The sequence below is a fragment of the Zingiber officinale genome, chromosome 2B (genome assembly GCF_018446385.1).
Source record: "Zingiber officinale cultivar Zhangliang chromosome 2B, Zo_v1.1, whole genome shotgun sequence".
NCBI classification, from domain to species: domain Eukaryota; kingdom Viridiplantae; phylum Streptophyta; class Magnoliopsida; order Zingiberales; family Zingiberaceae; genus Zingiber; species Zingiber officinale.
The window spans coordinates 18,159,681-18,231,769 of NC_055989.1; the positions used below are offsets into that span (position 1 = coordinate 18,159,681).

At 38.8% G+C, this 72,089-nt stretch overlaps 1 protein-coding gene across 1 annotated transcript; it reads left to right on the forward strand.

The window, feature by feature from the left end:
• The first annotated feature begins 25,316 nt into the window (after positions 1-25,316).
• On the forward strand, positions 25,317-44,984 carry LOC122045434. The gene is made up of 7 exons (XM_042605660.1): positions 25,317-25,658; positions 35,601-35,681; positions 40,132-40,169; positions 41,060-41,139; positions 42,980-43,063; positions 44,431-44,539; positions 44,651-44,984. The coding sequence occupies exons 1-7, from the start codon at positions 25,371-25,373 to the stop codon at positions 44,787-44,789; spliced, it is 819 nt and encodes a 272-aa protein (XP_042461594.1). The 5' UTR covers positions 25,317-25,370; the 3' UTR covers positions 44,790-44,984.
• The last annotated feature ends 27,105 nt before the right edge of the window (positions 44,985-72,089 follow it).

Consider the following 72,089-nt stretch of genomic DNA (forward strand, 5'->3'; position numbering starts at 1 on the left):
CATTCGGTGGAAAGGACGACAACTCCTCTAGAGTTAATACATAGTGATCTATGTGACTTGAAATTTGTGCAAACTAGAGGAGGTAAAAAATATTTTATTACTTTTATCGATGACTGCACAAAGTTCTGTTATGTCTTTCTTTTAAGAAGTAAAGACGAAGCCCTAGAGGCGTTTAGAACCTATAAAACAGAAGTTGAAAACCAACTTGACAAACGAATTAAAATAATTCGAAGCGATAGAGGTGGAGAATATGGTACACCGTTTGATGAATTTTGTACAGAATCTGTCATTATCCATCAAACAACGGCACCTTACTCACCTCAATCAAACGGTGTTGCCGAACGTAAAAATCAGACACTAAAAGAAATGATGAATGTCTTGTTGATAAATTCAGGCTTACCTCAAAACTTGTGGGGGGAAGCAATATTATCGGCAAATCACATTCTCAACAGAATCCCTCATAAGAAAAATGATAAAACTCCATATGAACTATGGAAAGGCCGCGAGCCATCGTACAAATACCTGAAAGTGTGGGGGTGCTTGGCAAAGGTCGAAGTACCTAAACCAAAGCAAGTAAAGATCGGACCTAAAACGTTCGATGCGATATTTGTCGGATATGCCCATAATAGTAGTGCATATCGTTTCCTAGTTCACAAATCAGATATTCCTGATATACATGTGGGAACAACCATAGAATCTCGAAATGCGATATTCTTTGAAAACGTATTCCCAAATAAAAAGGGAAACGTTGAAAGTGATAACAACGGAAGTTCAAACAAAAATGACGTTACCGAACTTAGCTGTTATAAAAGGACTATTGACGATCAAAGTGAAGAGCCACGTCGTAGTAAACGAGCTAGAGTTGAGAAATCGTTCGGGCCAGATTTCATGACTTTCATGTCAGAAATGGAACCAAGAACATTAAGTGAAGCTCTCTCTAGACCCGATGCTCCAATGTGGAAAGAAGCTGTCAATAGTGAAATTGAGTCTATCATGAATAATCATACTTGGGAATTAGTAGACCTTCCTTCTGGTAATAAACCATTAGGTTGTAAGTGGATACTAAAACGTAAGTATAAAGCTGATGGATCAATTGACAAGTATAAGGCCAGACTTGTAGCCAAGGGGTACAAGCAAGAGGAAGGCCTTAATTACTTCGATACATACTCACCGGTGACAAGGATTACGTCCATACGAGTGCTAATAGCCATTGCAGCACTGTATGACCTTGAAATACATCAAATGGATGTTAAGACTGCATTCTTAAATGGTGAGTTGGAAGAAGAAATTTATATGGAGCAACCCGAAGGGTTCATGGCTCCTGGAATGAGAAAAAGGTGTGTCGACTTGTTAAGTCGTTGTACGGACTTAAGCAAGCGCCTAAACAATGACACGAAAAATTTGACAAAGTAATGCTGTCAAACGAATTCAGAATAAATGAATGTGACAAATGCATTTATGTCAAAAACACACCTGAAGGCTATGTAATTGTCTGTCTATACGTAGACGACATGCTAATAATGGGCAATAATCATGATGTAATCATGACTACAAAGAAAATGTTGACCAGAAATTTTGATATGAAAGATATGGGTCAAGCAGATGTTATATTGGAAATTAAAATTCTCAGGACATCAGAAGGGATAGTTTTAACACAATCCCATTATGTAGAATCTGTATTGAAAAAATTCAATGCGTACGATCTCTCTACAGTGAAAACACCTATGGATCTAAGTCAACACTTAGCAAAAAACCATGGTGAGACCATATCGCAGTTGGAATATTCTCGGATAATAGGCGGTTTGATATATCTTAGAAAATACACAGAATTTTTCGGAGCTCGTACGGATAAGTTCAACGGGGATAAAATTTGGGTTCCGGAAAAGCCTGTTTGGGCTTCCCTATTTAAATGAGGAAATGCATGATTTTCTTTTAAATATTATTTTCTTTTTAGCTATTCCTTTTTTTTCTCCGTTTCTTTCCCGTGCACCCGACGCCGAAACCACCGCGCGCCCGACTTCTTCCCTTGCCCTAACCGGCGCCGACGCCTCTCTTCTCCTATCCCTTCTTCTCTGCCGACGACGTCGCCGTGCCCTAGCACAAACCACCACCGTCCAGGCTGTGTACCTCATCCTCCCGAGACACTCCGGCCACAGGAGTAAGAGCCGGCCTCTCCACGCCGAGCTCTAAGTTTTTAGCGCCGACCACCGCCGGCTATCTTCTCACCTCTTCTCTGTCTCGGTGCCCTAGCCGCCGGCGACGCACCAAGCCACCCAATTATCTTCCCCTCTGCCCACTGACGCCGGCAGTTTGTCCTTAGCAAAACACCGCCGCACCTCTGCACAGTGCGACGCCACTGCTTAGTGATTTCTGCCGTAGCCGAATTGGGAAGGTAAGGGCCATACCTAGCTGTGGAATTAGGTTTGTGGCTAGATCTCAGTTCATGTTTTTCTTTGCTTCTAGTCTAGGTCACGGATTGGTGAGGTTTGGTGTATTGTGGGGTGTTTTTGATTTTTGGCAGCCTTCAAATCAGCATCATCAGTGGTTTTGGATCAAGAACAAAGGATTGGAGATTGAGGTATGTGTAGGGTAAATGATACCTGATGTGTAGTAAGTTTGATACCAATTGGTTAAGTTGAATTAGGCTTATGTGTAGGTATTTGATCTTGGTTGTGGATATAGTATCATTTTGAATTCATGATCATATGTAGAATTGAATTAGATAATTAATCCTTTATGTAGATCATGATTGGATTTGATTATTTTAGATGGATGATCATGTGCAGGTTTGATTGAAGGTTTAATTAGATAAATTGTATTGTGGTGATTAGGGTTTTGTCCTAATTCAGTTTTGGGAATTTTATTTAGCTATTTCGTTTGGATTTAGCTAAATAAATATATATACTGTTTTGACGCAGGACTCTGATTCGAGACGGGCGTCTCGACTTGGATTTGCTAGATTGGACCTTTCTATTTTCGGAGGCGGGTACTTTTGACTTATGTCATTTGATATGCTTAGTAATTAAATTAACATGTTGCATTAATTGTGTTTCTTATCTGTTTCGGTTAATCACTACCCAAATCTTACATGCTTGATTGATTGATTGGTTTTGCATCTCAGGTATATTTTACCTGTTTGTACATGCTTATAGGGGTAGTGATATGCCATGCTTGACCATGTTCAGGACCTAGGTTTTTATACCTTCTGTGTACCTTTGATTCGATATGATTCGTTGACCTAGGGTGCACTTTTCTATATATATGGATTAGGTCAGGATGTTTATATGGTTATTGCCATGCATCATTTGCATGATTGCATGCTGTGCGATAGTCCGCTCCATTATTGTTGAGCACATCGCCAGTTACATGGATCTGCACACACCACCACTCATGGGTTAGTGGTCGATTCAGGCTGAGTGTGTTGCAGCAGGGACGCTGTTAAGCACCGTTGGTCCGCTCATGGGTAGTGTGACAACGTGTTATCCGTCAGGATTCCTCCCATCTTTGAGTCTGGGAGTTGAGAGCATTCGCTCCCCATCTATGATTTGGGGTAGGAGGATAGGTGTACTCGACAAGATCCCGTCCACTCGGTCACTCATCGGGAGTAGTGACGACAGCACGGTTGTCACAACCCTACCCACTCGGCCTCACTATGTGTGTGAGATGATCGCTGGCGTCCAGGACGGATCATTGGCATCATATGCATGATGCATTTATTGCTTGTGTTTGTGTATCGCATATTATTTGGATACCTATGTTTGACATGCATCAGGATTTCCTTATCCCTCGGACTGTTTGACCTTATACTCGGGACTGGTTAGTACAATTCTCCTGTTTATTTCGGATGTATTCTTATCTTTCTTATCAGGACGCATGATTAGTGCTAGGTGTTGTTTCTTTACTTTGCATATCAATCGTACCTGAGTGTTGGACTCACCCCGCCTCCATTGTTGTTATTTTCGGGTTGATCTTTGGAGGGAGTTCCAGTCGCTAGTCCCCACTGCACGTAGTGCTACCTTCTTGGTTTTGAGTTGTTTCATTTTAGCTTTTCGCTATCGGACTTTATTTTAGTTTTGTTTTGGACTTACATATGGATATTGTATGAATCTTTCCGTTGGATGAACTTTTCGTATGATTTGGATTTACTCTACTACATGCTGGGCAGAAGAGGTAAGAAAAATCGGTTTGGGCTTTCTGAGTGTAGTTGAGTAGGGTTGATTTGAGTCAGTATTATTCTGCGTGGTTGTGTATGAATATATATATATAAACTGCGTGGTGATTGATTTTCATTATTGTTATTTTTCCGCCTATGGCTGAGTATTTAGTCTTGTAGAAAATTTTGATTGTCCGCCGTATCTGTAGAAATTCTTCAGATTGTCACTCTTACAGGGGCGTGACAATTTAGTGGTATCGAGCCAGTTTTACGATCTTTTGTTTCGTATTTTGGATTTTGAGTTTAGCGATACCAATTTATTATTTGGTATCGAGGCGGGTTATGATACCTTTTGGTGTTCGGAGATTTATCGGATACATTGTTGGTATTCAGGATATTTGGGTTAGCCAGTTTGCGACTGGGCATTATCGGATTTTCGATATGGTTATGTTTGGATTTCCGTTTCGGATTTATTCGGCGATTATATCGTTCGAAATTTTGAGGTCAAATCGGGGACTGGACCCAGACAACAAATAGGTATGTTGTTATTTTATGTTTGTTATATTGGTATTGATATCGTAATTTAATTTAACGAGATATGAGCGATCTACTCGTATTCTTTGCGAGGCGTGGTCTTTGGGCGACCGCGTGGGAGGACCACGGATCTCTGGATATGCGGAGATGCCCATTAGTGAGCTGTCGATCGGGGCAGACTCAGGATGCAGCGGGAGCATCGGGCTCTCAAATCCCGATAGCTCCTGTAGAGATACCTACTTTGGCCACACCGACGGTATCCACGCCTACCCTGTTTACCGTACCATCAGGAGTACCATTGGTGTACCCGACATCTGCTCCAGCGCAGCCTACGGTGTATTCAGGACCACCGCCACTTGGACCTACAGTGTACCCGACACCAGTGCCCCCAGTGCCTACAGTAGCAGCAGCTACACCATATCCGGTACCTTATTCTACCGTACCTCCAGTTGCCACCACTTTTGTTCCCCAGGCAGTACCACCGACGGCGTATGCTCCGGTATATACAGCAGCACCGGGAGTTCCTCCTCCGGTTTATTCCGCGGTACCACCTGTAGTATCAGTTCCAGTGTTTCCGCCAGTTCCTGCAGCCGTCCCGACACAGCTCACTGATATTGTCGCTGCACGAGCTAGGATTCCAGCACTGGCAGAGTCGATGAAGACTCGTTTCACTCTTTTCCGCGGAGATCTCGATCCGAGTATGGCTCTGTCATGGATAGAGACTATGGAGCAGACTTTCTTCTATATGGCTTGCTCCGAGTGGGAGAAAGCAGAGCTGCTTACCATTTACGGGATGAAGCTAATGCTTGGTGGGTTACTCGGCGTTCTATTATTGGTGGCCGTCACATGGACCGAGTTCGAGAGGCTTTTGAGCCGTTTCTTTCCTTGTCTATCGGATGTCTCAAGCGATTTTATGAGTCGAGGCAGAATAACCGCTCGATGACCGAGTATAATATAAATTCCTCCGGTTGGCTCAGTTTTGTCGAGTTAGTTGCGGAGGACAGAACTCGCATGATGCAGGTTTATACGAGGATTGGATGGTTATCTGCATGTACGACTTGCGGATTAGGGATTACATCTTACTCGATGCATTGAATCGAGCTTTGATGATAGAGTTAGCTCGTGACGGCATATCCGGAAAAAAAGCATCTGGTCGAGACATCGAGGCGTCCAGCGAGACTCGGCAGGGCGGCCTCGAGTAGTCGCGAGCAGTCAGGTCGAGTTCTTAGGGCGTCTCGTAGGCCTCAATCGAGGCGGTCTTCTTGGGGCGTTCCGGTTTTCTCGTGAGCCGTGAACCACCTTCGGTGATACTCATTGTTTGAGATGTGGATCGAGATCACCTCACCCCTTGCTCTGGGGACGATCGGTTGCTTTTATTGCAAGCTGGGGCACTGAGCCGAGATTGTCGATTGAAGGCTCGGCCTGCGGCTTGGAGGGTCAGTCGAGGGGCAGTCTAGTCGATCGAGGCGTATCGAGGAGGCGGCCCAATCTTCACGGCGTCGGCGAGGCGGCTCCCTCGGCGGCATTTGGCATGCTTGGGCGAGTACTCGGTGCTAGCACCCAGTTTTGTTCGAGGATCTTATTATCCGACTCGGGCGATGTCAGACTCGATCCGGCTAGGCGCAGATCACCATCCTCTCGGTCTTATCGCACATAGTCAGCGGCGCCTCGATGGCGATTACCACCTCCTCCTCCGCGGAGGCGGTCGTGTTCATGCTATTACCAGAGAGGATGCTCAGCGGGCATCCGTTTTCCGCGATACGATTTCCATTTATGCATTCTCCGCTGATATTTTGATTGATCTTGGTAGTTCGCACTCTTTTATATCCGTACATTTATGCGGGAGATTGGTAGATTACCTCTTGTTAGGTTGCGGCGATTGATTGTCTCCCTACCGTCGGTGATACTTTAGACGTCACCGGAGATCGAGGTTGCCCGTTAGACTTTGGCAACATGATACTTACGGTAGATCTTCTAGTATTGGAGATGGTCGAGTTTGATGTCATACTTGGCATGGATTGGTTGTCGGTTTATCATGCCACCGTTGATTGCCGACGAGGGTGGTCACCTTCAGCCTCGAACCAACCCTCGTGGAGTTTCAACGGCATCGAGACGACGGCATCTCGATTATTTCGGCGATTCGGTATGTCTCACGGTGTCATGGTTTCTGTTGTCGTTGATCGATCGAGGACGGTAGTAGTTCGACTCTCAAGCGTTCTGTTGTCGAGAATACTCGGATGTATTTCGGAGGAGGCGGTTTGCCTCTGAAGGCGGTGGAGTTCGCTATTGAGTGATTCGGGAACCGCGCCGACATCGAGCTCCGTATCGTATGGCACGAAAAGTTGAGCAGTGAAGGTTCAACTCCGGAGCTTTAGGCAGAGGATTTATTAGCCCTAGTGTTTCACCATGGGGTTCTCCATTCTGTTTGTCAAGAAAAGGATGGTACCATGAGGTTATGTATTGACTACGGACAGCTGAATTGACTGTTAGAAATAAATATCCATTACCACGGATTGAGGATTTGTTTGATCAGCTCAGAGGTACATCAATATATTCTAAGATTGATCTGCGATCCGGATATCATCGGTGAGAGTCGAGACACGATATTGAAGACTTTCCGTACGGATACGGTCATTATGAGTTTTGGTAATGCCATTTGGGCTTACCAATGCTCAGCAGTGTTTATGGACTTGATGAACCGCATCTTTACGAGTATCTGGATCGGTTTGTTATCGTTTTCATTGATGACATATTGGTCTACTCTCGTTCAGGAGGAGCATGCCTGACATCTTCGCACGATCTTAGAGATTCTTGACGACATCACCGACAAAGTTCGGCAAGTGTGCGTCTGGCTATCCTCGGTTGGTTTTCGGGACACGTGGTTTCTAGCGGAGTTCAGTTGATCCTCGGAAGATCGAGGTCACCGGTTGGGAGCAGTAAAGTCGATTCGAGAGATCCATGATTTTCAGGATTGGCGGATATTACCGACGCGTTTTGTCGAGGATTCTCGCGTATTGCTATGCCCTGACACGTCTTACCGGAAAGGCGTGAAGTTCATATGGTCCGAGGATTGCGAGAGCTGAAGCGGAGATTAGTGTCGGCTCCGGTTTTGGTTTACCTTACGGAGGATGGTTGTACTTTACACCGTGCGTCTCTGAGGGTTTGGTTACGATGCGACGGTAGTCTCTTATGCTTCTCGTCGGTGAAGGAGCATGAGAAGAACTACCGATTCATGACTGGAGTTAGGCGCCATCATCTTTGCTTTGAAGCTTTAGCGTCATCATTTTATATGACATCACATTTGAGATTCTCACGATCATAAGAGTCTCAAATACATTTTCACTCGAAGGAGCTTAATCTCCGACGGAGGAGATGGATGGAGTTCTGAAGGACTACGATTGTACCATTAGCTACCACGGGAAAGCTAATGTGGTTGCGAATCTTTCGGCGAGAAGTCGAGAGGACTTTGGCTTGTCTTGGACTTGATCACGGACTTGATTCGAGTTTCTCGGAGTTAGATCTCGAGGAGCAGGGACCGACGGGGTATTCTTGTTACCATGGTTGCTCGATCGTCGATCGGACGAGGATCAGAGGCCTGAGCCGATGATCGGCATTTGCGGTTTATTAGCGATCGAGATAGCCAAGGCGTGGGCCAGTTTACGAGATGAGGAGGTATTATATTCTTCGAGGCAGATTATCGTACCTCGGTCTCATCCGGTCTTACAGGCTACTTCGGGAGGCACACCGTTCTCGATTTGCGATCCATCCAGGGACCCGTATGTATCGAGACTTGAGGCGTTCCTATTGGTGGAGCGGTATGAAGAAAGACATCACGGATTTCGTAGCTAGATGTCTTGTTTGTCGAGCACAGAGACTTGCAGGATTACTTCAGCGGATTCCTATTCCTGAGTGGAAGTGGGATCACATTACCATGGACTTTGTGGTAGGGTTGCCGAGGACACGACGAGGCCATGACGCGATTTGGGTAATCGTTGATCGATTAACCAAATTAGCGCACTTCTTAGCGATTTGGAGGACTGATTCCCTGGATCGATTGGCGGATCTGTATTGAGTGATTATGAGACTACATGGTGTTCCATTGAGTATCATTTGAATAGAGATCCACGGTTCACGTCTCGTTTATGGCAGAGTCTGCAGCAGGCCTTGAGTTTAGTACAGCTTTCCATCCACAGACGGATGGGCGGTCGAGCGGACCATTCGGACTTTAGAGGACCTGTTGAGGTCATGTGTTATGGATTTGGAGGCGTTTGGGAGGACCATCTGCGTTGGTAGAGTTTGCCTACAACAACGACTTCCATTCGCTATCCGGATGGCACCGTTTGAGGCGTTGTATGGTAGACCTTATCGGACACGTCCTTTGGGATGAGGTTGGAGAGGCCCAGTTGTTGGGACCTCATGGAGTTCAGCGAGGATGCGAGTTGGTCCGTACTATCAGACGGAGGATGTCGAGCGCAGGATCGCCGAAGAGTTATCTTGATCGGAGACGCGACCATTAGAGTTCTCTGTTGGTGACCATGTATTTGCGAGTTTCACCCACGAAAGGGTGAAGAGATTTGGCCTCAGGTAAGCTAGCTCCATGATATATTGGTCCTTCGAGATCTTGGAGAGGATCGGAGCGATAGCTGACTGGCACTACCACCGTCCTGTCAGGCGTCACGATGTATTTCATGTATCTATCTTTGAGGAGATATGTACCGATCCGACGCATGTCTTGGCGAATATCGATTCGATTCGGCTGACATTACGTATGAGGAGGTTCCGGTACGGATTCTCGACCGGAAGGAGCGTCAGTTGCGGAACAAGACCATCCGGCTGGTTAAAGTCGGATGGCAGCATCATTCGGACGAGGAGGCTACTTGGGAGCTCGAGGATACGATCCGAGCTCGATATCCCCATCTTTTCACTTGAGGTATGTGATTTAGTTTACCGTTCAGCATTTATACTTTCTGTCTGTTGTTAGTACTTGCTGATGGTAGATAACGAAATTTGGGGACCAAATTTTTATTAGTGGGGGAGAATGTAAAATACCGGAAAATATGCGAATATTAATAAGGGAATTTTTCGGAATTTTTGGAAATTTTTCGGGAATTTTTCGGAGCTCGTACGGATAAGTTCAACGGGGATAAAATTTGGGTTCCGGAAAAGCCTGTTTGGGCTTCCCTATTTAAATGAGGAAATGCATGATTTTCTTTTAAATATTATTTTCTTTTTAGCTATTCCTTTTTTTTCTCCGTTTCTTTCCCGTGCACCCGACGCCGAAACCACCGCGCGCCCGACTTCTTCCCTTGCCCTAACCGGCGCCGACGCCTCTCTTCTCCTATCCCTTCTTCTCTGCCGACGACGTCGCCGTGCCCTAGCACAAACCACCACCGTCCGGGCTGTGTACCTCATCCTCCCGAGACACTCCGGCCACAGGAGTAAGAGTCGGCCTCTCCACGCCGAGCTCTAAGTTTTTAGCGCCGACCACCGCCGGCTATCTTCTCACCTCTTCTCTGTCTCGGTGCCCTAGCCGCCGGCGACGCACCAAGCCACCCGATTATCTTCCTCTCTGCCCACTGACGCCGGCAGTTTGTCCTCAGCAGAACACCGCCGCACCTCTGCACAGTGCGACGCCACTGCTTAGTGATTTCTGCCGTAGCCGAATTGGGAAGGTAAGGGCCATACCTAGCTGTGGAATTAGGTTTGTGGCTAGATCTCAGTTCATGTTTTTCTTTGCTTCTAGTCTAGGTCACGGATTGGTGAGGTTTGGTGTATTGTGGGGTGTTTTTTATTTTTGGCAGCCTTCAAATCAGCATCATCAGTGGTTTTGGATCAAGAACAAAGGATTGGAGATTGAGGTATGTGTAGGGTAAATGATACCTGATGTGTAGTAAGTTTGATACCAATTGGTTAAGTTGAATTAGGCTTATGTGTAGGTATTTGATCTTGGTTGTGGATATAGTATCATTTTGAATTCATGATCATATGTAGAATTGAATTAGATAATTAATCCTTTATGTAGATCATGATTGGATTTGATTATTTTAGATGGATGATCATGTGCAGGTTTGATTGAAGGTTTAATTAGATAAATTGTATTGTGGTGATTAGGGTTTTGTCCTAATTCAGTTTTGGGAATTTTATTTAGCTATTTCGTTTGGATTTAGCTAAATAAATATATATACTGTTTTGACGCAGGACTCTGATTCGAGACGGGCGTCTCGACTTGGATTTGCTAGATTGGACCTTTCTATTTTCGGAGGCGGGTACTTTTGACTTATGTCATTTGATATGCTTAGTAATTAAATTAACATGTTGCATTAATTGTGTTTCTTATCTGTTTCGGTTAATCACTACCCAAATCTTACATGCTTGATTGATTGATTGGTTTTGCATCTCAGGTATATTTTACCTGTTTGTACATGCTTATAGGGGTAGTGATATGCCATGCTTGACCATGTTCAGGACCTAGGTTTTATACCTTCTGTGTACCTTTGATTCGATATGATTCGTTGACCTAGGGTGCACTTTTCTATATATATGGATTAGGTCAGGATGTTTATATGGTTATTGCCATGCATCATTTGCATGATTGCATGCTGTGCGATAGTCCGCTCCATTATTGTTGAGCACATCGCGATTACATGGATCTGCACACACCACCACTCATGGGTTAGTGGTCGATTCGGGCAGTGTGTGTTGCAGCAGGGACTCTTTTGGCACCGTTGGTCCGCTCATGGGTAGTGTGACACAACGTGTTATCCTGCAGGATTCTTCCCGTCTTTGAGTACCGGGAGTTGAGAGCATTCGCTCCCCATCTATGATTTGGGGTAGGAGGATAGTGTACTGAGAGATCCCGTCCACTCGGTCACTCATCGGGAGTAGTGACGACAGAGTGCATTGTAACCCTACCCACTCGGCCTCACTATGTGTGTGAGATGATCGATTGGCGTTGGTGATCAGATGCATGATTGCATTATTGCTTGTGTTTGTGCTTTATATTTGCGTATTGTTTGGATACCTATGTTTGACATCATCAGGATTTCTATATCCCTCGGACTGTTGACCTTATACTCGGGACCTGGTTAGTATTCTCCTGTTTATTTCAGATGTATTCTTATCTTTCTTATCGAGCCGTATGCATGATTAGTGTTAGGTGTTGTTTCTTTACTTTGTGTACCTGTGAGTGTTGGACTCACCCGCCTCCATTGTTGTTATTTTCGGGTTGATCTGTCGGGAGGGAGTTCAATCGCTAGTCCCCTTGCGTAGTGCTACTCCATTCTTGGTTTTTGAGTTGTTTCATTTTAGCCTTTCGCTATCAGACTTTATTTTAGTTTTGTTTTGGACTTACATATGGATATTGTATGGAATCTTTCCGTTGGATGAACTTTTCGTATGATTTGGATTTACTCTACTACATGCCTGCCTGAACGGCAGAAGAGGTAAGAAAAAAATCGGATTTGGGCTTTACGAGTGTAGTTGAGTAGGGTTGATTTCGAGTCAGAGTATTATTACTGCGTGGTTGTGTCAGCCAGAGGCTGAATATATATATATAAACTGCGTGGTGATTGATTTTCATTACTGTTATTTTTTCCAGCCGCCTGTGGCTGAGTATTTAGTGCTTGTAGAAAATTTTGATTGTCCGCCGTACAGGGGAGATGCTGCCGAAATTTTCTCGGACAGGGACTCTTCTGGGGGCGTGACAAGTTTGATGTATCTCACAAACTGCACACGTCCGGATATTGCCTGTACGGTCAACAAACTGAGTCGTTTTACGAGTAATCCAAACGACACCCATTGGAAAGCATTGATGCGAGTTCTCAGATATTTGAAATATACTATGAACTATGGATTACATTATGGAAAATATCCCGCTGTATTGGAAGGATATTGTGATGCTAATTGGATATCAGATACAAAAGACTCCAAATCCACTAGTGGATATGTATTCATGATCGATGGGGGAGCAGTATCTTGGAAATCCACTAAGCAGACTTGCATTGCTCGGTCAACTATGGAATCCGAGTTTATAGCACTAGACAAAGCAGCTGAGGAAGCTGAATGGTTGCGGAATTTCTTGGAAGATATTCCGCGCTGGATGAAACCTGTGTCTGCCTTACTAATCCACTGTGATAGTCAATCGGCGATTGGAAGGGCACAGAGTAATATGTATAATGGGAAGTCACGACATATACGTCGTAGACATAATACCATTAGGCAGTTGATCTCGAATGTGATTGCAATCGACTATGTTAAGTCCAAAGATAATTTGGCAGATCCTCTAACGAAGGGGTTGAGTCGAGATCAAGTATACTGCTCATCAAGAGGAATGGGATTAAAAATCTACAACTAAAAGCAGTAAGCGGTAACTGACCTTGTTGGTGGAGATCCCAAGATCTTGGTTCAATGGGACAACGAAGTTACAGAAGTTGTGGTCCAGCACATTAGATAGTTTATCTCTATCCCAATCCTAGGATGAATTTGTGCTGTCCTACCTCATGTAGTGAGGTTAAGCTTATGCTTTTAGTGACTTCTATACCTGATAAGGTGGAGTATGGTAGGATACTCTTGATAGAAGTGTCACCTATGTGAGTGTGAAGACAGGCCGCTTCAATGAAACACTCATGAATCCAAGATGGTATCCATGGCCGAAACGGAACCAACCATGAGAACCTAAAGTAGGTGAGATAGATCTCTGTGTGGGTGTTATTGTCTAAGTATACACCAACAGCTGAGCAGTTCAAGACATCACGTTCACAGCCTAGTATACTCGATAGCATTTCACTACGGAAGGTTCAAAGCCACAAGTTACCTCTCCCGATGCAGTGACTTATCGATTGGACTCTTGTAAAATGTCAGCATGCATACACGCATTGCATTAATTTCCATTCATGTGGGGGATTGTTGGATATTGGGGCCTTAAATGGACCAAAATGATTTAGAGGAAGGAAGCCATCAATTGTTGAAAGTCGTAATTGACTTCAAAATTGAAATCTACGATTCGCGTAGATAGATTTAGACTATTAATTTGCTCAAAACCGATTAAGGGTGAATGAGAAATTAATGTTTAAAGTCAACCCAAAATAACATTTGTTATTCATTAATAAAGTGCATAGGAGAATAGTCCCACATCGGAAATTCTCGATGTGTATTCTCTACTTATTAATGAAGATGTGTTAATGGAGTTAACACAAAAAATAAAAAGACAGGTGACCCATTAGCCCAGGGCGAGCAGGTGCTCGCACCTGTGAGCCCGCCACCCGCCACGTGCGCACGTGCGCAATGGGCGCTTTGTAGGCGCACTTTGCCTATGCGACATCCTCGTGGGCAAAGGGAGATGACTGGACAGTTGACTTAGGGAATGGATGGCTACCGTTGATCAACGTTGATCAAATAGATATGATGGATCGCTTGTGATGCGATCTAGAGCGTTGGATCGCAAAGAGTAACGATCTGACGGCCTGGGATGAGACTTGATCTGAAGCATCGAATCAATGGATCCAGATCCGATGGCTGATGACAATAAGCGGGATCTGAGGGTCACAACTCCTCAGATCTGATGGATGAGATTGAAGTGGGCTTGGTGAAGGGTTACAACCCTTCAGAATAGATGATCTAGATCGATCCAGCCCAAGGAACACATCCACTCACCCAAAGGACACTCAACCTCTTCGTTCAGTATAAATAGAACCCTCCAGATGATGGAATACTAACTCAATCTTCTCTTCTCTTCCTCAAGCATTCATCTCATCTTGTGCATTCAAAAGTCCAAGAAGTCTACTAAAAGGTTCGCTGGTCTCGGAAGTCGGAGTGCTACGATTCCGAGACGTTCGTCGTCGTTGTATCTTGGGAACGAATTGCAACAATCCGTTAAGCACCGTAGCGGAGCAATATCGTTTACGGAGATAGTGTCGAACACTAGCCTCGACGATCAGTTTGCATACTCCAGAAGCTACCCGGAGACAACATTTCTTAACTTGTCTAAAGTGAGAAGTTAATATTTTTTGTTATTTATGTTAACTTAGAGTTCAGTTTCAATCAGTCAATCTACCATATCTACCCACATGAAAAAAAAAAATACCAATGGAAAAGAAAGAAATAAGAAGAAATTTTAATGTGAAGCAAAAAAGGACTGATTGGAAGGAATTCCACTCACATATGAGAGGAGTCAGCTCCAAAAAATAAAAGAAAACATGGTGTTTGGACATGAGTACTGAAAAAGGTAAGACATTGTCAAAGATTTTGGGAAAAATGAACACTTTGTTTCAGAATTTTCAGTTCAAATAAAGGATATAAAACTCGAACAAGCAAAGAGCAATTAATATGCAGGAATTGCAGCTCTACTAGAAGTAAAAGAGAAGGAATGGATCACCATGATCCTCGGATCCACTTCAGTCGGCCGTCTCTTCTCCGGTGAAGACGATTCCAGGCCAAGAAACAAACCGTAAATGCCAGTGCTACAAGCCCGGCCTCTCTATTCAAAACCCCCTTTTTGCTGAACCCCAGAAGCAGCATTCTTGCCGTCAATTTCTTCTCCGGAACCCTCCCTATCATTGCTGCTAACGTCGCGATCAGGATCAGCTCCATCACCCCATTTCCACTCCGCCGCCGCCTCCCCCACCCTCCGAACCACCAGCTGTCTTCCCAGAACCCTTTTCGCCCTCCGCTCGCTCCCCCTCCGTCCCCCTCGAGGAGGAGCAGAAGATCCGGCGGATCTGCCCCCAGAGGCCAGAAGAACTTCCCGGCGAGGGAGAGGGCGGCGCGGCCAAGAGCCACAGCACGAACAAACGGTCCAATGGGGATCCTTCGCCGTCTGCTGCGCTTTCGCCTCTGGTTCCTGGGTCCGCCGAGGTCAGTGACAGAATAGCGGAGGAGAATGCTCGGTTGGATCGAGGGGATGACCTGCGGATGGGAAAGCCAAAGATTCATCTGGCGAGGACGAGGGTTTGCATACTGTCTGACCGATTAGTATCATGCCGTAGAAAATATCTAATAATTAAATTAGAGAAATGATATACATCTCGAAACTCATCTAGATCAACCTGGATTATCACATGGACATTTTCATACCAGTACCCAAAAAACTCATTTTTTTTCTCTCATCACTCCCAAATCCCTCCATGCTCATTTCTGTATGTCTCTCTATTCTAATTCTCTCCACATAAAACCTTTTCGTGCCCATCGAACACCCGGCGAAATCTTCTCTCGTTCGTCTCTTCGAAGATATCGATAACGAAACCCTCCTACTTCCCCAACTGGCCAGCCCTCCCCTGCCTTAAATCTCCCCTCTTTCGTCTCTTTGAAGAGATTTAGGGTTTACCCTCCTCCTTCCCCAGTGAAGGATCCAGCTAACAAATCGAGGTATAAGGTATTTTTATGAGTGTTCGAATGGATTACGCTAGTTTCCTTAACTAATTTTACAAATTTTGTATTTTTTTTTTGTCCAAATCGACTTTCTTTTATTTGGATCTTAATGTTGCTTGATTTTCTTCTATTTAATTGATTTGAAAAGTTGCTTTCGCTAAAGCTTGTTTGACGACTCCTTCAGCTTGCTCGGTTCACCCCAAGGTAGTAGATATACATCTCGACGCTCCCTACAAACAAGCATGTGGCACATACTTTGCACTTTTCAAAGAAGGCAATCTATATTTACCATATAAATTATGAAAATGCATTGAAGTTAGTGTTTCAGATTAAAAGTTCAGCCAATGGAACTCTTTATGAACAATTTTGACTGAATTCTATTGAAGTTTATGTTGTTTCATTTTCTTATCCTATTTTGATACTTGTATACTCTGTTTCAATATGTAATACCAAACTATTTTTGGAGAAACAACTTTGTTCCTGAACCACAATTGTTTTTTGGGTGTATGTGAATTTTTTGGTTGTTTGGATTTTGGTTTTTGTTTTGGAGTAGTGGCTTTGGTTTAGTAAGTTTTTAAAACAAAACGTAACAGAGGGCAGTGTTGCGCTGACAGCTATCCCTTATAACTTTTTGTTTGTGTTCTTTTTTACCATCTGGAATGTGGATTTAGCTTAGCAACTCCATTCCCTTTTGCTTTCTTTATTTAAACTATGGACTACTCATCACTACCAGTCAACTTCTTTTCTAAGCCTATGCTTTTTTGATCTATTTTTTCTATGTTCTTTCTATGTCAGTTTTTTTCTTTCTATAAAGTGAACCCTCATTCTTGTCTCTCAAGAGATTAGTAGTTTATTTGTTGTATCTCATATCCAAATAAATAAGTTGTTAGTTGTTAGTTGTTAGTTATTAGATGAAATACTTAGATATGAAAACCAAGGGATGAGATAGCTTGAAGCAATAAATTTATGTTTTACTTATTGCGTATTTTCAAAATGAGATAATTTATGTGGTACTTATTGTTGATTTATATAGTAACGCAAAATAGCTTATTTCCTATTTTTGAATTTATTTAGCATACAATCTATGAATATTAAAAAAAATTGAATCTAAGCAATTCTCGTTTGCTTATTAGGTTGGTATTTTATGGTATCATCAAGTTACAGCTTCATTGACAATATGAAATTTAAACATGTACCATGCAGGGACTATGGACAAAGAATATTGGTATGTGTTTCTAAATCAACCAAAAATCCCGAAAGGAAGGTATTATGGATGTGGGCAACATGGTTGGCAAAAGTTGATGGTAGCCGATACTTTGTCTGATGAAAACATCAGTGAAATATGTTGTGGAAGGTTAGGAAGAATAGAGTCATGGTTAAGAAGTGAACACATTACTTCTTGTGGACATAATCTAAGAAATTGGAATCTACCATCAGTGGTCTGGATATGAATATAGTGAATTTGACTCTTTTAGCGGTGTACCCTATTACATTGTTAGTTCGGTCTTGATAATTAGTGTTGAGTAATGTTGTTGTTGTAATATGACAGGCTAAATATTTGTAAGAATTAGCTGAAGGTTAATTAGTGTTGACTAATGTTTGTGCTGTAATGTGATAGAATAATTAGGTTTTAGTTAAGATGGATGATGCGGAACATGTTAGATAATGGTTTGAACATTTTGTAATGACTTATTCTGTGTTATTCTTATTTTGAGACTTAGTTTTCATCTTTGATACTTCTTTAGTCAAGCAAGAATGTGAGCTTGATGTTGATTGTTTTCTGCTGTTTGCATCTTTCTAGTTTGCATCTTTATCTTCGTGTGGATATGTTCACTCTAGATTTCAAGTTTGCATCTTTCATGTGGTAGGATGATGCAATGTTGATTGTTTTCTACTGTTTCATCCCTTCATCTGATGTTTGAGCTACCACAATTGGTCCTTTGTTGATTATGAATGGTTCAATTTATGAAGCACAAATCAATCCCTATTCATTTTTAGTTGATGAGCCGGGATTGATTTGTAGACCATCTTCCATCTCAACCCATCTGGATGATGACCCCCATATTTGCTACCCTTTTTTGCAAAGATGAGGTTGTGGAGTGCATCCATCTCTCAAATAGACATTTCAGTTGCAGTCTTGCAGACTAATATCTTCATTTGAGAGAGATAAACATAACTGTGAATGAGAGAGTCATATCCACCACTCAACATCTTCTTCTACTCTAAAAAAAAAAATGGATAAAGAAGAAGCGTCTATTTAGAGAGTATAGAAAATGGCATTAACTTCTGCATTTGAAGATTAAGTCAATCAAACATGATAAAATATGTCTCTAGTTACTCTAATGGAACTCTGACTTTTGAAATCCAAATGGGCGGGTGCGCGAATGGCAACAACAATTAACATCGGTTCAAAAAACAATATATGTACATTAGATTTTTCAAAGGCTAAAGTCAGAATTTTGTTTCGAAGTGAGATGAAATAACAAAAATAGAAGCCAACAGAAGTCACTAAATTGAAGATGCTGAAAAATTGCTTATATTGAAGGACAAACTTTGTGCGAGAAGAAATGATTCACTAATTATTAGAATTTAATCGATAAGTTCTACAAAAGAAATTTGTATCTTTATATGATTTACCCTTACATCCACATTCAGATGCAAGCTATTTCTCAATCTACAACATGAAAATGGTTCTTGAAGGCAAAGAATCAATACAGATCCTTCCAGTCACAACAAAAAAAGACTTCAATGGACAGTACTATCAAATATTAACAAAAAAATCACTAAATAGGTAACTGCAATTCAGTATTAACTGAATCCAAACAGACATTGAAATTAAAAATTCAAAGCATTTGTTATAACATCAATCCAAAATAGAAACTAAATCCAAACCAATATTAAAGTCAACTATCATGCCAAAATGTTTTGAAAGCACCACATTATCTATTAGTTTTGCATTAAAAGGAATGTCAAAACAATAGGTTGCTGTGATTTTAACACTTCCCTCCACCACCACCCAGCTTAGGGCCTTTCGGTCCAGTACCCTTTGGAGCACCTTTTGTCTGAGTTTTTCGAGACTTTGCAATCAGTCCAGCCAAGATTGATTCTTCTCATCTTTTGTTTTCTTGATTCTCTCTTTGATTTCACTGCATTTAAGAAAATAGTTATTCATTAATCATTAGCCAACGAAACAACAATATAGGATAACAAAACTGCCTACTGATCACACTGATACTATTGTGTATGTGTGCGCACGCGCTTGTGTGTGCAATGTTCACAAGAATGGTAAAGGAGCCTGGCTACCTCACAGAGGTGTAACCTTTATTGAAAATTTTGGCACAAATATAAACTTAAGTTATCAATCAACTGAGATGCTAGATATCAATTTCAGTGTTCATTCTGAAGGTAAAAATGCTCATAATTTAGACCATGGTTGCATAAATGATGTCAAGCATCGTGAGAGATGCTCTCAACAGACAATTGTGTAACAAGTTAAGAGAAGAACCAAACAAATGTAGTACTAAGTAACAATTTGCATAGTTTGGCTCATTGTAAGTAATTGCCAAACAAATGTACTACTAAGAAAGTCAGATAGTTCCCAAGAAGTCCAAATCGATATGATTCATCACATCACTCCAAGAACAAGCAAGCAAAGTCAAATCATAAAAGTTAAATAAAGTGTACTAGCAACATCTTAATATTGTACAGATGAAGAACCTATTTTACTAATGACAAATGAAGTGAATCACATTACTTAATATTGTACAAACTCCATTAACAATTTGGACAAATTATAGGGACAAACCTTTGCTTTGACATCAAATTTTAAGAAAAATAAATTATGTTGTTGATTGGATGGTTGTCACAAAACGAATCACTTGACATGTAACAAAGGACCCTATAAATAGTAAACAGAGATATTTGGCTACAACAAAGTATATAAAGCAAAAGTTATCTCATAGGTACTAAACAATAATCCTCTATCGCTTAAAACATAACAAATCATACATTTTTTCTAGCCTTTGCAATTGATTTCTTCACAATTTATTCAATGTTAGGTTGTTTCCTCTTTGTGGGTGGACGACCACAAGATCATACTTTTAATGGAGAGTTGTATTGTTTTTGAACTCGATGTAGATGCTTCTTTCAGTTGGCCCGCCCTTGAATGATCTATCTGAATAGTAATCAATTTTTCCTTCACATTTTTCAAGATTTCCACCAAAATAGAACAACCATCGTTATTATTTACCACAAGTTGTTGAACCTCTTGTATCAATGGAGTGAAAATATTATATCGATGTCTTTCTCCATCACCAACATATTCATCATAAATGTTAGTGATACTTTGATAACCATGCTTAATATCTTTGCGCCATCTATCTATAATATAATTCATAGGAACCTCAAGCACCTTCATTCGTATCAATACAGAGATCACATGCCTATATAAAATTTCTCAAAACTCAAAAAGATGACATATACACTTAACTTGACAATCTAACTCAGTATAATGTCTCTTATAGGGTCTTCCCTTTTTTTCAACAAAGTTTCTACCACTTCAAATATAAAAGTAACTAGGGATGTAAATGAACCAAATGGTTCGCAAGCTATTCGGAGCTTGATTCGGTAAAAAGCTCATTCGAGTTCGTTCGTTTATCTTATCGAGCCGAGCTCGAGCTCGATTTCGAGCTCGACAGTTTTATCGAGCCGAGCTTAAGGATATTCAGCTCGTGAACTCGCGAACATGTTCGTTTATAGGCTCGCGAGTCAAAAAAATGAGCTTTAAAACGAGCTAAAAAAACGAGCTCTAAAACGAGCCTTAAAATGAGCAAAAAAAATGAGCTCTAAAACATGCCAAAAACGAGCTCTAAACGAGTCCGAAAATGAGCCCGAGTTCACTTAACGAGTTAGACTCATTAACTTTGATAATCGAGCTAATAACGAGCCGAGCTCGAATTGTTCGCGAGTTTGATAATTCTAAAACGAGCCGAGCTCGAGCCTTGTGATAAAAGCTCGATTCGAGTTCGAGCCCGAATATAACTTAAACGAGCCGAGCTCGAGCCTAATACTGTTCGGCTTGGTTTAGCTCGTTTACATCCTAAAAGTAACCCCTTCTTGCCTCACTAGTGAGGTATTGCAAAACATCAACCCTCTTACTTCATCTTGGAACAACTTAAATAAGTTGTTAGTGTAGAAATTTTAAAATTGTCTTTTAATAGGATAACCAGTAATTACTAGTATCATAGAATTAAAAGAACCAAAATCCAATTTTTTTTCTTTCTCAATCTTCTTCTTCAAAGCATTATCATACTGCTTAACAAATTGTTTCAAAGAAGTTTTGGAATGAACATATTCATCAAAAAATGCATTCATACTTTCACTCCTTTGAGATATAGACATACCTGCCCAAAACTTATCTTTGATGTACACAGGTATCCATTATTTCGCTATTCATGCAAAGATTTCAACCAGTCATTGTTCTCCAAATTAAAATCTTCAATCATTTTCAACTAATTCTTATCACAATCATCAATAGTAAGCGAGTTGTAAACAATATTTTTCAACCATTTCTTTATCATTTTATATTGAGCATGACCACCTAATTTTGCTGGTATTTTTTCATTATATGTCAAAGACACAAACGATGATGAGAATTCAAAAATGCCTCTTCAATAGCAATTGTCATAGCACAGCACTGGTCTATGATTATGGCCTTCGGAGCACGTCCGAGCATACATGTCAGCCAAGATTTGAACAACCATATGAATGTTTCTGAATCTTCACTTGATAATAATCCACATCCAAGCAAAATGGATTGGCCATGATGATTGATTCCAACAAAAGGAGCAAATGACATGTCATAACTATTAGTCAAATAAGTTGTATCAAAAGTAACGACATCAGAAAAGTAATCATATGCAGCCCTATATCTTGCATCTACCCCCAAAAAATATTTCTTATTCGAGACTCTTCATCTAAATCAAGCACATAAAAGAAGTTTGAGTTCCGACTTTGCATGCGACAAAAATAATGACTCAAGGCTTCAGTATATCCATCCCCTAACCTTAACCTTCTAGCTTCTGAAATATAATTGCTATACTCTCTCTCATCAAATGACAAATTCTCATAGCCTCCAGCCTCAACTACCAATGAATGAAAACTTTTACTCAAAATTATTTCTGCTTGATCATTTAATTCAAGGTTTCTCTTTGTAGTTGAATCCAATAATTTATTACATCTAAAATGTCATGACTTTCTCGGGCTCAAGACATGATTATGTTCAAGAGATACACTAGTTATCACAAAGTTATCAACATTCCGAATAACAACATTAATCTTAGCTTTGCAATTCGTCTTAGTAGAAGGTCTAGGGTACAAAGCATTTTTTGCTTGAGATACTGTTTTACCACTTTTGGTACATCCAAAATAAAAAATATTTTTACTTTCCATCATCTCCCTTTTTACTACCTAATTTGGAAATACCGAAACCAACATTCTGAATATAGGATTTATAAAAATTACGAACTTCATCTTCAGATGAAAAAGTCATTCCAATCTCAGGAATCATGATTTCATTTAAACTAGATGGAGATAGATCTTGATACACATGGTCGTTGTTATCCTTTACCTCATTTGAATCACTGTTTCCTTATTCCATGACTATTTTTCACCTACATTTATTCAAAAATGGAAGGCAGGTAAGTATTCATCTACATTTTTTTTAAAAAAAAAACATAGAAAACAAACCCCAAAAGTGAAGAATCCAAATGAAAGCAAGGAGTTCTAGATAAGAAAGGAGGGAGTTAAAATCAAATAAATGACGTTAAATATAGATTGCCTTCTTTGAAAGGTGCAAAGTATCTGCCACAGGCTTGTTTGCAGGGAGAGTCGAGATGTATATCGGCTACCTTGGGGCGAACCGAGCAAGCCGAAGGAGTCGCGGAAGCAGCTTTAGCGAAAGCAACTTCACAAATTAGCTAAACAAAACAAAATTGAGCAACATTAAGATCCAAATAGAAGAAAGTCGATTTGGACAAAAAAATATATAAAATTTGTAAAATCAGCTAAGGAAACTAGTGTAACCCATTCGAACAGTCATAGAAATAGCTCATACCTCGATTCGTTGGCTAAATCCATCACTGGGGAAGGAGGAGGGTAAACCCTAAATCTCTTCAAAGAGATGGAGGGGAGATTTAGGGCAGGGGAGGGCTGAGGAAGGAGGAGGGTTTCGCTGTTGATATCTTCGAAGAGATGAAGGAGAGGAGATTTCGTCGGGCGTTTGATGGGCGCGGAGAGGCTTCACGTGGAGAGATTTAGGGTAGGGAGGCAGAGAGAAATGAGCGCGGAGAGATTTGGGAGAGATGCAGTAGAGAGAAAAAATGAGCTTTTTGGTTGTTGGTCCACGTGAGAGTCTACGTTGGTTGAGATGGGGTTTCGAGATGAGATTTAGAGATGTATATCATTTCTCATTAAATTAAGCCTTTGGCAAAGCAAAATCAAGATGTGAGACCATTAAAAAAATAATTAATCAGATCAAATTAGATCAAACCTGAGGTGATTAGTTTAACTCCATAGAAATTTTCTACTGATTACCAGAGTAAATCGGGAAGCACTCACAGTGGATGACCTAGAAGCCCAACATTTTTTAATTACGCATCAAATTTGGAGAAAAAAATCTCTGTAAATACGTCATAGCTAGAATCAAACCGTGATATCTAGATGACAATTAGAAAAAACCAATTCATTTTGAGGTAATTAGAAAAGAGCGGAGGAGTAAAAAAACAATTAAGGTTGGAAGTTTTGACCGCTTATGACAATTTTAATAAATTGGATTGATATTTTACCAATTCATTTTAAAATAGATTTAAGTGAATCGATCAACCCTTAACTTTAACTGTCCAAGATGGTTACATTTAAGAACTGTCAGTGCATGATTCGTATATAATTCGTTCATTACGATTCAAGATTATTATATTTTAAAAAGTTAAAATTGTAAATACATTAAAAAAATGAGTTTGCATTTATTTAAGTTGTCTACATATCCCTTTAGAGTATAGAAGAATCAAAGCTCACGTAGTTCTCTTATTTTTTTTTTTACCCTTTTACCTTATAAAATGACGTTAGTAATATTTTTATTTTGATTGTTAATGAAAATGACGTGGAAATAATGAAATGATCTAAAAAGATTATTTACTTTCTTACTTAAAATAAAATAAATTATAATTAGTTATTAAATAATTAACTTATATATATATATATATTTTGTAGTATTAGGGTATGTCATATTCACTTAGAAAATCTGATTCAATTTCACTATAATACATTTTTTTGTTTAAATTTATTAAAAAGATTCATCTATAAATATTAAAAAAAATAATTGAAGGTTCATTTAATTGGACATTGAACGGTAGTTGGGTCGATTATAATTTAAGCCTAGCCTGGGTCTAGGCCTAGTTCAAACTAACCCATGGGCATGTCTAAATCAACTTAAATGAGTTACAGTCCAGACGGATCAACAAGGATGGACTCGAATAGGCTCATGGACAATATATATATATATAACTAAAGTGAATAAATTACAGTTTAAATTTATTTTTTTAATATTTTGTTATATTATTTTTGATGGTCTCGTAAACTTGGGCTTGTTTGTCTAACTTACCATCCATCTTGAGTTATATTGGATTTAAAATTTTCCTATCAAACCTGATAGATGATGAATTTTGCACGGACTTAAAAAATAAACTCCTATTGTGTGAATCGTCAAGAGATTTTCATTTTTATAAAAAAAATAAAAAATAAAAAATAAAAAATAAAATAACATTTGCAAATGCTACAGAAACAAATTTTTTATAACATTCAATCAAATGAAAACTTATTAAAATTTTAAAAGTATAAAAACATTAAACAAATCAAAAATACATATATTTATGTGAATAATTAAAAAATACATTTAGTTATATATAAAAATTATTTAATATATATTATAATTTTAATTGGCATCACTAACCCAAGTGCAGTAAAAAAAAAAGTGATTACCTATTTTATATGTTAAGGAAGGTAACTCATAAATTTATAACCGACCATCAAATTATATCCGTTGAAATTTAATATCTTAACCCAGTGTAACAAATTTGTCCCCTCCAATCAATTAGATATCTGGTACGAACAGGCATTAAGCCAAGCATAATCCATTGACTCAATTGTAACGTGTGGCTCTTGAAATGTGGAGATTAATTGAAATGTTGCGAACCAAACGTTTGTCGGAAATAGTAATAAAAGACAATTCGACGGTTGATCATCCTCTGGTCCGATCTGTTTCATGGGCGTGGTGGCCAGGTGTTCCATCTCGGCTCACGCTTCCTTGTGCTTCGGCGCGGCGACGCCGACGGCGACCAGGACGAGCCCTTCTTCGCCCCGGCACCGCACCAAAATACACTTGGAGCCGCGGTGTCGGTCGTGGAGATTCGAGTGTCGAGCCGGAAATAGCGGCGCAGAAAGAGATGGCGTCGATTGGGCGTCATCACCGACGGCCTCCCCGTACCAAATCCTCGGCGTCGACCCTGCCGGTTGCTCCCAGGCCGAGCTCAAAGCGGCCTTCCGTACCCGGGTGAATCCATCTCGCACTTTTTCTTTGCTATCGCTTGATCATCTATTTAAATGAGTAGAAACAAACTGCAACATTAGTAGTTCACACATGCCAATAGACATTGCTAGGAATTCTATCTCTGCACTAGACTGCACTACCACATGATACAACATATCATGTCGTTACCATAAAAAAAAGGTGCAATATCTGGTGGTTGAGCTTCTGTCAACCACTGACCTAGCATAATCAACATTTGTAAAAGCTCTAGCACCAAACCTCCATTTCTTTTGAATAAATACCCTATGATTCTTTGAGAAACTGTACTCTGTGTGAGCTGATTGCAAATGAGCTTTTTTGGGTTATGCATAAATTGACTAATCACACTCACTGTGTATGGTATGTCTGGTCGTGTATGAGACATATAAATAATAAGTTTTTCTACCTGGCATTGATACATGCTGTTTTATCTTTCTTTATGGAGATTTGAATATTTCTGTTGGGAAATAAGAGTCTCCTGCTTAGAGTGAGTCACATCATTTCCTGTGTCACTCATATATACTAAGACCGTTGTGACTCCCCCTGGAGAAGAGTGTTTAATAAATAATGTGTGATCCCTTCCATATAACTCTCGTAAATCATGCCCGTAGTGATTGCTTAAGTCGGCTTTCATACAGTTTGAGCTTCCAAATTATTTATATATCATGGTGGGACCTCCATATAAAATTTTCCTCTAGTTCTTCATGCAAAAATGCATTCTTGACATCAAACTTATTCTTAGATTCTAAGTTAGATTCTTGGACTTGCATTAGGTCAGGGACGACTATCTCCTTCCTAAGTGTACCTTATCAAGTCTCACATTCTCAATATCATAGTTGGGATTTTCATGCTCATATTCAGAAATAGGATTTGATATGGACTTAGATATAGACTTAGACATTGGAAGTAATGATAAGTTGAGTTAGAAATTTCTGTCCTTATCTCGTCATATGAAATTCTCTCTTTAGATAAGGTGTGGTGAAGTAAGATGATTGTTCATTGAAAGTAACGTCCGCGACACATAAAACTTCTTTGATGGAGGATGATAATTGTTGTATCATTTTCATGAAGGGAATATTTCTATTACACAACATAGGAACCTTGCATTCTAGACTTTGCATGGATTGCTCTATATATGTATTAACTTCTCACAATTGAAGTAGTTGATAGAATTTAATGTGAGAAGAGTCTGACACATTTTCTCAATGTGTAGATATAAGATACATCATGAATACTAAGGCAAGTGACAGAGCAACTCTGTAAATGGCATAATCAAAACACTGAAGCATATCAAAAGGGTTGATAAATCTTGGTGCAAGATGTTTATTTTTATCAAATCTCATTACACCTTTTGTTGAACACACTTATTGTTACATACCGCAAGTGCACGGTTACGTCGTCAGTAATACAAAAGATATCGTACTTGACTGTTGATTAAGCACTAGTTAACTTTGCATGATGAGCTATCTAGACAATTGAAGGTTGGTTGGCAAAGAGAAAGTAAGAGAAAGATTAAGGAGAAGGAGAGAGGAAGAAAGAGAGCATAGAGAGAGGGAAGGAATAAGAGATGATCTTGGAAGGGGATGAATGATATAGATGCTAGGATTTCGGTTTTGTTATGATGCTAGTTAATGCTCCTATGCATTGTTCATCTTCCTAACTCCATGCTTACACTCGTGTAGAGATTCTAACTAAAATCTGGTACAACCCCGTGAAAATCGCACCGGAGAGTCTACCCAAGTTCTAACGCCATTAAATAAAGAAGCAACTCTAGAGTCCGGTTAAAGGGTTACCCTCTATCACAGGGCCCCCCGGTCATACAATCGTTAGAGTTATTTAATGTATTTCCTAACGGTAGCACTAGAATATCCACTTCAATTAGAATTCTTTAACAAGGATTAGTCCCTATGTTAAGATCTTTTGACTTTAGAAAGTGGGTAAGTATCGATGCCCTCTGTCACTAAGGGCATAATACATCCGGTTGAATGGGTATCCTCTGTCACTAAGGTGATCCCCGGTTATTCAGTCTAGTAGCAACCTTAATATAGAGACAAATCCCTCACATTTACATGAATTGGCCTCACACACATTTCATCAAACACATACAAGGCACAATACATATAGAACATGATATAAACACTTCATAGCACAAGAAGATGTCCAAATACATAGTTCATATATCACATCACATCATAGTTACTTCCTATATCCTTGATCTGGAGAATCTACTCCATTACAAGGGATTACAATCTAAAGACGAAGAATAAAGCAAACTACAACTCAATACATGGAGATAGAGAGAAGAGATGCTTATCTTTGAAGCGTAGCGTCCTTGGAAGCACTCCCTTGCTCCGAAGATGGACAGATCGATGAAGAAGATGGAAGATCTAGGGTTCCTCCAAGGGGGAACCCTTTCCCAAGGAATGAGGATGAACCCCCAAGACAAAGATTCACCCAAAGGGGAGAAAAATCCTTTAAATAGGGCAGGGTACGGGCCTGGCACGACCCGTGCCATGGCCGTGTGGCACCCACACGGCCAACCTCTGGACATCTCACACGGCCATGTGGAAGCATACGACCATACTCTTCTTGCTCTTTGGAGACCTCACACGGCCATGTGAATCCACACGACCGAGGTCTGTTCTGCCTCTGGAATGTGGCACGGCCGTTTTGATTCAGTACTGCTTTGCCTCTGGAATGTTCACACGGTCGTGTAAATTAGCACTACTGTGGTCTTCTTCCCTTTGGATTGTTGCACGATCGTGTGAGTTCACACGACCGAGGCTTGATTTGGCACGGGCAAGACCACATGGTTGTGTGGTTTCATACAACCTGAGCTGAATTTTCACAAGTTGCTTCAATGTGCGTCTTTTGTTCTATTTTCGTTCTAAATTGCGTCCTATCAATCAAAATAAGTAAAGAGCAGATCTCCGAACATAATATAATAGAAGTACGACATTATAATAAAATAGGGTGCAATAAATATTGACTATGCTAATGAAATACAAGTAGATGTACGCCAAAACATGCATAAAAGTGTATATAATCTACGTACATCTCACTCCCGACTTAAACCTTTGCTTGTCTTCAAGCAAAACCTGCAATCTAGATTTATATGCGTAGATGACATGTAATGATCCTTAGTGAATCAATATAAACATATCATATAGTTTCATTAATGAGCATAATACAAAAATTATTTGAGTGTGACCTAAGTAGAAGTTCTCCGTGCTCAGTGCGATGAGTGACTTAACTTTCTCAAGTGTCAATCTCTAAGCCTAGTCAATTTTTTATTTAACTGTGTTCCTCGTACTTTCGGCGATAGACACTTACCCACCACTCGCAAGGTTCATCCCCCCACAAAAATGCTATGCATCATCTACACAAGATCTCAAAGGAATATTCAGTACCAAGAGAACTATATCATTTATTTCCCCAGTAATCTAACTCGGTCTCAAAGGGGTGAATTACTAGTTTCCACTCGTGATAACTATTTTTTATCCCTTATTATACATATTTTTTTTTCTTTTGAATGTTTGCAAAGTATCAAACTTGAACAAACCTTCATATTTTTTAGGGATTGATTTTTTCAAATGAGCTTGCATGATCTGAGTTTATCCAGTAACCAAAATGTAGTTGAGAGGTCACCATAGAAGCAAGAGTACTAGTTCGGTTATATGAATCATGACTATTTTCAAAAATTTCTACCATCAAAGTCAAGAATAATGTGAAGAGATCCTAAAACTAGACCCATATTCAAATTCTTCTAGTAATAACAATGCACACTTCATGCTACTATGGATAAGAAAACATAGATCAATACATATACTAGCATACCAAATTACATAACATAAATATCTAAATGAAACGTGCTAGCATTTTACTATGAGGAATAAATAATAATGACATGATGAGTTATGCAACTTGAAAAAATTTATTAAAAGAAATAAGCAAAAACTAACAAATATGACAAATACTAACCTAAACCTATACATCCCCAGACTTAAACTTTTTATTGTTCTAATGAAAACTAGAAATGAAATATGGAGAAGATTTTTTTGAAATTAAAGAAGTTGTCAAGTGATAAGCTCCAAATGGTTGAGACATTCATGTTCTGAAGATACTTCCCTACATGTGATTTACAATCCTCCACAACTTTGAATCCTACAAAAAGAAATAGACAAGAAAAATTAAGTAGAGGGATTAGAGTTATTATGAGCGAAGTGAAGAAACTAAAACTAAAATGAAAGCAAGATTGAACTTGAGTTGCCTCCCAAGGAGCGCTTGTTTTAGGTCATTAGCTCGACTCCTTATTTGGTTCGCTTAAATCGTGATCTTGTCGGAGTGAGATACCTCCGGACTTTCCTGCTAATGGCCCATAATGCGGAGTGAGTTTTCATCATGGGAATCACATCTTGTGGAGTTGCTCTCTCCTTCTTCTTCTCATTAAAGATTATTCTTGACGGTTGGAGAAGGTTCACTTGAAGTCAAGGTTTAAAATTTTGACCCGTGCCGAGGTTTCGGTCTCAGACCGGAACGATACGGTTTTGGTATCGTATCGTACCGTGCCGATAAAGTTTCGGTATTTTTTTATTTATCTATAGTAATTATAAGATAAATATGTTTATGGTTTATATAAAAATAAATTGTATATTGATTTATTATAAGTTCTCAATTATTGAATAATTTAATATTGTTAGAAAAAATAATTAAAAATAGTTTTATTTAAATATAATTGATATATCAATAATTTAAATTAAAATGGAAGTATTATAATAATAATAATAATAATAATAAGTATATAAATTAATACAAGATATTACTTTATATTAATAATAATTATATAAATTAATTATTTATTCATTTAATTAATTATTAATTAAATAATACATATTTTAAATAGCAAAAAAATATCGAGTAAAAAAATTTAAAAAATATCAGAATATAAATATAATTTATTAGAATTCTTTTAAAAAAAATTAGAATTTTAAAATTTTTTTTAGAATTTTTAAATTTTTTTTAAAAATTTAAATGAAATTTAAAATAATAAAGAAAATATTAGAATATAAATAAGAATTATTATATTTTTTAAAAATTTTAAATTAAATTTACAATATTATTTTTTTAAGAATATTAATTAATAAAATTTATTTTAATTTTAAATATATTTTTTATATATTTTATTAGGATAATTTAATTAGGGTTTATAAAAGCCTCTTCGAAATAACCCACGTCCTCCTTAGGAATTGTTTAGTTTAATTAATTAAATAAAATAAATAAATATTAAAAAAAAAATCGCGCATACGCGAGATCGCCCGCGATCCCGCAGGCGGTGTTCGGTGGCGCCGGAAGTGTCGCCGGATGCCTCCGGCGGCGCCGGTAGGGTCGCCGGAAGCTTTCGGCGATGCCTTTGGTGCCGAAGGCGTCACGGGACGCCACCGGAGGCGTCCTGCGTCTCCTCCGGCGCCAACGGAGGCGTCCCGCGTCTCCTCCGGCGCTGTCGAGACGGGGACACCGTCCGGCGGAACGGTAAAAATCGCCCGTGCCGGGCAGCACGAAACGACATTTCATACACTGCTTGAAGTACCCAGGCTAAGAGCATGGTGATCACAGTTGATGTTCAGACCTTTTTCTGATGAAAGTGAAGTATAGGCAAAGGTGGGAGTGTCCAGCCTTGGGGTCTCTAACTTCTACCACTTCCCACTTAGAGGGCTGCACACAAATATTAACATCTGCTTCCTCTATAATCCCATCATCACTCAAGCATTTACTATTAGAAGTTGCAGCAAGAACAATAGCAAGGTTGGTTGAAGACGCATCAACGTCCTATCAGTGTCCAGAGTATCATCAAATACATCAACACCATGCAAAGTAGTAGAAGAGTCCTGTAGAGCTGCAGAATCATGATCGCAGTCGCCTTCAACTTTACATTCCATCCCCTTCAACTGAGACTCTGAATTTGGACTGGACACATCATCTTGCGATAGAGATCGGAGAAACAAGATCCCCTCTTTCCTCAAGAGCTCTTCTAATTCTTGCATTTTGGTTTTCATCTTACTAGGAGTAGGAATATCTAAGTCTTGGGAGTCCTCCCAGTCAGTCAGCTCATAATGTTGCAATTGTTCTGGTCCATCTAACAGTGATTCATCTTGAAATTTTGATGGACTCTGATTTGCTTGAGAAGACTGGTCAATACTTTGAATGTTGTTGTACTCAAAATTCTGATAATCCATCCCATCTTGATTGTAGTGTTAAGGTGAGTCAAAGATATGTTGCTCATCCTCCTCTGAAGTGTGCTGAGGTTGAAAGTTCTGAATTTGTTGATCACCTTAGTCGTAGCTAGAAGTACTAGGAACCGAATCATACATGTCTTGATGCACAAGTTGGAATAGATTCTGAAGTTCCGTGGAGGAGGTAACAGTATTTTGGAAGAGGTGACATATAGCAGCTGGATAGGATGAACTGGCATAAACTGTTCAGATAGCATGAGTTGGTTCTGTGGAAAGGCTAGCTTCATTTTGGAAGAGGTGACACATGGTAGACGGATGAGTTAGACTACCACATGTTGTGCAGTTGCTCACATTTTGCTTGTCATTTGAACTATCTCTTGCATTGAGCCCTCTAAGTTGTCAAGAATACCAATCCATGGCTAAAGAAAATTTCTGATCTCACCTGAAACAAAAGCAATAAACTCACAACACACGATGAGTACTCATCACATAGCACATGAATATAAGAGATCTAAAATAATCAAGGCACTCAACCAATTTTTGTATTGATTCTAAAAAAAATACAGAATTTAAAAACAAGAAGGAAAGTGTCTAATGAAAATAGGAAAGAAAATGCAAAAAGTAAAAGAAAAAGAAAAATGTTAAGAGAAACTCATATGCTAATCAATTAATATTAATCAGAAACAGTCCACGACAACTGTGCCAAAAACTTGTTACGTACCATAAGTTCACGGTTACGTCGTCAATAATATTGGTCTTGTCCGAAAGCGGGCGAGTGGAAAGTTGGGATGTGGCGACTTCGTTGACTAGATGTGGAATCTGCTCCGCTTTGCAAAACAAATAACGTCAGTACCGAGCCAGGGAAGGGGTCCTCAGCCTTGACCCTCCGACGCTCAAGTTAGTCATCGGAATGTGGAGAAGAAATGAAACAGTAGAATTGTGCGTAAACAGTAAATCACGCGTACCTCCGCCGATGATGGGCTCCCCTTTATATAGAGTCCTGGTGGGCGACGTACACTCTCCTTGAGGCGTGGACACATTCTTCGATATATTCGTGGCTATGTTCTCCGCCACGTTCGTGGCCGCGCTCTCCAACATGTTCGGGGCCACGTCCTCCACTGTTCTATGAAAGGATGTCGTGAGGACCACCGTCCTGCTTCTTGGTCTAGCGGATCAGCCACTCGACGAAGACTGCACTCTGTCCACGGTCAGGTCCCGCTGCTTGGCCAAGTGGGTAGCCACTCAGCCGGAAGTCCTCTGCTCTATCAACTTCAGTTGCCCTTCCGTGCGGTGTCTGTGTAGTAGCCCACCTTCCTCTGTTCGAACAAAATGATCCGGTCTCCCTCAGCGTCTCGATAATATGACTTGAGTGCCTGCTTATGGTATTCTCCCGAGTTGGAAGGATTGTCCGCTCGGACATGTACCCCGCTGATCGAGCCCCACCTGTCTCGATCGACCGTTGCATTTATCCTCCGTTCGACTCTTTGACATTTGGGCGTTGACCATCTTGACTTTGACCTCCCCCTGGCGGTTGACCCCGTGCCAGGTGGGCCGCCCTCTATCGCCGCATCAAATACAAAAGATATCGTAGCCACAAAGACTATTGATTAAGCACTAGTTAACTCCGCACGGTAAGCTATCTAGACAATCGAAGGTTGGTTGGCAAAGGGAAAGTAAGAGAAAGATTAAGGAGAAGGAGAGAGAGGAAGAAAGAGAGAATGGAGAGAGAGAAGGAATAAGAGATGATCTTGGAAGGGGATGAATGATAGATGCTAGGATTTCGGTTTTGTTATGATGCTAGTTACTGTCCCTATGCATTGTTCATCTTTCTAACTGCATGCTTACACTCGTGTAGGGATTCTAACTAAAGTCCGGTACAATCCTGCGAAAGTCGCACCGGAGAGTCTATCCAAGTTCTAACGCCATTAAGTAAAGAAGTAACTATAGAAAATTCGGTTAAAGGGTTACCCTCTATCACAGGCCCCCCCGGTCATACAATCGCTAGAGTTATCTAATGTACTTCCTAACGGTAGCACTAGAGTATCCACTCTAATTAGAATTCCCTAACAAGGATGAGTCCCCATGTTAAGATCTTTTGACTCTAGAAAGTGGGTAAGTATCGATGCCCTCTGTCACTAATGACATAATATGTCCGGTTGAATGAGTATTATCTGTCACTAAGGATCCCCTGGTTATCCAGTCTAGTAGCAACCTTAATATAGAGACAAATTCCTCACATCTACATGAATTGACGTCACACATATTTCGTCAAACACATACAAGGCACAATACATATATAACATGATATAAACACTTCATAGCAGAAGAAGATGTCCAAATATATAGTTCATACATCACATCATAGATATTTCCTATATCCTAGATTTAGAGAATCTACTCCATTACAAGGGATTACAATTCAAAGACGAAGAATAAAGCAAACTGCACCTCAATACATGGAGATAGAGAGAAGAGATGTTTATCTTTGAAGCGTAGCATCCGTGGAAGCGCTCCCTTGCTTCGGAGATGGACGGATCGGCGAAGAAGATGGAAGATCTAGGATTCCTCCAAGGGGGAGAACCCTCCCCCAAGGAATGGGGATGAACCCCCAAGCCATAGATTCCCCAAAAGGGGAGAAAAACCCTTTAAATAGGGCAGGACATGAGCCTGGCATGGCCTGTGCCATGGTTGTGTGGCACCCACACGGCCAGCCTCTAGACATCTCACATAGTCGTGTGGAATCACACGGTCATGCTCTTCTTGCTCTCTGGGGACCTCACACGACCGTGTGAATCCACACAGCCGAGGCTTGATTTGGCACGGGCAAGACCACACGGCCGTGTGGTTTCACATGACCTGAGCTGAATTTTCACAAGTTGCTCCAGTGTGCGTCTTTTGCTCCGTTTTCACTCTAAATCGTGTTCTATCAATCAAAACAAGCAAAAGCAGATTTCTGAATAGAATATAATGGAAGTACGATATTATAATTAAATAGGATGCAATAAACATAGACTATACTAATGAAATACAAGTAGATGTGCGTCAAAACATGCATAAAAGTGTATATAATCTATGCACATCACTTATAAAAAAACATGAAAGCCTACATTGAATTCTAGAGATGCAGCAATTAGTATAACTCTTTTATTGATTTTGTCAATAGTCTTTTCCGAATAGTCTACTACTTCTGCTTCTCTTTGCACTCTCTCACGACCAGTGAGCTTCCTTTCACCAACCTCATCCCACCATACAAGTGATCAACAATTTTTCCACAAAAGAGTTCAAATGGAGCCATCTAAATGATAGAGTGATAACTGGTATTATAAGCAAACCCCAACTAAGTGCAATTGTGCACCCCAACAATGACCCAGGTCTAAGGCACAAGGTCTTAAAAAATCTTCGTGAATGTCCTATCTGACTGCCCATCTCAAAATCTAGAAGTAAATCATATAATATTCTAGTTTTGACAAGTTTTAATAATATAATGTTCTCCACCATAACTTTACAATGGTTCATTTCTTAATCCAAATGACTTGGTTCATTGCAATTGTATGATAATTTATTTCCTCGAAAAATATTTTAAATTATTTCCATGGAAAACATCTAAACTTATTTGTGCCTTCTAGTGCCTAGAATATCTGAATTTGTAAAATAGCTTAATTGATAAGGTTTGATTAGGAAATATTTCCTGTTTCAGGTCAAGGAATTTCATCCAGATTTGTCTAAGGACAAGAGACAAGCAGAAACATTGATAAAACGTGTTATAAAGGCATATGAGGTAATTCATAATTTTTGTTTTCAAAATTACATCTTGAGATATTGTCTTCCAACTGATGATACAGAAAATAGAAAAATTGACAAGAAAATGTGTATCATTTTTTTCACTGTAAGAAAATACAGATCAATCTTCTTCCATTATTCTAAAAAATTCCATAAAAACATTTTCTGTAAATCACAGAAAGCTTGAATCAAAGAGTTAAAAGCTTATAGGAAAGAGGAGAAAACCATTTTCTATGAACATGAAGCTTTATAAAATATAACAGGAGGAACTTGCTGAGTACCTTTAGTTGACATGGGAAAAGGCTGAGACTAATTTTATATAAAGACAAAACTCTTAGAATTGGCATTTGTGCTTCTTGGTGTGCACTGCAGAACTTCAGAACAAGAGCAACCGAGCTAACAAGAAGTCAGAGAAGAAACTACGTCACAGCCGCAACTACGAAGATCAAGCAGGCAGCGGAAGCCAAATCCTAGGTATGCCAATGCAGCATTAACTCAAGAAGCATCTCAGAGTGTCGATTGCTATAGCAGAACAAGTCCTACTAGTTGGACTTCTTTTTGAGAGCACGAGAAGAAGAAATGCAGGAAGCTTACCTATATATTGGTTTCTTAGCTAGCAGGTTTGGTGGCATCATGTGGAGGGAGAGAAGTTGAGTTTGCTGGCGTCACACAGGGAGGAGGATAACTCTGCTAGTGTTTCTAGGAAAGATAAAGTCTTTGCCACTTGGATTCCAATGGTGTCTCTTATCTTTGCATCAAGAGAATGAGTTCTTCATGTCGTGTTGGGCCTCTACTTCGCATCATGAGAAAGATTGAAATGATCAATATTTGGGTTAGGGGTAAAAGTATTTAGTTATATTCTATAGATCTTATATTATAATTTATATGACATAGTTAAATTATATATTAGCCAACAACTTTATATATAACATAGTTATGTATTTGCAACTCATTATATTGTTATATAAGTTATATTCCTTAAGTCAAATATGGTAGTTAAGTTATATATTGGTTATTAAGGTTATATAAATCAAACTCATAGGATTGTGTTATAATTATATACCTTAAGTTATAAGTTATTTAGTTGTATTTTAAGTAATATTTATTATCTTATATTAGTTAGTATAAGTTACCTAACTTTTATATTAAGATTTGTTGTATCCTCTAAATTTGATTCTTTTTTGACGAGTCTCGTCCCTATGTCTTTATAGAAAATCATGTGTCTGACACCGGGATGGATCCATACTTGTATCGGGTACTTGTATGAGAGTTCGAGTAACATAGGGCAAAACTAATGAACAACACATTTAAATAGAGAAATTTATTACTAGCTATAGTGAGCATGCAATACAAATAAGAGGAGGAGAATACAGGCAAATAAATATGGAATTAATATGAATAATTTGGAATCTAAACAGTTGAATAATGATTTTCTTTTATTAGGCATACAACAGGATTTGATTCTTTAAACCTTCTTTATTGACACACTAGACCACCTAAAACCATATGATTAGTGATGAGTAGTAAACATTGAAGAGATTAAATCCATTGAGCTCTTGGTTATGTTGCAATTATTCAGCAGTTAATGTTAACGAACAGTCTTTTTCTTTTATTCAACTCAATTATTTCCCAATTCATCTTAGATATTTTTCCAATTCACTATGATATTATGCCATCTTAGCATTTGCCATATATGCATATATGGCATTTCTCTTTTATGTTTCCTTCATTATTATTGTATTACCACCCATATAAAATATGATTTTATCATGCATGACTTTCCCTCCCTTCCAGTATCGGCTGCAAGTCTGTATCTTCGCGGCTTCCCATCCCTCTCTTTTGCTCCATCATTTGATTGTTATAATTCTAGAACCTCTGTGTTTCTTGTTCTTAGACTATGCGATTTGTGTATCTGTTCATTCCTTCCTTTAGGCCTACAGAAGTACGGCTGCAAGCTTAGTATCAAAAGTTTGGGAATAATATATCAACTAAGCATTTAAAGAAATAATAGTTATCAACTATTTAAAGTTTGGGAATATTACATCCTCCCCTCATAATTAATATTTGGTTCCCAAATTTTAGTTACTTGATGAAAAGAGGGTAGTGATATGGCATATCATCCTCTTGCTCCCACATGGCTTCGATATTTGAGTGATGCTGCCATTTCATTCTCACCAATCTAATGATCTTATTCCTCAGTTGATGCTCCTTACAATCTAGGATGACAATCCAATGGTTTTCATAATGACATGCTCTCCAATACATGAGATTAAGAATATACTTCTGCAGTATTGACATGTGAAAGACATCATGAACACTGCCAAAACGGGAGTTAGAGCCAACTTGTATGCCATTGCACCAATTGACTCTTAAAATCTAAAAAAACCCCATAAACCTAGAGGCTAATTCTACTGATACCAAATTGCTTCATCCCTTTCAGAGGCAAAACACATGGAAACACATGGTCACCCACAACGAACTCTAACTCACGACATGTAAGGTCTACATAACTCTTCTGTCAGTTTGGGTAGTCAATTAATCAACCAAACCAATTCTATGTCTATCTACACTAACTAGACCCCAATAGGCATGTTCTCTTGCTTCTTCTCAAAGATTTGGAGACCTACTGGCTTGCCTATACAATGCATCGAACAGTGTTATCCAAATAGAAACATGAAACTGTTAGTGTAAACAAACTTCATGTGTTAGTGTAAACAAACTCCATGAGATGAAGATGGTTTCCTAAGTGCCGCAAAAATTAAGAATACACACTTATATTATGTTCTCCAGTGTTTGAATTGTTCTCTCTAACTGCCTATCAGGATGAGGGTGAAAAGGAGTTTTAAATCTCAGCTCTTTCCCCATGGCTCCCTGAAGGCTTCCAAAACCTTAAAGTGATCAATGGATCTCAATTTGAAACCACTCTCAGTAGCACCCAATGCAATGCAGTTTAATAATCTCCTTGCAATATAATCTAGCTAGGTGGTGTAAGGAAATTGTCTTCCAAATAGGTATATTGCACGCTGCCTTGATCAACCAAACCACTATCACCCAGATCGAATCTCACCCCTTTTGGAACTTTAGAAGAAGGCCTTTGACAAAATCCATCATGGCATTCTCCCACTTCCACTCCTGTATTGGTAACCTTTATAACAAAGCAATTGAATCCAGTGCTCTTTGTTGATCTTTTGACATATCAAACACCTAACTACAAACTCTACAATATCACACTTCATTCCTTACCGCCATTAGAGCTTTTTAAGATCCCAGTACATCTTGTAGTGCTAGCTGGGTGGACTGTCAATCTTGACTTGTGGGTCTCCTCCAATAATCTCTCCTTAACCTCATGAGCTTTCAAAACACACATTTTGCCTTGGAATCAACTTTGAATCTCTTCCTTGAGAGAAACTCGGTTTTCCCTCATGATCTAACTCCATGTAAACTATTAGCAAGAAGGTTATTTGATTGACAACTCTAAATTTGATCTACCAAAGGAGACTTTCTATCAAGCTAGCCAAGATTCCCTTCTGCATTTGCGTAATCTTGACCAAATTCAACTCAGAAAACTATCTAACTACATATGTCACCACTGCACATAATCGAGCCTCTGAACTTCCTAGTAGGGGCTTCTGCAACCATATTTGCTTTCCCTAGATGATAACTAATGACATGATCATAGTCACCAAATTAAGGCAAAGAAGATGACCCATCCTAGATCGTGAATTGGGAGTTTTACTCATGCTCTTTAAGCTAGCAAGATAAATGAGCTACTACTTTATTGTGCTGCATCAAGACTATGCCTAAACTCTTAATGGACGTGTTGGTGAAAAGGGTCAACCCATCACTCCTTGATGGCGCTACTAAGACTTGAGCACTCATCAGTCTCTTTAGTGCTTGGAAACAATTTTTCATGCCTCATTCCATATAAAGTTTACTCCTTTCCTAGTTAAACGAATCAATGGCATGACAATCTTCAAGAAGCTCTCCATAAACCACATGTAACCTGCTAGGCCTAGAAAACTTTTGACTTTTGGTTGCTCCCACCTAGTGAGAATGTCCACCTTATGAGGATCTATGGAAATTCCATCCCTGGACACTAAGTGCCCCAAAAAGCTCACTTGAGCGAGACATAAACCACACTTAGAGAACTTGGTGTACAACTTTTCCTTCCACAAGGTCCCCAAAGCTAATCTGAGATAACACTTATGCTCTACCTCTGATTTGGAATAGACCAAAATATCATCAATGAATATAATTACAAACCAATCCAAGAAATTCAAGAACACAATTCATTAGGTCCATTAAAACTGCATGGCATTTGTGAATACAATGACATCACCAAAAACTTGTATTATAATGTGATTCAATCTATTCTTCCATATAACAATTTATAGTGTTTTTATAATCTAATAGATATCCACTAACTGATTTTATATTGATGATTGCAGATATTGTCAAAAAAGCACCAAGATGAGCCTTACTTAAGGTAGAGCTGAGTTCCAAATTACCAAGTTTATCTACATGCAACTCCTGTTAGAAAATTTAGTGTTAACATGTCAGAATGGCTTTATTTGTCTCTTAATTAGTTTATGATATATAACTAGACTGTTTGATCTGCTAAACTTTTTGATACATGGTTATTTCTGATTTCTACTTCTATCCTTATTCATATCTTCTTATTGTTGATAAAAGAAAAAAAAAAATCTTATATACTTATTGGATATGCCTTTTGAAAGAAAAGGGCACATAATTACCTCTTCTTTATTAATTTCAGTTATGTTAGATTCAGTATTCATTCAATTGAGCGGACAAGACTTGTTGCCTATTTCTTCAAACATCATTTGCAAGCTATTAGTATGTATTCAACAGCTTAGTCAATGTTGTAACGGAATTAGAGTTCCATTCTCTTTCCTATGTTGGTTTGCAGGAACTGCACAAGTAATAAACGATGAATTCTTTCTACAAGACCTGAATATCCCTACAACTAAAAGTTTCATTCAAAAGAGACTAACTCAAAATATCAGAATAAGTATATAATATAGATATTATTAATTAAATGCATAACTAGGCAAGACTGGGATTGAATACGCTTCTATCTAAATTGGTATTCTATATTCATTGTGTAGCATAACACTGGCACAACTGTTTTGTCAGGATTTATTAGGAAAAGAATAACCATCTATTCCTGTGAACTAGATGTTTTAATGATATCCAAGTAATGTTGCATGAATGTAAATTAACTATCAGATCATTATTCATGAAATCTGATAGTCGCAATAACTTGCTAATATAACATAGTATCTTAGCTTCCTTGTCAAGAGAGAATAAATATGGCAATATTTTGAGGTTGGTTCTTTCATTGAAAATTTCCTGTAGGCCAGGAACTGATCCCTTTGAAGAACCAGAATGTGAAGCTTATGATCTTTTCATTAACGAGTTTCAATGCTTTGGTAAAGGTATCTTTTTGATAATTGTTTCTTGAGGTAAATAACTAATTATGATAATTCTTTAATTCTTGTGACATAGTTAGGGTTTTTAATGTTACTTTTTTACCAATTCAGTTATTTAACTTTTGTTATCTAATTTTTAAATTTTAAAAGAGTTGTTTAGATTTGTTAGAGATTTAGAATAATCAAGTCGTCTTTTTACAAAGACTTTAAGTTATTTTCTTGGTCTATAAAAGGGGTTAGATTCCTTGTATTCATTCATGTTTCAGTTTAATAAATTTTTCCTCTTTGTTCATTGAGAGTTTATATCTGGTAGCACTATTTGGTCTTGCTACATCAAATAGTATTATAGAGAAATTCCTATTTTGATGTCCCCTTTGTTCCCTTACTCATGCACAACAACCTCTAATTCCCCAAGCCATCGTTCCCCACATCTAAATAATTAAGATATGGCATTTTGCTAATTTGTGAAATTACATATTAGATCTTAGTTGAAAGATAAAGATACAACACCTAGATTTTAAGATTTTTTTAAGGAAGATATCATCATATGGACACTGGCACAACGTACTTTGGTAAGAGAATAGGTTTGCATTACCCTGGTAAAAATCCTTCCTCATTGAAAATTACTTCCATTTAATTTTGTTGGTTATCATTTTTCTACATAACTTCATCCATGGTGAATAAACTCCGCCATGGTCGATCCCAAGCCTGGATAAAGGAAGATAGTTGTGTAAAGTATATTGAAATAATTAAAGATATGTATGAGGATGTAATGACAAGAGTGAAGACTTCAAGTGGATCAACTGAAGTGTTTTCTATGAAGATAGGGCTATCAACTCTAAGACCATATCTTTTTATACTAGCCATGGATGAACTAAGTGGACACATCTAAAGCATGTTATTATGGTACATGTTGTTTGTAGGGGACATTATTTTGGTCAATGAGACACTTTAGTAAAAGGTTTTATGTTTAGTAGAGTAAAGACATAATATATGGAGATGAGAGATTTAAGTATATAGGATTATTTTTGCAAAATGATGGAGGGGTTGATAGAGATAATTTACATAGGATACTAGCAGGATAGTTGAAATGGAAGAGAGCATTAGGCATTCTTAAAGGGAAGTTTTCAAAAAATGATGGTTATACTTGCTATGTTATATAATGTTGAATGCTAGGTTATGAATTGAACACACGAGCAGAAGATAAAAGTCGTAGAAATAAGGATGTTACGGTGGATGTGCGAACATACGAGGAAGAACATAATAAAAAATGAGAACATTAGAGAGAAAATCAGAGATGTACCTATTGAGGAAAAATTCTGAGAGACACGTTTAAGATGTTATGAACATATAGCTAGGTAACCAATAAATGCTCCAATTAGGTAATATAAGACCATGATAAATATGAACATTAATCGAGGAAGAGGAGGATCAAAGAAGACTTGATTAACAATGATAAAATAGGATAAAATTTATTTAAAATATAAATGAGGATGTAGTAGAGGACTGAACCCAATGGTGTAAAAGGATCCATGTAGCCGACCTTACTTAGTGGTATAAAGGCTTGGTTGTTGCATCAATTTTCTACATTTAACTAGTTTTCTCATAAATCCTACTTTGTTTAGTTTTCATTTGCTTGTCATACTGTCATAGTGTAAGTTATTATCATTATAGTGCTTCATTAGTACCCTTAGATTACTTAATTTGCATATTTTATAAATTTCATTACTTAACTTGCTTCGTGCCGCGTCATCTTCCCTAGCTTCTGAACTCCCTTAAATTATTTAATAAATTTCCTTGTATTTTTCCGGATAAATGACATTTTAGTTGAATATCCTATGTGCAGGATGTCCATATTCTTGTGTTAAGACAGCACCTGAGGCCTTTGCCTTCTGTGTTGAGAATGGTACAGCTCATGTAATTTCTCAAGGTCAGTCTTTATAGTCTCTGCCGGATTTTGCACATTCCAGAATTTGTATTTCCAGACCAAATAATTTTAGTTTATAGGCATCGAATTTATAGAATTACATGAAGTTACTATAGTTGGCATATGAACTTCGGACAACTAGCTTATTGGTGCCTCAATTTGGTTCAAAATATTCCCTACAAATTAAATTTTACAATTTGTATTACTAATTAGATTTAACAGTTGGTTAAGATCCTTGTAGCCAATCTCTAGTTGTGATAGACCTTGTGGTCAATGTTGCAGTTGTTGTGTGATCTAGTACAAAAAATTGTACCACAGAAAAACTTTAACTCTCGACGCACTAAGAAGAAAAAATATTATTGAATTGAAGATCATTAGTATAAGAGATCTTAACCCCTTTTATAAACCGGCAATCAGAATAATTCTTTATAAAATAACGAGCTAGCTTACTTCTTAAATTTTATAACAAACTTTTCTAAAGCATGGGGAGTCTTGTGCAGAGCACTGGGATAGAGGTGACTTGTGAACTATTGCTTATGGAACAATTATGTGTGGAGACGATTAGTTTCAGGTTGGGATGCAAGAAAGTGGAAAGTTTTTTCGAGGGGTTCACCAAAGGGATTGAAAGGAGAAATTGAGCTTGTGCTGAGAATTAATTTCTTCACGAGAGGATGAATTGAGCAAACTACCAGGATATTTGATTCTAATACCATTTGGTGCAACGAAAATCTATATATAAAAAATCTCGTCTCATTGAACATGAAAAATATTATTAAACTGAAAGATCATTAGTACACAAGATCAAATTGTACAAAAAAAAATCTTAACTCACTGAAGAGGAAAAAAATATTATTAATCATTACTATAAGGAATTCAACCTCTTTTATAAAATAATGACCTAACTTATCCTAAAAATCTATAAAAACTTTTTTAAACTCTTAAAATTAAATAAAAATAAAAATATTTTAAAATAAAAAATTTAAAAGAAATCTTAAATTTATTTCCAAATCTCATACTGCCATAACTAGTTATGTTATCATTTCAACATTTGATACTATGTTTCCACCAAGAAAGAAACCAATAAAAACATTTGTGGTATTAGCCCCTCGAAATTGAGCATCAGTAGCTGATACTGATATGGATAAGTCACTGCAAATTTCTAACCTATATCACGTGGACTTGTGTGGTTGATACATGTAGATATCTTTGTTTCTTAAAATTTCCAACACAAGACCAATAGGGAAGGGGTGTATTCACTCAGAGTATGATTGCCAAGTATCAAAATTGTTCATTCTTGATGGTCATATCTGGATACATGCAAAAGGAGACTTTTTAACTACTTATTTCTACTTGTTTTTTTTCATTCTCAGACCATGGCAATGACTACCTTGTCCAGCTCGCTGTTGGACAGTGCCCAAGGAGATGCATACACTATGTCACGCCTGCTCAACGGGCAGTCTTGGAGAATATATTCCAGAGGTTAATGAAATTTAATAGGAAAACTGTGATCCTCTTTTAACTTGTATAAGAAATTACTTAGCAATTACTTCTGGACTTTAGTTGACTATTTTGTTTCACATATTCTTGCAGTGCCTTGAACAACCCATTTGACTTAACTGAAACACTTCTACTTGATTCTTTAATCTCCAAGGCAAAGTTTGAGAACAACAGGTACCAGAAGCCCAAAAGAAAGCCAAAGATTTCGACAGAATATGTAGACTGGATCTGAATTGGAATTGCAAAACACTTCCACAATAGTGACTACATGAAGTACAACAAAATGTAAGGAAATTTGTGCTCACTTCTGCGAATGTGTATGTAGATGCAATTTCTTGTGCAGGTGCATTCTTTTAATTTCTGATCTTGTTTTGTTAAATATATTAAATATACAATTGCAGGCAGAAATCATTACCTTTTCCTCGAATCTTATACTTACTCTTTCATCTAAATACACCAGAATAGGATCAATGCTTTTTCTTTACTGACAAGGTGTATAACTTGTAGTTTGCAGGGTTCACCATAGTAACTAATTTCTATTACCAGAAATATATTCCACGTAGAGGTTGTCACTGGGCAACCCGCATGCCTTCTCAAGGTCAGCTCGAATTATTTGTTGGGTTTTGAGCTTTCATTATGATCTCAAATTAAATTTGAAGGTCAACTCATCATCTAACACTAAGTTCATCTTGAAAATAAGTAGTTCCCATGGGGTACCTAGTAGATTAGAGAATGACAAATTTATTATAATAGGGTAGGGATAAATTTTCAACAGACGTACGCTATCGGGAAAAAACTCCTTTCACTCGTGGTCGGTTATAAATTGATCTCATGATTTATGTTCTTTCACATAATCTGAAAATAGACGATAAAAGGCATATAGAGTCAGCATAATCATCTACTATCCTCCGGCCTAATCATCTACAAATCTACTATCCTCCGGCCAACTGAATACCGGACATACATTCTAAAACTAGTACATTATCATTAAGGAAATCTGACTACCAATTTAGGAACCTCTTATAACATTCACAAAGACACGTTGATCGTACAGAATAGTGTTTATGTTTCTTGTTTGGAACTACCTTACATATTAACGGCAAAGCATAAAATACACTTGCCTAATTGTACAAAAATTTTCTTAAATAAAGGGTTTGAAGGCAAACCTGACTTGGTAGGGTAGGCAGTAGACACCATTCCATTTCATACTCAAATAATTTTAGGATAACTTTCTTATTTATCTAAGATTATTAATAAAAATTTTATTTGATTTAAATAAAAATCTTATTAATAAAAGTCATGATGCATGTCAGTAAGCAGGACATGCGATCTGGAATGAAAAAAATCTCGAAAAATATATATTTTTTATTTCGAGATTAATATTTTTTTTCTAAAATTCTCTTGGATATTTATTTATTTTGATAAAAATACTCCTAACATTTTATTAATGTCAATCCACCCATACACCCCGGCTTTACGGTTAAATCAACTAGCGAAATCCTAGCAGAGGCGTTCAAACTCGCGCGAAACCTACCGGCGTTCGAAGTCATCCAGCTCTTGGCCAAGTCGTAAAATTCGTCGTAAAATTCGTCGCTAATATTAATGGTTAGTGACGAATTTGGTAGACTTCGTCACTAATCTGTCTGCAAATAACCCCATCATAACTATTGCGGCGAACTTCGATTTATTAGCAACGTAATAAATCGACTAATTCGTAGCAAAGCAAGTAATATGTTAGCGACGAAAGTAAGAAACTCGTCGTTAACTTAAATTATAGCAACGATACTATTTAAATCGTCGTTAAATATTTTACGGCGAAGTAATTTTATTTAGCGACGAATAATGTAACGTCACTAAAATATTAGCGACGAAATAATTAATTTCGTCGTGAATATAAGTTTACGACAACCTTATTATGACGATTTTAACGACGAAATATTATTGTCTCAAATATTTTTTAACGATGAAAAAATAGTATTAGCGACGATAAATATCGTCGCAAAATATCTATTTTCTTGCAGCGTGGCTCGCGAAGATCGTGTCGCGGCCCGGTGGCGGTATGCTGTCGGACTAGATGTCGCGGCGATATGGTATGCAGGGGCGGGTGTGGAGCCTCTGGGTGGTGCAGAGCCTCGGCGGCATCTTCTGCATCTTTCTAGGGAAGATGGACACCTCCGTCGCCGTCTTCTGCATCTTTCTAGAGAAGATGGACAACATCCTGGCCTCCGTCGCCGTCATGCTTCTCTTCTCCTTCTTTCTGCAGCCCGAGAACGAAGGGTACTGTAGAGGATTATTATGCGGCGGAGCGGAGTGAAGAGGAGAGGGAAAGGGGTTACCACTTGACCAGCATCAAGTTCACAGAGAACAACATTAGAGAAGGTGGTAGAAGGGAGACTTCGCCCACTGTTTCTCTGAATTAAACACCAGGCAATGCTTGAAAGGCTTTCTTCTTCCTTCTTGTAGATTTCATGGAAATCTAGTCGAGCTCACTTTTTCGAGCTCTTTAAGTCCAGGTTATTTGTTTGTTTGAAATTTTAATATTTTAAATTTTATTTGATTGATTAATGAGCTTATTTAAGCTTGTTTGTCCATTTTAAAAATTAGTTATAAGTACTGGTTTGATGAGAGCTGGTTTATTTATTTATATGCTTAATAAGACTTGTCATAGTTTGATTACTCAAAACCTTAGGATAAATATATTTTAATGATGATAATAACCTCAAGTAAAACCAAACAAATGACATTAAGGTGACGTTTAGTTTAGGGGTTTAGGAATAAGGGAATGGATTCATTTCCAAACCTTATATTTGGTTGATGGGAATGGAATTAAGATTTTGAAATGAAATTCAAAAACTTGGGTATGGATGAAATATTCTATAGATGGAAAGTACCGGGTAAAATATTCCCCTTCCCTCTACTTGATCAGGAACAATTCGAGTGGGGTTGATATAATTGTGGCAACCCCATAACTATGTTTGTAAAATTACTGGTGATAATGTTAAGGTTTGATGTTTTGAGAAGGACATGTAATGTAATGTGTTTGGTCATACTTAGAATGAGAAAATAGGCAATTCCTTGTATGCGATTAAATGAACCTTTGAGGTCCGTCCTGTCTACAAGACCGGGCGGGCTTAGGAATTATTTAAATATCTTAACTTTTTTCCACCCTATAATTTAATATTGATCCCTTCTATTTATTACACCTAGGAAACCAGACACCTTTTTGACATCTTTTGCTCATCGATTGGTCCTTCAATGGTAAGAGAACATTAGTAGTGTGTGATACGACAGCGCTGGAATGAGTATGATTTGGCCCGTTGTGTCTATTATAAATGCTTACTTGCGGCTTCCTGACACGTGTTTGCTAATTTCTCTTTCCTGACGTAATAAACCGCACGCTCTTGTGGTAGCGTCCTGTCGCGTCTTTCTTTGTGAGATCCACGGTTCCTCTTATGGGTGATCCTTACATCCAACGGTGCTTCTTATCACTTAATATTTTCACAAAACCCTAAACCCTTCACTTCTTCGTCTTCTTCCTTATGCTCTTTGCCGATATTACTGTCTAGATTTTGCACATTCTCAACTGACCTCCTTTCCTTTCCTGTCTCTCCGTGTTGTTCCTTCTTCTTCAAACCTCAGTAAGTTATTTTTCTTGCATTCTTGCATTGTTCTATGACTGAAGAGTCCTTCTCGGCTTGGTATGCTCAAACCCGTTCTGTATTTGCAAATCTGATAAGTCTGTTGGAGTGTATACTAAAAGCCTAGCTTTTGTAAACATTTATTTTTGAAATAAAAGAATCACATTGGTCAATATCTGCATTTATTTGTTAAATATAATTGTTCAATTAATTTATATAGTAGATAACATGGAGTGTGGTGTCACACTCAGAAGATCATGTTATCCGTTCTCTATAAAATACAAACAGTAGCTCACGACTAAGATGGAAAGGAACAACCCATCAGAATAGTCGTAGTGTAATTAAATTTAGTTTATCTTGACTAACAAATTACACTGATACACTTTAAGTGTATTGAGTATGACCATTTAGGTAAGTTCTTTTTGTACTGACCTAGTAAAAGAACTAGACCTTAGTTATTATGGAAGTATGTGCTTTTAATCCTAATATAATTACAAGCACATATATTTAATATTTATTTCTTTGACTTATCAAAGGGTGAGGTTTAGCTCGATAAATCAATATGCCCGATAAGTTGGGAAATGATATTACTTATAGTGTGTGTTGTTGATTATAGAAGGAATCTGTGTCCTAGTCATCTAGGTTGAGAATGCTCCCAAGAGGAGCTCATAATGATTGTCATGTTAAACCCTGCAGGTGGACTTAGTCCGACATGACGATGAAGTTGAGTGGTACTACTCTTGGAGCTAGATATTAATTAAGTGAGTTGTCAGTAACTTACTTAATTAGTGGACGTTCGTAATCTTAAACACAGGGAGACTAACACACTCATGATAAGAAGGAGCCCATAATGTAATTTGGGATTGGTGCGGTAGTGCGATAATAACTCTCTAGTGGAATAAGTTATTATCGATGAACTTGAGTTGTGTGTTGGGGGCGAGCACGGGATACTCAAGCTCATCGGAAGGCCAAAACTAATTTCTCCTCTAGGTCCCTGCCGTAGCCTCATTATAGCCTCAAGTCCATCCAAATGTAAGGCTCTTCTTGGTGTCCAAGAAGGGGGCCGGACCATTGCTTGGTGGCCAAGCAATGGCCGGCCACATCCTCTTATTGGGGCCGACCCTATTGCTTGGTGACCAAGCTTGTAGGGGCAGACCAAGATTAATTTAAATAGGAGGGGTGTTTTGAATTTTTAAAATCTTCTCTTTGTAGAAAACTATAAATTTTAAAAGAGAGATTTTAATTTTTAAAACTTTTCTTATTTGAATTAGGCCACATGTTTTAATAGAGAGTTTTAAAAGTTTTAAAACTTTACTTTTTTAACCATCCTCATGGTTTAAGAAAAAAAGGAAGATAAGTTTTAAAATTAAAATTTTCTATCATTATGTTAAAAAAGGAAATTTTGTAAGAGAAGTTTTAAATTTTAAAACATGGTTTTAATTTTTAGAACTTTTCTTTTTTAACTCCTACTTTAGGAAAGAGAACTTGTAAAATTTTATAAGAGTTTTTCTTGTAAAATTTTATAAAAATAAAATTCCTTTTTCCCCTTGATGAGGTGGCCGGCCACCTTGCTTGGTGCCCAAGCAAGTGGCCGACCATATTAATTTAATTAAAATCATCACAAAATTAAATTTGGTGATTGATTCAATCATGAGGAAAGAAAAGGAAAAATTAAAAGGGAAAAGGAAAAACTCTTGGATGATTTTATTTTTTGTAAAAAGTTTTTCCTTATTTGCCTTGGGAAAATAATATAAAATAAGGGGTGAGGGGGCTTCATGAGAGACAACTCTTATTCTCTTGCTTGGAGATCTCTTGGTGTCCGACCCTCTCCCTTCTCCCTTTCCCTTTGCTCTCTTCTCCTTGGTGGTGGTGGTGGCCGAATTCTAGAGGAAGAGGAAGGACTCCTTTGTGTGGTGTTCATCTTGGAGGATCGTCGCCCACACAACGTCCAAGGCGAGGCGAGGAATACGGTAGAAGATCTCGACGTCATTAGCTTACAAAGAGAAGGTATAACTAGTAATTTTCTCCGCATCATACTAGTTATTTTCTTTGTAAGAATTCTAAATACAAGAGGCAATTAGATCTAGTTTTTCGAAATAGTTTTTCGAGTTTGTGTTTTCTTCTTTTTCGAATTTGTGATTCGATTGTTCCTTTTGGTTAACCTAGAGTTATTTAAGGAAATAAATATTAGCTTTCCTTAAAAGGCTTTGCCTAGGCGGTGGTGGTTGCTCCAATATCCAAGAAGGCCATGTGCCTCGCCATGCAGTCCTGGAAGCCAATTTTGGAAATTAATATTTATGGAATTAATAACTTAGGTAGATTTGAATCAATAGTGTTAAGTTCCGCTTGCGATTCAAATCTAAACCATTAAGAACAGATAAATTAAATTTGGAATCAATGATGTTAAGTTCCGTCTGCGATTCCTAATTTAACTTCTAAAGAACACAATAGGTTATTTAAGGAAAGGTTCGACATATATATAAAAATTTTTGTACAGTGAAACCGGTACGTTTTCCTAGGACTCACCAACAGGGTCTGCTCTTCGTTCTTTATATGATATCCCCAAAACCTATCGCATTATCATTCCTGACTCTGATGCTCGCCCCCATTGTCCTCCTAAGAATTGTATCACCTTTTTCAAAGATCAACTAGTGGCAGGCTTGCGTTTTCCTATTCCCCTTTTTTTGGGTAGAAATTAGCCAATATTTTGACATTCCCCTATAGCAATTCACCCCCAATGCTTTTCGCTATCTTTGTGGCTTGTACATGCTCTTCCGTATTCACGACATCTCTACAACCCCCCAAAATTTCTTCATGTTTTCATACCCAAAGAAATCAGATCTTGGTGTCTTCCTTTCCAATCAAGACCTAAGATGTGTTAGAGTGTATACTAAAAGCCTAGCTTTTGTAAACATTTATTTTGAAATAAAGAATCACATTGGTCAAATGTCTACATTTATATGCTAAGTGTAATTGTTTAATTAATTTATATTGTAGATAACATGGTGTGTGGTGTCACACATAGAAGATCATGTTATCAGTTCCTTATAAGTTATAAATAATAGCTCACGACTAAGATGGAAATGAACAAACCATTGGAATAGTCATAATGTAATTTGATATTAGTTTATCTTGATTATAAAATTACACTAGTACACCCTGAGTATATTGAGCAGGACCATTTAAGGTAAGTTCTTTTTATACTGGCTGAATAAAAGAACAAGACCTTTGTTATTATGGAAGTGTGTGCTCTTAATCCTGATATAATAACAAACACACATATCTAGTATTTATTTCTTTGACTTATCAATGGGTGAGATTTAGTTCGATAAATCAAGAGACCCGATAAGTTGGGAAATGATATTATTTATAATGTGTGTTGTTGATTATAGAAGGAAACTGTGTCCTAGCAATCTAGGTTGATGATGCCCCCAAGAGGAGCTCATAAGGATTGTCATGTAAACCCTGCAGGTGGACTTAGTCCGACATGACAATAAGGTTGAGTGGTACTACTCTTGGAGTTAGATATTAATTAAGTGAGTTGTCAGTAACTCATTTTATTAGTGGACATTCAATATCTTAAACACAGGAAGATTAACACATTCATGATAAGAAGGAGCCCATATAGTAATATGGGATTGGTGCGGTAGTTCAATAATAACTTTTTAGTGGTATGAGTTATTATTGATGAACTCGAGTTGGGTGTTCGGGGCGAACACGGGAAGCTCAAGTTCATTGGGAGACCAAAATCAATTCCTCCTCTCGGTCCTTGTCGTAGCTTCTTATTTATAAAGTCTTATATACACCCAAACCCAACTTCTTACCCACCTTAAGGTGGCCGGCCAAGCCTAGTTTGGAGCCCAAGCTAGGGCCAGCCAAACCAAGGTTAGATGGGTTCAAGTGGTGGCTGACCCTAGCTTGGAGCCCAAGTAGGTGGCCGACCACAATAAAAATAAAAGTGAGTTTATTTTAAAAATCTTTCCTTATGTGGAATCCAGGATTTTAAAAGAGAGTTTTAAAAATTAAATCTTTCTTCTTATAATTTCTACAAAGGATTAAGAGAAATGTTTGATATCTTTCCTTATTTGTAGTTAAAAGGAAGATTTTAATTTTTAGAGAAAACTTTCCTTAATTGTAATCATCCACATGTTTTAAAAGAAAGATTTTAATTTATAAAAGTTTCCTTTTATAACCAACCATGAAGGGAATTTAAAAGAGAAAATTTTATTTTAAAAATTTTCGGAAACAAATAAGGAAGTTTTAATTTTATGTTTAAAACTTTCCTTGTTTGAGATCAATGAGGTGGCCGGCCATTAAAAGTTTAAAAGGAAGTTTTTAATTAAATTTTCCTTTTTAGTCATTAGCAAGGAAAATAAGGAAGTTTTAATTATTTTTAAAACTTTCCTTATTTGCCAAGACCAAGGAATATAAAAGAGAGGGTAGAGGTGCCTCACCTCATAACATACATCTATTATTCCTCTCCTCTCTTTTCCTTGGTGGTGGCCGACCCTCTTCAATTGCTCATCCTCTTCTTTTCTTCCTTGGAGGTCGACGGCATCACATCTCTTGGAGCTTTTGGCGGCCGGATCTTGTTTGAGGAAGAAGGAGAGAAAGGAGGCTTTGTTTCTTAGCATCCCTTGGAGCTTGGTGGTGGTGGCCGAAACTTGGAAGGAAGAAGAAAGGCTTGGGTGGATTCTCATCTCGGTAGATCGTCACCCACACGACGCCCGAGATAAGAAGAGGAATACGACAGAAGATCGTGAGGTCTATAAGCTACAAAGAAAGGTATAACTAGTTGTCTTGTTCCGCATCATACTAGTTTTCTTTGTATGGATTTTGAAATATCAAACACAAGAGGTTAACGATTCTAGGTTTCGGATTTATGATTCGATTTTGTGTTTCTTTTGTTTTTCGATATTGTGTTTCGATTGTTCTTAATGGTTAAACCTAGGGTTATTGTAAGGAGATTAAATATTGAATTTTGTTGAAAGGCTTTGTTTAGGAAGTAGTGGATAATCCCATACTCAAGAAGGCCTAGTGCCTCGCTATGTTTAACCTGGAAGCCGATGTCTGAAATAAATATTTAATCGAATTTATAACATGAGTGGATTTGGATTAATAATGTTAAGCATCGTTTGCGATCCAAGTCTAAACCTCTAAGAACAGATAATTTGAATTTGGAATCAATAATGTTAAGTTCTATTTGCGATTCCAAATTTAATTTCTAAAGAACACAATAGGTTATTAGGAATGGTTTGGGACTTGTACAAAATTTTTATACAGGGGAACCAGTACGATATTCCGAGTAGCAACCAACAATTGATATCAGAGCTAGGGTTTGTCTCTGTGTGTTTGGTTTTTAGTTTAATTATGCACATGCCATACATATTTTAGGCTGGATAATAGTAGGATGTGCAAATAGATTAACTCTGTGGTTGCAGACGTCCTAGATCCAACTATTATGACCCTAATATGATTGTGTGTGATTGGACCCTCGGACATGTCGAGGGCATTTTATGTGTGTGCATGATTGCATATATTAAATACAGCATGAGCTGTATTAGTTTTAGGATTTTACATTTTTGTTTCGATTTAGATTATATGTACATTCCCTTGTGGAATATAGGATCGATAAATGTAAAATTCTATTTTTGTCGCAGATTGTATTCTTGCGAGGCATGGTACTATTTGAGGACTAGAGGCGCAGCGGAATAAGAAGCAAGATAGATGCGACAACTAGACCCGATTGCGGTGGCTAAAGATGGCAGCAGCTAGGGTTGGCAGCACACGAAGGACAATGATGGAAGATGCCATAATAGTTGGAAAATCATTTTTTCATATTTATTGCTTTTATTTGCTGTGATGTGTGTGCGCATGATAAAATCCTCATCTTAAATAACTAAGTGGGAGAGGGATTAGTAAACAAATTCCATGGTCTCCATTACTGGGTTGTAAGTGATGCAAACAAAATTGCGTGTTGGCTTTGAGTGTCTTCCTCCACAACGGATGAGTTTGTTTGTAGATCACTAGATCAAACTTCCTAAATGGATGATTATAGGAAATTATTTAGGAGCGTGTGATCTTCTCCAACTGAAGGGCACAATCCTATTTAATGGACTAAGTATCAAGTAATGGTACACACTTAGGCACATTTAATAATATCATCTCCAACGGAGTCACTGCTATTATTTCTGTGACCAAAGAAAAATCAACTATTAATTTTATTTGTTATAAAGTTAGGATGACAAGATAATAAAATTAATGGGTAAAACCTCCTCTTACAAATGTTTGAATTTGTATACGTTCACACTAACGTGGCATACAAAATTCACGGTGTTTTGAGGTGTTGGTAAATTTAAATAATATTATTTGAGGAATCAATAGTATTCTAAATTTAGAGTCTTGACCAAAACTTATTTTGTAATTCTTAGGATGACTTTCAACCCACTGGCTATTATTCTGAAAGAGAACAAACTTACTGGCCCCAACTACATAGATTGGAAAAGAAACCTGGACATTGTCCTAACTGTTAAAGACTATAAGTTTATACTAATGGAGGTTTGCCCTAACGTACCTAATAGCGATTCTAGTGAAGAGGAAATTGAACATCATAGGAAATGGGTAAAGGCAGATGAGATGGCGCGGTGTTACACTTTGGCTTTAATGTTAAATGTGCTGCAACATCAGCATCAGTACATGCCAACTGCCTATGACATGATGAGCAATCTCAAGGATCTCTTTGGACACCAGAATCGGACTGCTAGGCAAGAGGTAATGAGAAAATTAATGACAACCACCATGTCAGAGGGGATACCCGTAAGAGATCATATCCTAAAGATGATGGCTTACTTGAACGAGATATAAATCCTTGAAGCTGAAATCGATGAAGAAACCCAGGTCGATATTATTCTCTAAACGCTACCCAAAAGTTTTGAGCAGTTCCGCCTGAACTACAATATGAATAAAAGGATTTATTCATTGGTAGAATTATTGACAGAACTTCAGGCAGCAGAAGGTTTATTTCGTCATAATTCTCAAATTCACTTTGCTGAAAATATTTCTACTTCTAAGTCGAAAGGCAAGAAGAAGAAGAAACAAGCTGGCTCAGCAAAAAGGTGAATAGATCTCTAGGTACTAAACCAAAAGCTGGAGTGAAGAAGCCAAAGGGTAAGTGCTTCATCTGTAAGCAGTCTGGATATTGAAAGGCGGACTGTCCTCATAGGAAAGAGAACAATAAAGGTATATCTTATTCTCTAGTAGTTGAAACATGTTTAGCGGTGTTATCTACCAATACCTGGTGTGTAGATACAGGAGCCATTGATCATGTCTGTAATACATTGCAGGGGTTCCAGGAAACCCGATGACTATATAAAGGAGAGATAACCGTCTACATGGGCAATGCTACGAAAGTGGCGGCTGTTGCAGTGGGAGACGTCTACTTATCATTCGATAGGAATAGAACTTTGATTTTAAGAAATTGTCTTTATGTACCAACTTTTAGAAAGAATTTAATTTCAGTTTCTAAACTATTTGTGGATGGATATTCTTTTTCTTTTGATGACAAAGTAGTTATCAAGAAAAATAGGGTTATTATCTGTTCAGGTACATTAGTAAGTAATTTGTATTCTCTAAATCCAATTTCTCCCACAAAGCAACAAATGGAAATTAATAACACATCTTCTAATTCTAATAAGAGAAAGGAACCTTCGAAAATGATCCAAACATATTTTTGGCATTTAAGACTTGGTCATATTAACTTGAGTAGGATTCAAAGGCTAATAGCCGATGGATTCTTGGGTTCATTAGTGTTGGAAAACTTTCCAACTTACGAATCTTGCTTGGAAGGAAAAATGACCAAGAGACCTTTTAAGGCCAAGGGGTATAGAGCCAAAGATGTGTTAGAACTGGTTCATTCTGATTTGTGTGGTCCTATGTCTATCAAGGCAAGAAGTGGTTTCGAATATTTTGTCTCTTTTATAGATAACTATTCGAGATATGAGTACATTTACTTGATGCGCCGCAAGTCTGAATGCTTTGATAAGTTCAAAGAGTACAAGGCTGATGTTGAGAAACGTCATGGTAAAAGTATCAAGACACTACAGTCTGATCGTGGTGGAGAATACCTCTTTGGAGAGTTTAGGAATTACTTATCAGAGGCCGGGATTCAATCCCAATTGTCTGCACCTGGTACACCCCAACAGAATGGTATGACAAAACTAAGGAATATGACTCTTATGGAAATAGTTAGATCGATGATGAGTTATTCAAAATTACCAAATATGTTTTGGGGATATGCTCTGGAAACAGCAGTGTACATTCTGAATATGATATCTTCTAAATCAGTACCTTTTACTCCCATAGAATTGTGGAATGGTCGTAAGCCTAGTCTGAAACATATTCAAATTTAGGGTAGTCCAGCACATGTGCTGAAGGGAGACACTGACAAGTTGGAATCACATACAGAAGTTTGTCTATTTGTGGGATATCCTATAGGAACGAAAGGTGGTTTGTTTTATAATCCTAAAAATAAGAAGATCATTGTTAGCACCAATGCTTTATTTTTAAAGGAAGAGTATGTAATGAACCATAAGCTCATGAGTGAAATTATTTTAGAAGAAATGAGAGAGGACACACCTACTTTAGTACCAACAGTGCAAGATGAAATATCACAAGAAACTGCAACACGTATCACAAATGATACACAACAACAGACAGTGCCTCGTCGTAGTGGGAGGGTTGTTAGGCAACCTGAAAGATTCATGTTTTTGGGAGAGTCGTCAGACTTGATTCCAGGTAAATATGAACCTGATCCCCGAACATATGATGAAGCACTCCAAGATAAAGATGCAACATCTTGGCAAAGAGCAATGAATTCAGAAATAGAATCTATGTATTCTAACAAAGTCTGGGAGGTAGTAGAACCATCAAATAGTGTAAAAGCTATTGGATGTAAATATATCTATAAAAGGAAAAGAGGGACAGACGGGAAGATGGAAACCTTCAAAGCAAGGCTACTTGGATGTCACTCAGAAAGAGGGAATCGATTATGAGGAAACCTTTTCGCCGGTAGTCATGCTTAAGTCTATTTGGATACTCTTATCTATTGCCGCTCATATGGATTATGAGGTTTGACAAATGGATGTTAAGACAACTTTCCTTAACAGAAGTCTTGAAGAAAACATCCATATGAAGCAACCAGAGGGTTTATTGAAAAAGGCAAAGAGCATTTAGTGTGTAAACTCAATCGGTCGATTTATGGACTGAAGCAAGCTTCAAGATCTTGGAACATTCGGTTTAATGAAGTAATCCATTCATTTGAATTTATTTAGTGTCCGGATGAGTCTTGCGTATACAAGAAGTGTGATGGAAACGTGGTGGTATTTCTTGTATTATACGTAGATGATGTTTTGTTAGTTAAAAATAATATCAAAGTGTTGTCGGAAGTAAGGTTATGGTTGTCCAAGCAATTTGATATGAAGGACTTGGGAGAATGTGCACATATTCTCGGGATCAAAGTAATAAGGGATCGCAAGAAAAGAATATTGTGCTTATCCCAAGCTTTATATATCGATACAATCCTAGCTCGTTTTAGCATGCAAGACTCCAAGAAAGGTTTTCTACCCTTTAGGCATGGAGTATCTTTATCTAAAGAGATATCTCCGAAGACATCAAAAGAGATAAAAGAGATGAAGGCAGTTCCTTATGCTTCAACTGTAGGAAGCCTAATGTATGCTATGTTGTGCACGAGACCGGATATTAGTTTTGCCATGGGCATGGTTAGAAGATATCAAAGTAATCAGGGCAGGGACATTGGACTGCCGTAAAGCATATATTAAAGTACTTGAGAAGGACTAGAGATTATATGCTAATATACCAAGCAGATGATCTGCTTCCTATGGGTTACACAGATTCTGACTTCCAATCAGATAGGGACAATAGTAAGTCTACATCATGCTATGTGTTTACTTTAGGAGATAGAGCTATAGCATGGAGGAGTGTTAAGCAGAAATGCGTTTCAGACTCAACCATGGAAGCTGAGTATGTGGCAGCCTCTGAGGCAGCCAAAGAAGTTGTATGACTTAGGAACTTCCTAATGGACTTAGATGTGATTCCTGGTTTGCCCAAAATCATCACAATTTATTGTGATAATAGCGGTGCAGTAATAAACTTGAAGGAACCACGAGCCCATAAGGCGAGTAAACACATAGAGTACAAGTACCACCTGATACGAGACATCATAAAGCGAGGAGAAGTTGTTGTCGCCAAGATTGCATCAGCAGATAACCTGACAGATCCTTTCACTAAGGCCCTTCCGGCGAAAGCTTTTGATCGACATGTTGAAGGAATGAGAATCAGATGTATGGCAGCGTTTATGACATCATAGTCTTTTAGTATAAGTGGGAGATTGTTAGAGTGTATACTAAAAGCCTAGCTTTTTGTAAACATTTATTTTGAAATAAAGAATCACATTGGTCAAATCTCTACATTTATATGCTAAGTGTAGTTGTTCAATTAATTTATATTGTAGATAACATGGTGTGTGGTGTCACACACAAAAGATCATGTTATCAGTTCCTTATAAGTTATAAATAGTAGCTCACGACTAAGATGGAAAGGAACAAACCATTGGAATAGTTATAGTGTAATTTGATATTAGTTTATCTTGACTATAAAATTACACTAGTACACTCTGAGTGTATTGAGCAGGACCATTTGAGGTAGTTTCTGTTGGAGCAATCTAGGTGCCCTAAGTTTTGATGTTTGGGCAAATGTTTAAGTTAGGTTTATTGTTGTATTTGATATGCATTGTGAGTGTGCAGGATACAGGTACAATAAGGAAAGTCCAAGTGTAATCTTGGCAGAGGAGAAAAGTCTAAGGATGAGTCTTGGCGGTGTAAGTCCAAGTATGTAGTCTTGGCAACGTAAGTCCGAGTGTGACTTGGCAATGGATGAAGTCCCGGAGGTGAGGAGCCTCTTGGCAAAGGAAGACTCGACAATATAGACAAGGCCGAAGGAAGCTCCAGAAGGCAAGACGTGAAGGATGGGGAGACATTCGAGGGATGCGAGCTTGATGGAGGAGGCTAGAAGGCTAGGTCTAGGTTGGTCGGGCGAGGATGAGTGCTGTGTGATTGTACTCAGGGTAAAATTCTACGTGTTTTAGGATTTACTGTAGCAGTACTGTAGTGACACTGTAGTAGCACTGTTGTGACACTGTAGCAACACTGTAGTAGTCGACTGGTACACCTGACCGTTGGGTAACGGTCGACTTCACTTAAAGGACTAGTCGACTGGTGCATACACCAGTCGACTGGTAGTGGGAAAACAGCTTAGTGTTTTCCTCTTGAGCTCTATTTAATAGAGCTCGGGGTGCTTGGACATTGTTGACGAAATAGACTTTGTTAAAGCCTGTTAGAGTCTCCCAAGCCTTCGTATGATTGGTGTGCTTGTATTCAAGTATTTGTGGCGAGGTTTCTCCACTGACAAGGAGCTTGAGCTAGCCGGAGGTTTTCCAGGGAGTCATCCACCGACGGATCGGGATCGTCCACCTTATGGATAGCCGTGGAGTAGAAGCTTTATCTCCGAACCACGTTAAATCAACGTGTTAGGTTTGCTTTCTCTTGTTAGTATTTGTTTTTGTATTTCCGCTGTGAACTAACATTATAGGAAATAATCGATTTGGGTAAGACGCTATTCACCCCCCTCTAGTGGACGTCAAGATCTTAACAGTTTCTTTTTTTACTGACTACATAAAAGAACAAGACCTCTGCTATTATGGAAGTGTGTGCTCTTAATCCCAATATAATAACAAGCACATATATTTAGTATTTATTTCTTTAATTTATCAGTGGGTGAGATTTAGTTTGATAAATCAATAGGCTCGATAAGTTGGGAAATAATATTATTTATAGTGTGTGTTGTTGATTATAGAAGGAAACTGTGTCCTAGCAATCTATGTTGATGATGTCCCCAAGAGGAGCTCAAAAGGATTGTCATGTAAACCCTGCAGGTGGACTTACTCCAACATGACAATAAGGTTGAGTGGTACTACTCTTGAAGTTAGATATTAATTAAGTGAGTTGTCAGTAACTCATTTTATTAGTGGACATTCAATATCTTAAACACAGGGAGATTAACACACTCATGATAAGAAGGAGCTCATATAGTAATATGGGATTGGTGCGGTAGTTCAATAATAACTTTTTAGTGGTATGAGTTATTATTGATGAACTCGAGTTGGGTGTTCGGGGCGAACACGGGAAGCTCAAGTTCATCGGGAGACCAAAACCAATTCCTCCTCTCGATCTCTGTCGTAGCCTCTTATTTATAAAGTCTTATATACACCCAAACCCAAATTCTTACCCACCTTAAGGTGGTCGGACAAGCCTAGCTTGGAGCCCAAGCTAGGGTCAGCTAAACCAAGGTTAGATGGGTTCAAGTGGTGGCGGACCCTAGCTTGGAGCCCAAGTAGGTGGTCGGCCATAATAAAAATAAAAGGGAGTTTATTTAAAAATTTTTTCCTTATGTGGAAGCCATGATTTTAAAAGAGAGTTTTAAAAATTAAATCTTTCTTTTTATAGTTTCTACAAAGGATTAAGAGAAAGGTTTGATATCTTTCCTTATTTGTAGTTAAAAGGAAGATTTTAATTTTTAGAGAAAACTTTCCTTAATTGTAATCATCCATATTTTTTAAAAGAAAGATTTTAATTTATAAAATTTTTCTTTTATAACCAACCATAAAGGGAATTTAAAAGAGAAAATTTTATTTTAAAAATTTTCGGAAACAAATAAAGAAGTTTAAATTTTGTGTTTAAAACTTTCCTTGTTTGAGATCAATGAGGTGGCCGACCATTAAAAGTTTAAAAGGAAGTTTTTAATTAAATTTTCCTTTTTAGTCATTAGCAAGGAAAATAAGGAAGTGTTAATTATGTTTAAAACTTTCCTTATTTGCAAAGATCAAAGAATATAAAAGAGAGTAGAGGTGCCTCACCTCATAACATACAACTATTATTCCTCTCATCTCTTTTCCTTGGTGGTGGTCGACCCTCTTCAATTGCTCATCCTCTTCTTTTCTTCCTTGGAGGCCGGCGACATCACATATCTTGGAGCTTTTGGTGGTCGGATCTTGTTTGAGGAAGGAGAGAAAGGAGACTTTGTTTCCTAGCATCCCTTTGAGCTTGGTGGTGGTGGCCGAAACTTGTAAGCAAAAAGAAAGGCTTGGGTGGATTCTCATCTCGGTAGATCGTCACCCACACGACGTCCGAGATAAGAAGAGGAAGAATACGACAGAAGATCGTGAAGTCTATAAGCTACAAAGAAAGGTATAACTAGTTGTCTTGTTCCGCATCATACTAGTTTTCTTTGTATGGATTTTAAAATACCAAACACAAGAGGTTAACGATTTTAGGTTTTGGATTTATGATTCGACTTTGTGTTTCTTTTGTTTTTCGATCTTGTGTTTTGATTGTTCTTAATGGTTAAACTTAGGGTTACTGTAAGGAGATTAAATATTGACTTTTGTTGAAAGGCTTTGTTTAGGAAGTGGTGGATGATCCCATACCCAAGAAGGCCTAGTGCCTCGCCATGTTTAACTTGGAAGCCGATGTCTGAAATAAATATTTAATCGAATTTGTAACATGGGTGGATTTGGATTAATAATGTTAAGCATCGTTTGCGATCCAAGTCTAAACCTCTAAGAACAGATAAGTTGAATTTGGAATCAATAATGTTAAGTTCTGTTTGCGATTTCAAATTTAATTTCTAAAGAACACAATAGGTTGTTAGGAATGGTTCGGGATTTGTACAAAATTTTTGTACAGGGGAACCAGTACGATATTCCGGAAAGCAACCAACAAGATGACCTTTTTTGAGGAGATGCCTTCTTCCATTAAGGGATGGAAATCTTGCTTCTTTTTTTGTGGAGTTTCCGAAGCCTATCCCTTGGTCTTCTTCCTGGAAATCTTCTCTACCTGCTCTTCCCGACATAAAAGAATTACATAAACACCCTTCTTTTATTACTTACTCCAAGAAGCTATCAGGTTTTCGTTTATTCTTTCATAAATGGATTTGCGATGATCTCCTCTATCTCTTCGGCTCAAGTCTTGTCAAGATAGAGCTTCACGACTCTCTTGGTAAGTCCTTATTCATCTATCCCAATCTTTTTTTACTAACTAAGATATTTTTTATTGTGTAGTGGACGCTCTATATGCGGCTGCGATCGATGATCAATTGTGCTTGTCGGAGGAATTAATTGCTGCTAAGGAGCAAGAGCTCCTAGCTGCATTGGGTCAAGCCTCCTCATCAGCAGCTCCCGCTGACACAGAGAGCGCTTCTGGCTCTCAAAATATAGCTTTAGAAAGAACTTCCACTGACCTTCCTCCCGTTGATGAGCCTACTTCTTTGCCGACTTTGGAACAATCCCCTGAAGCAACCTCCGCCAAGAAAAAACGTAAACTGACCCTTGCTCCATCTCCAAAATAGAAATCCGCTTCAGATTCTGGAGACCTTCCCCCTTCGGATGCTGCTCCTTCTTCTCCTGATCTTCCTCTCTCGTCTCTTTACCCTTCCCTTGTTCCTTCTTCGTCTGCACCCCAACTATCCCTAGTGGTAGCTCTTCACCTCCCTTTTTTATGAACTTTCCTGAACAGATGACCTTACCCCCTCACAACATTCCCTACGTTATCTACTGTCTCCCTTCGCTTCAAACTTCTTTGTCTTCTATTTCTTCCACTACTGCTACCCAACCCATACTCTTGGGAGGGTCTTTCACCACAGCTAGGGAGGAGGTACGCCGAGTATTCGAAGGCATTGACTACTTCAAAATGGCTGATAAATTCTCTATGGAGGAGACGAAGGTACCTTCATTTTCCTCTACAATTCTATTTCATTACACCTCGTCTTAATGCTCTTTATTTTACAGCGCTAGATATATAACATGAGTATAGCCCATTTGCTGCATACCCTAATTCAAGAGAATGAAACTCTGAAGAAACATGTTTCTGAGCTATCTCCTGATCAAGTGGACAAAAAACTAAAGGGTTTGTCTACTCAATTGGAAAAAACTATCCAGTTGCTCAAGACAGAGACTGAGCAATCACAATAATATAAAGCTGACATAGAAGGTCTCCAATCCCAACTATAATCAGCCAATGCTCATGGTACTGAACTATTCTCCAAATTAGAAGAACAGACATCTGAAGTTACTCGACTATCTTCCTAGTTGCAGTCACTAAAAGATGCACATGCTACGGAATTAACCAATCAACTATCTGCTTTGTACCTCAAAGAGACTGCTCTAAAGGCTGCCCAAGAGGAATTAGCAAACTACAAGGCCAACGAAGACACCCGCTTTGAAGAGCGCAGAAAGGCCTACCTCAAATCCTCTAATTTTGTCATTCCGGTCTCCAACTTCTTCATAAACTCCATCAAGTTCATGACAAAGGAAGGAGTGGAGCAGCTAAAAGAATTGAAGTTATTGGTGGCGGATCCTCCCTCTAACTTTCCCGACATAAGGAGGATAGTGGAGAATTGTCCTCTCGACTTTTTTCCACAACTACTGTAGCTACTGCTAGGTTGTAGTCCTAATGTTTTATAGACTTTCTCTCGACTGATGAATTTTTGCTGATGGTTATTTTGAACTTGGCATAGCTTAATTAATCATAATTTCTGAATGCCTTTTCATCTTCTTTATGTATGCCTCTACGGGGACTAATCGAATGGTTGTGTGCTTGTACATATGTAAATTAACATCCCGGCCAACCTATCTTGATAGCTTAACCTCATCATGTATGACTATATGATTTAGCCCATATGCATATGTATGTGTTTTTCTCCTTTTTGGACATTTTGTGAGGAATAAAGTATATTCCTTATCTGCTTATCTAACCTTGAATAATCTCATGCGTTTGTCCATATTTTTCCTCTTAACAATAGTTATTTTTTCTATGTATGAAGGACGAGCAGAGTTGCCTGGGTCGGTTACTTCTCGTCCGGCGTACAATGACAGGGCGAGCTTGTTGGCTCGGACGACCCAGTCGGATGAGTCAGACGCCTACCTTTTCTGTTCGACCTAAGATGATCGGGTGAAAATATTCAACCAATCTACCTTTTATGTCACATATCCTATGACTATAATCTTGCCGAGATTTTAAAAGATTAATCATAACTTGCCTCGGGATCCCGCAACTTTTTCAGTTTGAACTTTGTACTTGGGAAATGTGTTTATCACGGTTATCCAGGTAAGTATATCTTTTCTTGTATATCCAATATTCTACTTAGTCGCTTAATGGCTTGCTATCAGTTTACCCTTTTCTCGTTCTAATGTTTACCCTTTTCGGTAATAGCGTCAAGGGTTTTAGAGATAAACCAAAGGGGTTCATCCCGTTGTCTTCTTCCTTCGCTGCATTCGTTCCTTCTCTGCTTCATTAAGATTCTCCTTCCTCCCCTGATCCTTTGTTCACAATGGCCTCTTCTTCTTTCTACTCCCTCTGAGTGGTTCGTTAATTGCTCTTCCAGTGCAGTGAGTCAGAAGTTTATGCAATAGGTTTAAATTTTGGGTTCCCTTCCTATTTAATCCTTCCTACTCTGGAGGACCGCCCTCATCTCCCTCCTCCAGGGAGCGTTCCTGTCTTTTGGGAACAAGTGATTTTTGATTTTCGTCTTCCTCTCCATCCTTTCTTTGTTGCTGTAAGTCAATATTTTAACATGCCCTTGAATCAGCTTATCCCTCAATCTTTTTCCATATTGTCTGGCTTTATCACCGTTTCTCAGTTACTTGATTTTCTCTCTTCTCCTCGTTTGTTTCATCAATTTTTTGTTCTTCGTCAAGTAGAAGATAGTCTTTTTAAGTTTCAAAGTCATTCCAATGCTATCTTATTCAACAAAATCCCAGCACAAGCAGAATAGAGACAAAAGTTCTTCTTTTTTCGTCTACCTTCTCCTCCTCCATACCCCATCACTTGGCAACAGACTTTTCCCGCTCTTCCAAATCCTAAGATGAGACTGCCGACTTGACCTTTTATGCATCCATGTTGAAATAGAAAGGGGCTAAATTTTATTTGCCAGCACTAATTGTTGGAGGCTTACTTCTTATCTTCGGGATAAGCCCTACAGACACAGAATTGGAGGCTCCTTTTGGTGAATGTGTCATGCCCCGGGGAAGTCCCTGTTTGAAGAAATTTCGGCAGCACCTCCCCTGTATGGGTGACAATCTGAAATATTTCTACAGACATAGTATAGATCAGCCACAGGCGGCTGGAACATACACACAACCACGCAGTTTATATGTAGATCTAATAGCCCACTCGGCTGTACCAAACCAAACACAGCGGAATACAGTAGAAAATTAAATATAAGACTGCTGGCTGGCTAGGCTTACACAACCAACAAACAATACAAAATACCACGTAACAACAACAACACTCCACAAACAAAACCGGAGCACAAAGATAAATACACTGACACATAAAACAAATAAAATATAAAGGGAAAACTGTAAGTCTTCTTATGTAATGTGGGAATCGGCAGGTAGGATACTCGAAGCAACTCCATAAACAACCTGGTACCTGAAAAGATAGTGTCCATGGGGGTGAGTTCAACAACTTAGCAGATACCAGTTGACATGTATAGAAAGCTATAATAGACAGTAATAACTATGAGTACAGTCTCTTGGACAAAAGATGGAAATGCACAATAGAAAAGGCTGAAGAGAACTGTACTCACCAGGGCCTCCTATCAGAATAGTCAAGTCGTCAGACCGAGAGTATCATAAATCCTGTATGCATGTCAAACATATGCATCCATCTAAATGAAGCATATAAGTGCAGCAAACACAATCAGTAAATGCATAAATGTATATGATGCCAATGACATGGTCACCCCTGACGCAGTCAGCCATCTCACACACGATGGTGAGACCGAGTGAGTAGGGCTGTGACAACCGTGCACTCTGCCATCACTGCCCCTGATGAGTGACCGAATGGATGGGATGCTGTCGGAGTACACCTATCATCCTACCCCAAATCATAAATGGGGGAGCTCAATGCTCTCATCTCTCGGTACATAATGACGGGGAGGGATCCCTGACGTGCTACCACGCTGCGTCACACTACCCATGAGCGGACCAATGGAGCACCGACAGAGCCAAACTGACGTGCTACCACATTGCGTCACGCTACCCATGAGTGGACCAGCGGAGCACCGACAAAGATGAAACTGGCAATGTGCTCAACAATATTGGAGCATACTATCGCGCAGCATGCAATCATGCGAATGATGCATGACACTAAGCATGACAAAAATCCTGAATAGCATAACAATATCCATATATATATATAAAATGTGTACCATAGGACAATGAACCAAATCTAAGGTACACAGATTAGATAAGGTATCATCAGATAAGGTATCAAAAACCTAGATCCTGAATACCATAAACACATGATCATGTCACTACCCCAACAAGCATGTATAATCAAGTAGATACTATCATGAAGTGCATAACAAGTAAACGAAACCAGCATGTAACAGGTATCGGGTAGTAACCAACCGAAGCAAAGACGAGCATAATCATTACTAAAGGTTATAACCTACTAAACATATCAACATGACATTATCAAAGATAAGTCAAGATACCCGCCTCAAATAGCAGGTCTAATCCAGTCAAATCCAACGTCGAGATGCTCGTCTCAAATCAGAGTCCTGTAATACATGATATACAGATTTAGCTACTTACATATAAATTAATTAGCTAAATCAAATCCTCGAGAAGCTAACATAAATCCAGATCCAATTATAAACCCTAATTGGATCATCTAACTCCTCAATAGACTTAAACTAATCCATACGAATTAGAACTTGCAGTAATCATAATCCATCACAACAACTTAATCTAAACCAATTCATAAGAACTCACCAAAATCCAGGATGGTCGCTGATGGCTCACGGTCAAAGGGTTTCCCTGCCCAAAACAGAATGACCGGTGCTGTGGATCGCCAGTGAACAATGCTGGCCAAACTACAAAGACTAGTAAACAAACAACTACAACCTTCAACTATAAATTAAACTCGCATCCCTATCAATCTAATATCATACTTCTTACCTCAATGCTAAGCCTCTCTGGTTGATCACAGCCAGATAGGGCAGCCACCGTATACCGCTGGATGGGAGTGGCGGTCGGATGAGGTTGCTGTCGTAAATCCGCACTACTGCTGTCATCCAAGTAAACACCCCAAATCCAGATTCACCGAACAGCCCCTCACTCACTGAAATCCTTCCCTGAACAGATCGGGAGAAGATCAAGAATCCAACCAAAGTATAGAATCAGATCCCAAATTTCATATTCACATACTCACATACTCAAATCTGCCTTACCTAACTAGTGCCCCTCGTTCCCTTTCTATCGGTGATTGATAGAAGAAGGAGCCGTTAGTGGAGAAAAGAACTAGGGCACAACGTCAACGATCAGCCGATGGAGAAGAGGGCTCGACAGAATCCTGCAACCACAGTGATCACAGACACAAGAAACACCTCCGGGGATGAATGGCGGCAGTTGGGTGATGATGGTCGGTGATCGAGTAGCTCTGATTATAGATGCCGAAACTAGACGCGAGAGCCAGCCATGGGTCCACAGCGGTGCTAGGGCACATGAATGCAAAGCAGTGGCCATCTACCGGCTCTAGAGCAGAGGCAGAAGTGTTAGGACGGCGGTGGCGCGCGTGAGGAGCAAGGTGGCCGACGCTCGTGTGGTGTGGTCGTTAAAGAAAGGAGATTGGCGCGCGGCTCGACGAGGTGGCATGACTCGGAGGGAAGATGAGAGGGAGAAGAGTCGGGCGGAGGCGAGGCTTTCCCTTGGCTCTCGTCGGTCGGCGGCAGAGGGAGTGAGGGCATGCCCGTGAGGGAGATAAGGAGAGGATCGGCGCCGATTGGGAAGGGCGGTTAGGGCACGACGTCGGGGGAAATCGGGAGAGGAGGAGGCGCGGGGGGTAAAGAAAATGACAGAAAATAAAATAAATAAAAACAAAAACAAAAAAGAAAAGAAATCAAACTTTTCCTCGCTTAAATGGGGTAGCCTAAACAGGCTTTCCCAGGCCTCATTTTTATCCCCGCAAACTCGTTCATACGAACTCCGAAAAATTTTCAAAATTTTTTAAAAAATTCCGGAAAATTCCCTTATTATTATCTACCCTTTTTCAGGTATTTTACAGAATGGCATACTCCCTGCTGTATTCATTTGCTATCCTTAACTTGTTTTCACTAACAACCTATGGTTTTTATCCTTTTCAGTTGACGCCATTTTCCCATCTCTGATGTATAAGAACACAGGGTTAACAAAGCCCATTTTGTCTAGGCTAGGGGAAAAGTTATTAGAGAATCGTCATCTCAACCCGACCTCTTCATCTCTCGGCTTGCTTCCCCCTCATGAGGTCCCTGCCGAGGCGCCTGAATCTTCCGAGGAAGAGAACCCCTTCACTGCTCGATGAGAGAGTACATTTGTTCCAAAGAATAGCGTGACCCCGATCGTTATTTATGAATTGGAACAAATTCCCATCGTTACTGCTGAGATGTCTCGTGAGAGGAGTAAGGAATTTATGCCTTATACTCACATCCGTCCTAACATTGCTCTTAACATGATGCGACTAGGTTTATTGATTCCACCCATTCTTCAAGTTGTTCTTGCTTCCGGGGTAACTTCGGGCGTGCTGCTATCTCCTTTGCCTTCCCAGATTTCCTCTCCTTCTCCTCCTATTGTGAGAGCTAGAAGGACCCCTTGCAAAAGGTCCTCCAGTTCTGTCTCCCAAGATGTTGCTATTAGACCAACTGTTGATTCTGTGTCTTCTGTTTACCTCCCACCATTCCCACTATTGCACCAAGACCTCCTCTTACTTCTAGCATCGATCCTTCTCCCTCTCGTCCTAGTTTATTGCCTTCTCCTCCCCTTCCAGGGCCACTGCCTTCTTCTTCTACGAGACCTTTAGCTCCGACCCCTCCTCGAGTGCTTTTCAAGCTGGCCCAAGGCCTTCCTTCGTTGTTGAGGAACGATCCTATTCCTTCTTCTATTGTCATCCTTCAGCTAAAGGACTCCATGGTCGACTCTTGGGTACAAGGCTATAATTCTCTGAGAGGAAAAAATGTTTTTGATCAGGCTGATGCCTACAATCAACAAGCCTCCGTTGTAAGTATTTCAGATATATCTTTCTAGTTTATGTCTATAGATTCTAATCATGTTATTATATTCATCTAGTTTTTTGCTTCAAGCTTCTACATGGGTAACTTGGCTGCTGACATAGAGAAGGAGAACAGAGAATTGAAGAATCGATTAAGGTTCCTGAAGGTAGCCCCCCTACTCCGGGTAATGAGGTCACCCAACTCCGAGAGAAGGTAAGTTCTCAAGCCAATCTGATGACCCTTTTGGAGAAGGATTTGTAGTATCATCGTCAAATGTTAGGGGTTAAAGAAGAAGAGAAAAAGGCTTTGGAGTTGCAAATACAGAGCCTATCCTCTCAGTTGAGTGTTGAAGTAGCCCAAAAGAATAAGACTATTTCAGATGCTATTCTTAGATCTTCTATCCTAGAACAATTTCAAACTTTCGTCTCTAGATCTCCATATTCAGCTCAAGAGTTGGCATCTCAGAATCTTGAGTTATTACAGTTACAAGAGAGATTGAAAGCTCAAGATTCTGAAATAGACTTCCTTACTAAGGAGTCAGAGCGTCTCAAAACTGAAAAGGTCAGTTTCCAAGAGAGAGCAGAACGCCTTGAGTTAGAATTACAGATATATAAGACGGGTGAAGAGGAAAGATGGGAAAATCGTCGTCGAGAGTACCTGACCTCTCCTGAGTTCACGAATGAGTTCGCCAATCACATGGTGGGGACCTTAACTCATTTAGATGATGGGGTTCTGACACAATTGCGAGAAGGAGGGTTTATACCTCAAGAACCTCCTCCCCGATTCATAAACCGTCGGCGACTCAACAAGGAGCTACCTAAGGACCTTGTCAGTAGTTTTAAGTAGAACTCTGGTGGACCAGTAAAATTATTTATGTTGAATTCTTTTAGGACTATATTTGTGAAGCTTACCTACTACTTCAAGTATACTTGTATTATGAATGAACATATGTTAACTGAAGCATGAATAGAAAAATTTGTGAAGTAATTGGGTGCATATAGTATGTTTCTGAATTATGAATGACTACTTGAGAGTTAAGACATACTAGCTTGTCTTTAAAACTATCCTCGTTTTACTCCAGAACTTGGGGCTGTTTTAACTGTAAATGTACTCTCTAGCAAATGTAAGAGAGTCATCACCTTGACATTTTTCGATCAGGAATATGCTCCCGAATGTTAATATATGAAGGCAAGAAAATTGATATATTTTGATCGGGTATATGCTTCCGAGTGAATATAAGATAATACTTGACCTTCAGCAGATTGATATATTCTGGTCAGGATTATGCTCCCGAGCAAATATGAATCAATATAAAAAGGCCAGAACCTTATCGCCTTTCAGTCGGGGCCGTATTCCCGAATGAATATAAATTAATATAGGAAGACCAGAATATTGTCATGTTTCAGTCGGTAATGTATTTTCGAACGAATCTGAATTAACATGAAAAGGCCAGGATATCACCACATTTCAATCGGGGATGTCCTCCCGAGAGAGTTTACATTAATATGAGAAGGCAAGAATATTGTCACATTCCGGTCGAGCATATATTCCTGCACGAATATAGGATAATACTTGAAATCTAACAGATTTGATATATTTTGATCGGGACTATGTTCCCGAGCGAATCTGACATGATGAGAGGAGGCGAAAGTATTGATGTATCTCGATCGGGCACATAATCTCAAGCGAATATAAGATAACACTTGAAATCCGGAAGATATATATTTTGACCGGGATTGTGCTCCCGAGAGAATCTGGCATGACGTGAGGAGGCGAAAGTATTGATGTATCTCGATCGGACACGTACTCCCGAGCGAATATAAGATAACACTTGAGATCCAGAAGATATATTCTGGTCAGGACTGTGCTCCCGAGCGAATCTGGCATGGCGTAAGGAGGCAAAAGTATTGATGTATCTCGATTGAGCACGTACTCCTGAGAGAATTTGCCTTGATGTAAGAAGGCCAGAGTATCGATATATCTTGATCGGGCATGTAATCCTGCGAGAATTTATATTAATATGAGACGACCAAAAAATTATCATATTTAGGTCGGGAATGTCCTCCCGAGCAAGTCACCCTGTGATATTGATATATTGAGGAAGTTGAGATATGATATGTACCAATTCCGGGCTTAGGATTTTTGCCCATCCTTTAAGAGACGCGACCGGATTTTCCTTAAAGTTTCTTGATTGACTGGTGCCGAGCGGAGGAAGCCTGCTCGAACTTTGAGGGTTTAAAGTCTCCGGTTCTCCTTAAGGCAGTTAGACCGATCATTCCTTAGGGTTCCTGATCAACTGTCGACGAGCGGAGGAAACACGCTTGAATAATAATGAGCAGAGGAGGCACGCTTGACCATCAAGGGTTTAAAGTCTCCAGTTCCCTTTAAGGCAGTTAGCCCGGTCACTTCTTAAGGTCCCCGATCGACTACTGCCAAGCAGAGGAAGCACGCTCGGAGAAATTTGAGCGAAGGGAACACGCTCGAATAGACTTGAGCGGAGGAAACACACTCAATGGTTAGAGGTTTAAAGTATCTGGTTCTCCTCAAGGAAGCCAGCTCGGTCACTCCTTAAGGTCCCTGATCGACTACTGCCGAGCAGAGGAAGCACGCTCGGATAAATTTGAGCAGAGGAAACACGCTCGAATAGACTTGAACGGAGGAAACACGCTCAATGGTTAGAGGTTTAAAGCCTCCGGTTCCCCTCAAGGAAGCCAGCCCGGTCACTCCTTTAA

Bases quoted from the DNA above. Each gene is read 5' to 3' on its own strand.
- LOC122045434 (XM_042605660.1), top strand. From the start codon at position 25,371: ATGGGCGTGGTGGCCAGGTGTTCCATCTCGGCTCACGCTTCCTTGTGC. The intron at 40,170-41,059 runs GTAGAGCTGAGT...AATTTCCTGTAG, and splicing joins CAAGATGAGCCTTACTTAAG to GCCAGGAACTGATCCCTTTG. The intron at 44,540-44,650 runs GTTAATGAAATT...ATATTCTTGCAG, and splicing joins TTGGAGAATATATTCCAGAG to TGCCTTGAACAACCCATTTG.